Source organism: Entelurus aequoreus, linkage group LG19 (genome assembly GCF_033978785.1).
Source record: "Entelurus aequoreus isolate RoL-2023_Sb linkage group LG19, RoL_Eaeq_v1.1, whole genome shotgun sequence".
In the NCBI taxonomy this organism is placed as follows: Eukaryota; Metazoa; Chordata; class Actinopteri; order Syngnathiformes; family Syngnathidae; genus Entelurus; species Entelurus aequoreus.
In genome coordinates this window covers 7,968,270-8,040,358 of record NC_084749.1, presented here as the reverse complement: position 1 = coordinate 8,040,358, position 72,089 = coordinate 7,968,270, and the positions used below count along the sequence as shown (strand labels likewise).

The following is a 72,089-nucleotide window of genomic DNA, read 5'->3' as shown; positions in this document are numbered from 1 at the left end:
CCCTCACATCAGCCCCGGTAGTCATGACTTCTCTGCTTTAAACAACTTTGAAACAAAAACTCGCGTGTAAACAATCATTCATTCCGTGCTGTCGTTAGCAACATGCTAACGATAACATCATTACGGAAGCACATTGAAAACAGAACCGTAGAAGAGCTGGGAGCAACAACAGATTTTTGTTATTTGTTTAAGGTTTAACTTTAAGTTGAATTTACATTTAAAGAATTGTCTAAGGTACACAAATATATGTTTTAATATCCACTGCTATTGTTCCGGTTCGTCACAATGCTAACAAGTACTTCCGGTTTTGCCCCGGAAGTAGTTTGTTTTTCTGTGGGGGAAGATTACAAACGGTTACACATTCGAAATAGCGCCACCAGATGGACGGGGCTAGGTTGACAATATTACATTACTGCTTTAAAAAGTATATATTTAGTAGCGATATTTGGAAATATTTATGTTAATCTGTATGAATTGCCCGTTTATTCACACAAAAAAAATAAATCCGAATGGTATTCATAATTATGAGATTTAAAAAGTTATAATTGCGTGTTAAAAATTCGAAATTATGGCACAAGCGGTAGGAAATGGATGGATGGAGATAAAATGGTCGACATTATGAGATACAATGGTCGAAATTATGATATAAGAAAGTTGTAATTATATATAAAAAAAAAAAAACGTCATCATAATTATGATAATAAAAAGTCCAAATGATGAGATTGAAAAGACTTAATTATGATATAAAAAGTCACAAGTCAAATAAAAGTCATAACTAATACTTGACACAACATATAAAACCAAACATCAAACATTTACATAATTCACCTGGGATACCTTGGGGGGTTTTTTTGCCTTTTTTTATATCTTTATTTATGAAGTTCAACATTTACAAACATTCGAAAACATGAAAAAATAACAAGGACAATTCAAACAAATGTGTGTGTGTGTGTGTTTTCTTGTATTTCTACCCTTCTTGAGACATGAATCAGAATCAGAAATACTTTATTAATCCCTGCATGTTGTGTCAATGTTGTATTTGTGTTGTCGAATATTGGTTGGAAAAATGTGAAATGTCTAAATTAATTTATGTGTAGTGTAGGGCTCAGCTCCAAATACATTTTAGCCAAGCACACGGGTACCGTGGTATTCCCGCTTTTACTTTGAAAACTAAAACTTCCGGTGTCAGAATATGAAAAAAAACCATCCAGTCTGTTTTTCCATTTCTGTTAACAGGGGATTTTATTTTTCTTTTATCAAATATAAAATGAGAATCAAACTGTTTTTTGTTTTAGTCATTGCTTTTCAACACCAAAACCATTTAAAAAAATATTTTAAGATGAACAAGCGCTTGAAAATGAACGTGTCCGTTCATTTTCAAGCGCTTGTTCATCTTAAATTTTTTTTTCAAATTCTTAAATGCAAATCAAAAACTAATTCGGACCATTTTTTCTATTTTCATTTCTGAAACAAAAGTTATTTAATGACCCATCCATCCATCCATTTTCTATACCGCTTGTCCCTGCTATAACAAATATGTTACCGTTATGCTAAAAACATGCTAAACTCAAAGGAAAAGTTGAAAATACTGCTTCCGGTTCAATTTGTCATCGCACAGATAACCACGCATTTTTGCATTTTGGGATGAACATTTTTTTCGATTTTTGTGTTATCTGGACAAATTAAAATCCATGACAGGAAAAACGCACAAAATCCAATTTTATGGCAATATTTGAATGAAAATCAACCGTTTTTTGTTTGTTTTAAAATCTGCCATATAATTTTAAAAAAATCGAAAAACGGCCCTAATTTTGTTTTTTTATTTGCGTTTCAGAATTGGAAATGAAATGAACGGAAGGTACACGGACCAAATTCAAATAAACCAATCGTGTTTTTTTTCGGATTTCCATTCATGAAAAGAATTTTCATTGACCCAAGCAGCCACACTCTTATTGTTTTAAAACACCGGAAGTAAACCCCTTTCAAAAACCCTACTTCCGCCCTACCCAGAAAGGAATTTCCCTCCGCCATTTTCAAGAAGTGGTGCGCACTCGTTATTAGCGTTTAGTCAAAAAACAAATTCGGACCATTTTTTCTATTTTCATTTCTGAAACAAAAGTTATTTAATGACACTTTTTTAAAAACGACAAAAGGACGCCTGCTAAACAAATATGTTACCGTTATGCTAAAAATATGCTAAACGCAAAAGAAAGGTTAAAATACTGCTTCCGGTTAAATTTGTCATCGCACAGATAAACACGCATTTTCGGATGAATTTTTTTTTTCGATTTTTGTGTTTATCTGGAAAAATTCAAACGCACAAAATCCTATTTTATGGCAATATTTTAATGAAAATCAACCCTTTTCGTGTGTTTTAAAATCTGCTATATATAAAATTTTAAAAAACATCGAAAAACAGCCCTAGTTTTGTTTTTTGATTTGCGTTTCAGAATTGGAAATAGAATGAACGGAAAGTACACGGACCAAATTCAGATAAAAAATGTTTTCGGATTTCCATTCATGAAAAGAAGATTCATTGACCGAAGCAGCCACACTCTTATTGTTTTAAAGAACCGGAAGTAAACTCCTTTACAAAAAAAAGCTACTTCCGCCCTATTCAGAAAGGAATTTCCCTCCGCCATTTTCAAGAGGTGGTGCGCACTCGTTATTAGCGTTTGGTCATTAGCTTACTTGAAGACACGTTAAACGCATTATCTTGTTATTAAACACATTGAAAAGAAGATGTCCAACGACCAGAGCGAGCATGTTTCCGAGAAGGCATCGGAGGAGCAGCAGGCACCGGTGCAACAGCCGAAGCTGCAAGGGTGAAAGTCCATTCATTAACCTTCCTTTGTTAGCCTAGTTAGCAGCTAACGGCTAGGCCTTGTGACCATTTGGCGGCATTTTTAAACATTATAAAAATGAATGTTACTCGTGTGCCTAGTGACATTTTGCAACAATACTTTATTTGTAATGAACGGAATGTACATGTTTTTACTTTGTGTGTCGTTGTTTAACGTTAGAAAAGTCGCGCCGCCATTTTGGGGCTGTTTGGCCTTGCGTAAGTAATTATCGCCTAACCGATAAGTAATCCACAATTAAGTGTACAATTCCATTAAGACACCGTTAATTTAGTTCGACATCTTCTATTACGTTCTTACACGACTTAAAGCTTCCTGGTGTTCTACCTTTAACGCTTAGGCGGATACCAGGCCGCGTTTGGTTAAAGTCACGTGACGATTACCCTAATCGTGTGTTAAAAGTAACCGACTTGAAAGAGGTTTGTGGTTAACGTTACGTAACGATTTCGGTAATCGTGTGTAAAATAACTGACTTGAAAGAGGTTTGTGGTTAACGTTACGTAACGATTACGGTAATCGTGTGTAAAATAACTGACTTGAGAGAGGTTTGTGGTTAACGTTACGTAACGATTACGGTAATCGTGTGTAAAAGTAACCGACTTGAAAGAGATTTGTGGGTAACGTTACGTAATGATTACAGTAATGTGTGTAAAATAACTGACTTGAAAGAGGTTTGTGGTTAACGTTACGTAACGATTACAGTAATGTGTGTAACATAACTGACTTGAAAGAGGTTTGTGGTTAACGTTACGTATTGATTACAGTAGTCGTGTGCAAAATAACTGACTTGGAAGAGGTATGTGTGTAAAATTTCAAAAATTAAATGGTTGACTTGAAGCCACGATTATCAGACTGGTCGTGTAAAGACGATTCCAGCGATACATATATATTTTTTGTTATATTTAAGTTTAAAAAACACTTTACATTTAAAAAACACCAAGACCAATGTCGTGGACTGGCAAAGCAGACTGTATCAGTTATTGTCCGCCATGTATGTCGCGGACTCAACGTCCAGGTCCAGAGTATACAAAGTCACCAAAAAGGAATGGACAATGAAGGTGAAGGCAAAACAGTGAGGAGTGTCCTGACCAGATAGCTAAATCTCTAGATTGATTGTTGTCAAACGTTCTTTGTCACATTGTTTACTTTTAATATGTCCAATAAAGATTTGATTAATTTATGATGGCTCAGGTGTGTGGGGTCTTAAGCGACCATTGTGTGTGTGTGGACAAGGATAAGGTTAGGTGGGTTTTACCCTGGATAACCTGTTCGAGGTCATCAGTATTGTAATACTAGACACCATGTTGTATAGTGGTGATGTACTGAACGAGCGGTCTGGTCGCTAATCAGCGATCAGGCGTAAGATGGACTGAGTGACCACTGCCGATATCCAGCTAGCGGCCAATGTAGAGTAGTGGATCTTGTGTTTTTAAAGTTGCGCTTTTTCCTACACAGAGAACTGAACGGCAAGGGCAGCATCAGCCGCAAGGAGAGGCCCCAAAAGAGAGGCGGAGGCGGCCGCTTCGAGCCCTATGGAAATGTGAACAAGAGATACCGGGTTTTTGTCAGCAACATCCCTTACGATGTCAAATGGCAATCCCTTAAAGACCTGATGAAGGAGAAAGGTAAGGTTTTGTAGATCGGCGGGCTCATTCACCCAGTCCGCATTGTTGAAGCAGACAATGGTACCTCGGAGTCTTTTTATTGGACCGCTACAGCTTTTTAAAGAGGGATTGAGATGTATTTTTACATTGTTGGAGAGCTTGTGTGGTAGTGAAAGGAGGGTCCTCATACTTTTTTGGTCAGCCAAAGATTTGGAGGCTTGCACACAGACTGTGGCCTTGGATGTCGGAGAGAAGAACGATCACGTTTTTTGCTTAAAGCGCCCATGGTGTTGAAGAAGTCAAAGCTTTTGACGAAGGAGTAAATACCCAGTGGTTTGTGTTAATGCGATGATTTCTACAGTTTTGTGACAGAATATCTGTCTTGCTCCCTCACACGTGCAATTTTTGCTCAACTTTTCATGAATTCATTTTTAAAACTTCCAGAAAAATGAAGAAACTAAAGAAAGAGCCTGGGACTATGTTTAACGTCCCCTCTCAAATGTATACATTGGATTGCAGGGTTCCCCAAATGTGGGTTTTTCTAAAATATGTATGTTTTTGTAATGATCAACTCCTGGAGCTCATACAAGCATGTTCTGAAGCAGTCATAGAGTACTACATTAGAGGGTCTGTCTGGTATTTGTTTGTGCTATCTGACTGTGGAGTTAAATGTTATTTTCTTCTTTTAGGTGTGCCCTTGACAAGCAAACTGTTTTTCTCAGCAGATCTCCATGTTGTGCCAAGCAAAGATGTGTGTTGGGGTTGTCTGGGGTACAGGTCTACAAAATGAAACGGCTTCTTACTACTCATTGTCCTTGTCTCTAGAGGTTTGGTCCATTTGCTGAACAGGTGCGGGATCAGGAGTGAAGATGTGGTTTCTATCTAAATTCCTTCCTATTATTGTGTACTTTAAACAGTTCAAAGACAACACGTTTGGAAAAGACTAATTTGCTCTTCCCCACAACATTATTTACGCTGAGGCTGTGGTCCGCGTAGTCATCGTGTTCACGAAGGCTCAGCAGTTGGACAAAGGGATTGCGGCGTTGGTGTCAAAGTGCACACAGGTTTGCACTGAAGTGAGCAATGGGGTTTTTTTTTTAAAGGTTTGCAAACTTAAAATCAATTTTGTCAATTAGCAAGTGGAAGGTGTTTTTTCCTAATGGGAAGGCCTATGGAAAAGGTGTATGGCCTTAGTCCATTGCTTTTGGTGCTTTTGAGGGAATCCTAAAAAAGGACTTAGTAAGAAGTACATTTTGTTTGCTTTTTGTAGACCTGTACCATATTGTGATGCGACAGAGGTGCTGGAGGGAAGCTCAGGACTGCTCGTCCGAGCTCACTGTCACCGGCCACCTTTCTTGTTCCCACTCTAAACCCCAATTGTTCTCTCGGCTTCTCTCCCTTGGTGTGTGTCGTCTGGGATCTGATTTGTAGTGGGTGATGTAACGTACGTGGAACACTTAATGGACGCAGAAGGCAAATCAAGGGTAAGTGCAAAAACATATATAAACACAACCTTTTGAAATATCCTTGGCAAACCTGTGTTTGTCAGCTTTGGTTTTCTCTCTTCATTGCTGGGCATTTGTTCAGATTGCGCAACCTGACTAGAGGGTATGAGATGTGGACATGTCGGAGGCATGTTCTTTGTGGTGTCGCCAGTGGTCATTTTAGGATTGATGCTCTTTAAGGACTTCAGCTTTTCTTCGTAGCCAATCTTGAGATAGCAGTAGCATACAAATGTACCTTTTGGTTGCTGGAGTCTTCTTCTAAAGACCTAAAGAAGGTGTAGTGTGCAAGTGGCGGTCGCAGGACTTAACAATATTTTGTTTTTTTGAACAAAGGTTTTCCCTGAAATAGTAACTTCCAATATTTCATTGTTGGGGAATCCAATTTCACTGTGGATTTCCTCTCTTGGATGTTGGAAATACATAACTTCTATAAACATCACTCTGTTTTGTTATTGGAGAGTTGTGGCCAAAGTTGTATGCTTGTTGTAGTCTTTTAAAGTTGATGTGCATGAATTTCACTTTCAATCAATATTTTTGTAAAATCTTGTCAAATAGGAATATTCTAATTTGAATGTATTTATTTTTTGAATATTCCGGGTTGTGGTGTGTTCTTCAATCAACCAAGGGCTGTGCGTAAGTAACTTAATTTCTTATACGACAGGGGTGTCCAAAGCAGCTCGTGTTTTTATTGTCCCGCAAAACCTTTTGCAGACCAAAAAAACTAATTTTTGATGAGAAAACAAACAAAAATTGAACCAGCCCAATATCCTTACCTGAGCGTCTTCTACATGGTGTTTGATGAAGATATGCACAGATTTAATGCAATATACGCTAAGATTTTTGAGTGTGCTGAAGCTTATATGTAATAACGACGCCAATATTAAAGCTGTGGAACCCAAGTTATATTGTTTAACAAAAAAAACACATTAATATCATACAGGTTATCGTAACAGTAATCATTTCGGAAAAAATTATACGTCTGTGTGTTGTCATGTCTTATAATTAAGTATTTTAGTAAATAAAACCCCAAAATCAATCAATCAATGTTTGTTTATATAGCCCTAAATCACAAGTGTCTCAAAGGGCTGTACAAGCCACAACGACATCCTCTGTACAGAGCCCACATACGGGCAAGGAAAACTCACCCCAGGGGGACGTCAATGTGAATGACTATGAGAAACCTTGGAGAGGACCGCATATGTGGGTAACCCCCCCCCCCCCCCCCCTCTAGGGGAGACCGAAAGCAATGGATGTCGAGTGGGTCTGACATAATAAGTCCAACACATCAGCGAAAGTCCAGTCCATAGTGGGGCCAGCAGGAACCATCCCGAGCGGAGACGGGTCAGCAGCGTAGAGATGTCCCCATCCGATGGACAGGCTAGCGGGCCACCCCGGGTTGGGAGCAGAGTAGAAAAGAAAAGAAACGGCAGATCAACTGGTCTAAAAAGGGAGTCTATTTAAAGGCTACAGTATACAAATGAGTTTTAAGATGAGACTTAAATGCTTCTACTGAGGTAGCATCTCTAACTTTTACCGGGAGAGCATTCCATAGTATTGGAGCCCGAATAGAAAACGCTCTATAGCCCGCAAACTTTTTTTGGGCTCTGGGAATCACTAATAAGCCGGAGTTCTTTGAACGCAGATTTCTTGCCGGGACATATGGTACAATACAATCAAAAAATCATTTGTCTTTGTGGCAGTCAACCCCTCCAGATCCAATCGCAGGATTTAGATAGAGGGGTGATCAGAGCCCACGGAAGAGACTTCTCATTGGCTGACGCGATATATAGTGAATACCCCAAAAAGGTCTGGCTGTTTTCCTTCTAGACAGGTTATGTAATGTTCAATTTTCCTATATTTTGTGTGTATCCTTTTGTGTGGCGACGTGTGTTACCGATAGTCACTTATTTTCTGCAACAAAATATGAACTAGAGGATCCTTCGATGCAACTTCAGACTGTCAACAACCTATGTGTGATTCCGTGCACTGGGAGGGACTATCAGCGAGGTGCACAGAGTGGGCAGCGGGATTTGCAGTTTGAATTGTGCCCAGTGACACGAGATTCAAGTACCCCAACTTTAATAAAAATTTGAAGCGCAAAGGTACAACGTTGCGGTACAAAGCAAAAATAATCCAGTCCCGAAAAGCATCCTGACAGGTGACAGAGCCAGCACTCAAACCAACCATGAATTGATTAACATGGGCCCCTACTTAAACAAGTTGAAAAACTTATACGGGTGTTACAATAAATCAATAACTTGTCACGTGGGATCATGACAGGTTTTAGGATCTTTAATGTACAGAAAAGTACAAAGTGGCCCCTACAGCCTTCAACTTTTTCTGTTTGCGGCCCTCGTCGGAAAAGTTTGGACACCCCTGTTAGGATATTTCATAGCATGACATTGCTATCAATCAAAGTAGACTCATTGATTGTTCGTGCTCTGCCAGTGTGGTTGAGTTCAGGACCGAGGAACAGATGAGGAGAGCTGTGGAGAAGGTCAACAAGCACAACCTCAATGGGCGTCCCCTGAAAGTGAAGGAGGTAAGCCACAGGAACCTGGATAACCTTTTATGCGGTCGTCAACAATGACCGTTGTCCTTGTCTTCTTTTAGGACCCTGATGGTGTGATCGCTCTGAGAGAAACCAGCAAGAGCGGAGGCCCCCAAGGTGGCATGGGAGGAATGGATAGAATGGGCCCTGCACCAAATGGCCCCATGGTGAACATCCCTCCCAGCCTGATGAACAACCCCAGCATTCCCATGGAGGTTATCCATGGCCTGCAAGCGGGACGGATCGGCAACACAGTGTTTGTTGCAAATGTAAATTGACTAAAAGTAGACCTGACTCGTCTTGTGTGTGCAAGTCTGAGCACTGCGCTTGTCTGCCGGCAGCTTGACTACAAGGTGGGCTGGAAGAAGCTGAAGGAGGTGTTCGGCATGGCCGGCATGGTTATGAGGGCGGACATTCTTGAGGACAAGGAGGGCAAGAGCAGAGGCATGGGCACAGTAACGTTTGACCTGCCCATTGAAGCCGTCCAAGCTGTGTGTATCCTTGCAAAACGCTCACTCTTCGATTAGTTCAGAACACTCATTTAATGTACATGTTTACTGAGTCCACATATCTCCAGTCTGTTTTCCCTAACGATTTGCACAGCCATGTTGAATGGACAACTGTTGTTCAACCGGATCATGCACGTAAAACTGGTAGGTTAACTAACCATATTGTATACACATTCTTCAGGATTGGATTATGTCTATGGATGTTTTCATGCATCCAAGTCATTGTAATCTCAGGGCATTCTATCGATTGCAACTGGACAGCTTGGTTTGTCTTAGAAGTCGTTTCGCCTCTCATCCGAGTAGGCTTCATCAGATCATGCTCATAGACTTAGATTGGTCAGATCTAGTTTGTCTTAGGTGAGTCAGATCTAGTCTAGCGGCTGGTGCCAATTACCCTGACTCTCGCCAGACCCTTGTAGTTTGCTGAGCTCAACACAAGGGTCTGGGCTCGAAGGCATTGCAAACTCCTTCCAGATAGCAAAAAATAATGAGCCAATCAGGATTGCCGGGCGGGATTTCATAGATGTGACGTAGCGCCGAAGGGACTGTTTGATTCAAACAACAATGGCGGCACGGAGCAAGGAGTCGTGTGCTGCCATTGATTGTGCAATTGCAACTGTTTTACTACATCGATCGAATAATAATTATTTAAAAGATGAACAGAGAAGGGTATTGAAGGCATTTATTGGTGGCAAGGATGTTTTGGCACTTCCAACCGGGTTTGGATTTCCCAGCGCCGCTCTCATCGGTGTCACGGGTTTATTTCGATGTGAGTGGTTGAAGTAGCACGTCATTCAAGATAACGGACAAGTGGTTTATCCAATCACATACAGTGATTTTTTTTACAAGGCCCTGCCTTCTGAAATGCTTCTCCTATTGAGAATGAGAACTCCCAGATTCATGTGGGGAGCTCAGCGAACGACAAGGATCTGGCGAGAGTCAGGTTAGGTGCCAATACCTCAGTAGCGAAACCATCCTTGCCCAGACACACCCTCCTGGTTTTTGAAGTCTAAATATTTGGCACCAACTGCTAGTCTAGATCTGACCAATCTAAGTCTATGAGCATGAACTGATGAAGCCTCCTCAAATGAGAGGCGAAACATCTTCAAAGACAAAAGTAACAGTCCAGTTACGATCATTTAAATGGCCCGAGAATTGAATTACCTTTCAAATACGTTTTTGTGTCTTTATTTTGCCAGGACGAAAAGTCAATGCCCAAAGATTTTGGACCACCTGACAGAGGTTCTTCTCTTCCTCGTAAGTATATGATTTTTAAGCAAGTGTTAAACTAGCTCTTGCGTCCTGATGTCAAGTGTAGTTGCATGACCCTGTGTAAACAAAGCCATTTTTACCCAGGTGGCCTGAGTGGTATCGGATTGGGTTTGGGGCCTGGTGGCCAGCCCATTGATGCTAACCAACTCAATAGAGGAGGCGGCGGCGGTGCAATGGGTAACATGGGTGCCGGAGGTAATTAAATGTGATTTATTTACCATATATTCCAGACTATAGCGCATACCGGGAAAAAGCTGCATACACTGAATTTTTATAACTATAAACTTTTGTTTTGTAAATTAGCCGGAATATAAGCCACCTACATTTACGTTGTGAATTTAGTGAGTTATTCAGAAATATTTTGTAAATGTTTATTTACATACCTTAATTGTTTCCAAATGGTGTCTGTAAAACGGCTGATCAAACAAAACAGAATTCTTGGTCATGGGCCCACTAGCTGCGGAAGCTAGCTCTCCAATCAGCAAACAGACTCAATAACTCCACGGTGACGTTTTTCTAAATTCACTGAGGAATTTGTGAAACTGGAACAATACAAAAGGAATGCCATTGTAGGTTAATAATACAGACACAAACACTTGTAAACGTGTATGCTATTTGGGTAATGCCAACGACACTAGCATCATTACATCACGAAGGCATGTACAAATATGCATGAAACCACTCCTACACACGGGACAGTTTAGTAAGTAAGAATTGTTTTAGTTATATTGTAAAACTTACAAACAGCACTTGTACTTCCAGTTCAAAGCTTTGAACAGCAGGAAACACTTGCAGATTCACCAAGCATCACCTACGGTGAGCAAACTCAATCATAATGGCGCCATCGCACAAACACACCATTTCAGGGTCTTTGCATGTGTTTTATGAAAATGCTTTACTTTATAGCTGTCAGCTAAGAAAAATCCATAAATTAGGCGCATTATTTTATTAGCCGCAGGGTTCAAAATGTAGGGGAAAAAGTAGAAATGTACGGTAAGAAAAATTAGGAGTCCAGTCAAGTCCGTTGCTCACAAATTTGCCTTTGTATTTCCAGGAGGGGATGGAATGGGCTATGGCAGCATGGGAAATCGAATGAGCGGAGGTATGTCCTATGTTCTGCTCATCTTTTATTCCTCTAATATTTAATCATTCCAAGGTTGTCTGACCTTTTTTTTCTCCATCTTTTAAGGAATTGACAACTTTGGGGGAATGCACAACATGGACCGTTACGGCTCTTCCGGTATGTCCAGAATAAATGGTACGGACAAGTTAACCGTTTCAAAAGCAGAGCGGAATGAATTCATGACTAATGCTTTCCTATCTTGCGTTGTCAGATATGGACCGGGGGATCGGTGGCGGTTTCGACCGGGAGTTTGGTCGAAATGAGATGGGCATGTCTCGCAGCAGTTTTGGAGATTCCTTTGATCGAGGTATACTTTTGATTTCCCAGGGGTAAAAAGGCTATGTGGCAATAAAACCAGTGTCTGGGCTGTAATTTAGCCCGACAATATATTGACCTGGAAATTGCAGACAAGTGACCAAATTACCCACTAATAAATAATACATACCGTATTTTTCGGAGTATAAGTCGCACCGGCCGAAAATGCATAATAAAGAAGGAAAAAAACATATATAAGTCGCACTGGAGTATAAGTCGCATTTTTTGGGGAAATTTATTTGATAAAAGCCAACACCAAGAATAGACAGTTGAAAGGCAATTTAAAATAAATAAAGAATAGTGAACAACAGGCTGAATAAGTGTACGTTATATGAGGCATAAATAACCAACTGAGAACGTGCCTGGTATGTTAACGTAACATATTATGGTAAGAGTCATTCAAATAACTATAACATATAGAACATGCTATACGTTTACCAAACAATCTGTCACTCCTAATCGCTAAATCCCATGAAATCTTATACGTCTAGTCTCTTACGTGAATGAGCTAAATAATAATATTTGATGTTTTACGGTAATGTGTTAATCATTTCACACATGAGTCGCTCCTGAGTATAAGTCGCACCCCCGGCCAAACTATGAAAAAAAACTGCGACTTATAGTCCGAAAAATACGGTAATAATAATGCAAGTATGCACTTTTAAATGCGATAAACTTGCATATCTCGTAATTAGAATTTGCGCTTCTAAATATCCAAATTAAGTAACAAAATTTAAATATGCTCTGTTAGCAGAATTTTATACTTCATTAAAAATCACAACCAAAAGCAATACAAGAGGTTCTGTCCTTGTTAGGCAGGGGAGGGGCACCCTCAAATATACACGAACAAAAGTTGTTGTGACTAAAATGATTGCGGTTATTATAATGCGGTATTGTTGAATTTGCACAATCTTTTTTTAATTAAACAAAATACATAGACACATTATACTTTCTTGGTAGAGGAAACATTAAATACTGTACTAATACTACAGCCATATTATTTTATCTTGTGTTTAAATATTATCTTCCATTTTAATTTGTAGAATGTTTCTAAATAAATGCAAATTGGGGGATCACTCTGTTTCACTTCCAGTTTGTGACGTCGCGCATGTCACTGTTAAAGGCATCCGTTTCAACTGGATACTGGACTGTGTGTCAAACACAGTGCAGGCAACATAGCTTTTATGTTCAATCTGAATAATGTATGATAGTTGTTTAGACATTGTATGTATATGTTTAGATTGTGGTGTGACATGTTTTTTTTAATGGGGAAAGACTCTTGTTTTAATGCTAGCATTTAAGATAGCTAGTCGTTTCATCATTTTTAATTGAAAATGGTAATACTAACCGTCGGGAGCTTTACACTGTTTATCATTACTATTGTTTGTGCATGTAGTACAGGGGTGCCCATTACGTTGATCGCGAGCTTAACCGCCAGCCAGGCTTTGAAAAAATAGACCTAAAAATTAGCGATCATAAATCTTCATTATGACGTCACTTGATTGACATTCGCGGCACCTGAGGACCTTGTCAAATGATGCTGGCTGCTGCCAGCTCAGTGTGAAGGAAAAAATGACCATCAGGAAGGCGAGTTTTTATTTCAACCATACCTCCCGTCAAAAGCCTAAAGATTGACCGCACAGTTCCTGTCTTCACAATAAAACCGCTGCTCCATCCTGCCTGCGCTAACAAAATAAGAGTCTCCGAAAGCTACCGCAAACATGCTAGTAAGCCACGGAGTTTGCCGTCAATGTAATTTCTTGTAACGTGTATAAAAACGAATATGGAAGCTGGACAAACAAGATGCCAAAACCAACCACTTCAATGTGATATTGGACAGAAAGGAAGACTTTTTTTCCCTCCTCAATGTAAAGTCGAAAATGTGGAAGTTGTCAGCACTACTGTGAATCTTGTCTGATTACAATCAATGCAAGTCATCAGAATCAGGTAATACGACAACTTATATTCTTGTCTTCATGGAAGAAGAGAATCTATATGTGTTATGCTCACGATGTGTTATGGTAGAAGGATCACTAGCGCCCTCTACCACCAGGAGGCGGGAGTCATTTAATGACTCATATTTGACACACGCAGCTACGGTATATTAATAAAACATAGCTGCTTACTGTTATTTTTAGCATATTCAATAGCTTGGACCTTAAATCCTACTGAGTAGCTCTTTATCTTCTTTATGCGATTTTAAATTATTGAAATCAGCCTCCTCCATTTTGAAAATTATGACAGGTGAAGTGTCACTCGTGACGTGACGAGTTTGACCCGGCGGAAATTCTAGGCATATGCTAATTATTTAGCGAAACGAGTTTGACCCGGCGTAATTCTAGACATGCGCTAATAAAAATAATATTTTGCGAAACGAGTTTGACCCGACGTTATTTTGCGAAACGAGTTTGACCCAGCGGTAATTCTAGGCAGGCGCATACTTGGTCAATAAAAAGGTTGCTCGCCTGCTGGAAAAGTGTGTTCACCCCTGATGTCGTACAAACGCTGCTGCAGAGGTCTCTGCCTCCTGTAGCCTGCAACAACACATGCTGGCTAGCAAACTTAATCGAGTTTGTTTTCATTTATTGTTCTGTTAATTGACTTGTCGAATATCGGCCCAGGTTTACCACCCGTAACACTTTCTCTTGACTTTTCCCACGATGCTCAGGAAATTCCATGGGTATGGACCGCATGAACGTTGCAATGGACCGTCTGGGATCAACCATGGATCGCATAGGAAGCCTGGATAGGATGGGCCTGGACAGAATTGACCGCCCGTCCGACTTGGACCGGATGGGCTCTGGCTTTGACCGCATGGGCTCTGGTATGGACCGGCTCGGGCCAAGTCTGGACAGGCTGGGCACAGGTGTCGACCGCATGAGCTCCAGCATGGATCGCCTCGGCCCAACCGGGTTCGACCGCTTGGGCCCTTCTAGTTTGGATCGCATGGGTGCAGGTCTGGACTATGGCGCCCCGATGGGCATGGATCGCATGGGCAGCGCCGGGCTTGACAGAATGCCCAGCAACTTTGACCGCATGGGCTCCGCTGGCGGTCTTGACCGCTTCCCGTCCAGCGGCCTGGATCGTATGAGCTCCGGAATGGACAGGATGGGATCCGGTGGTGTCGGTCAGTTCGATCGTTCCGCTGACTTGGATCGTGGATTTGGTGGCAATTCCTTTGGAAATGCTGGAGCAGGAGGCCCTGGTGCAGGAGCAGGAAACCTCAGAAAGGGATGCCAGATCTTTGTTCGAAATGTGCGTTTCTCAGGCCTTGCGTCTTACATCCCAGCTTTTCTGACTCGGTACATGGCTAACATTTTGTCTTTTTTTGTCTTTTAGCTGCCATTTGACTTCACCTGGAAGATGCTGAAGGATGCATTCAATACATGTGGTAAGACAATTGTCCATTGTGTGCCATTTATTAGGGACCAAATGTCCCTTTGGGACAGAGGACCCTATTGTATTTGTAAGGTTTTAATATTATTATACCGCCGCCTCTTTGAGCTGTAATTTGACCCCCTTAACATGCTTCAAAACTCACCATACTTGACACACACATCAGGACTGGCGAAAATTGCGATCTAATCAAAAAACCTAGCCCCAAAACTCAAAATTGCGCTCTAGCGCCCCCTAGGAAGAAAACACAGACAAAACTGCCTGTAGAGACATGAAACAAAAACTTCTATGTAGGTCTCACTAAGACCTACATTTCCTACACTGACATCCTTCAGCAAAAATCAACAGGAAGTTTGCAATTCCCCCTTCAAAACAAAAGTTTTGTAAAAACAGTCACCTTTCTCTCTTTGAGCTATAATTTGACCCCCTTAACATTCTTCAAAACTCACCAAACTGGACACACACAACAGGACTGGCAAAAATTGCGATCTAATAAAAAAAAACAACCCCAAAACTCAAAATTGCGCTCTAGCGCCCCTAGGAAGAAAACACAGACAAAACTGCTCCTAGGAAGAAAACAGACAAAACTACCTGTAACTTCCAGTAGGAATGTTGTAGAGACATGAAACAAAAACCTCTATGTAGGTCTCACTTAGACCTAGATTTCATTCACTGACAACCCCCAGCAAAAATCAAGAGGAAGTTTGCAATTCCCCCTTCAAAACAAAAGTTTTGTAAAAACCGGTCACCTTTTTTCAAACATTATCTCCTCTGAGCGTGTTTGTCGTGTCGGCTTCAAACTAGCACAGGAGAGAGATTGAACCCTTCTGATTAAAAGTTGACGAAAGAGTTTTAATTACTGCTACGGTTTGGATTTTATGTGCCGTCAAAGTCGGTCCCGTCCATCGCTGCTTGCAGCTTTAATTTTGTGTTGACATTCCTGTGCGTGGTTTCTTTGCAGGTATGGTGCAGTATGCCGATATCAAGATGGAGAACGGCAAGTCCAAGGGCTGCGGCGTGGTCCGCTTCGACAACCCGGAGACCGCCGACCGCGCCTGCCGCACCATGAATGGCTACCGCCTGAACGGAAGAGAAATCGACGTCAGGATTGATAGGAATGCATAAGTTTCTGCAGCTGACCTTTCGTTTAGTCACTGATGCCCATTACATTATGACCGGAAGTTTCTTGCCAGCCTGTCCACCTTCACTCGGTTTGTCTGTAACAGTGAAATTGTTTTAGTTAGTGTAGCAGATTTTAGTTTGTACATTTGACTTTTTTTAGAGACCAAATTTCTCCTCCGACATCCTTCACCTGTCTGCTTTGTCTTCAAAGTGTTTTGATAATAAACCAATGATTGTCTTGGCTGTCTTGTCCTTCCATTGCTCACACATGTCATATTTACAGTTTGATGAAATAAGATGAATGTTCCACCTGTGTTTGTACTATGGCCGGTGTGTCAAACTCATTTACATTGAGGGCCACATGGCAGTGATGGCTGCCTTCAGAGGGCTGCTTTTTTAAAGTTATGCATGCGGGCAATAACCTGTGATTAATCAAAATTCAACTTGATACGATTTAAAAAAAAAATACATTTGACAGCATTGCTATAACTGTACAAGTAATCACCTCATATTACACCATTGCCTGCACTTCATTATTAGATGTACAAACTTATCTTTACTAACAATTTTGTAATACACTAATATTTGGCATGACTAGATAACAGATATGCATTTTTTCCTGTCAAAATGGAAATAATTATTTGCATTTAGTTAAAAAAAAAGGATTTTATTAACACATCTTTCAGGCCACATCTGCCCCCCGGGCCTCGAGTTTGACACCTGTGTATTATGGGATGTATAGCAGTGTAGAATGGGTCAATAGGTGTGTGAATCTTTGGGCACATAAAGATTGGATCTGATTCAACAACATTCTCTCTTCAAATCGATTATCGCGATGTATTTGGTACAACAATTATGAAACCTTTACAAAAAAAAAATAAAGGTGGTTGAATGGAGATGGCCTACATTTTTTATTTTATTTGAAATTAATATTCTTATTTTTTTTTAATATATATTTTGAAAACATTAATTTATTGATTTTTGAAAGTTATGGAACGATTTAGATTTGTATTAAGAATCGACTTTTTTATGCTCAATTAACATTCAAAACGCCCTAAATGAATGGACACTGAAGACCCGCCCACCGTACCATATTATCCAATCATCATCCAGAACCTCCCCCCCGCAAAATGTTACCCAATCAGGTAACATTCTATCATTCTTACAAAAAATACATACATTTTGATAATATCAATTTATTGATTCCCCCCCTGCAAAATGTTACCCAACCAGGTAACATGAAATAATTCTTACAAAAAATACATTTTGAAAATATCAATGTATTGATTTTTGAAAGTTATGGAACGATTTAGATTAGTATTAAGAATGTAAATCGACTTTTTTTTTATGCTGAATTAACATTCAAAACGCCCTTGAATGAATGGACACTGAAGACCTGCCCACCGTACTATATTATCCAATCATCACCCAGAACCCCCCCCCCCCGCAAAATGTTACCCAATCAGGTAATATCAAATAATTATTACAAAAAATACATACGTTTTAAAAAGATCAATTTATTATTTTTTGAAAGTTCTGGAACGATTTAGATTAGTAATTAAGAATGTAAATCGACTTTTTTTTATGCTGAATTAACATTCAAAACGCCCTTGAATGAATGGACACTGAAGACCCGCCCACCGTACCATATTATCCAATCATCACCCAGAACCTCCCCCTCGCAAATTGTTACCCAATCAGAAGTAAGCCCCTCCCCTCGGAACATGGAAGGTCCATACCGGAAGAAGGTCAAACGTCACTACACTCAAGATGGCGTCCCCCTTGTGTCAGTGTTATCAGGTGAGTGCTCGGCTCGTGTTTGCGTTCAATAAACACTTAAAACACTTCATTTCATAATTGGACATTTACTTAAAATTCTAAATGTATGCAATTGCTTTCGGTGGTCTGTTTTTTTTTTTTTTTACACTGAGATGACGAACCGTACACTGTAGCATGCCAACGTGATTGGCTACATTTAGCGATTATCTAACAAAAGTCGCCGCTAAATAATAATGCATACACTTTAAATAAAAAATATTATTTTACAGTTATTTATTGGTGTCCAAAACACGGCGCAGGGGCCATTTCTGCCCCCCAACTCGTGCTTTTTTTTGCCCCAAACACAATACCAAGATTGATTGATTGATTGATTGAGACTTTTATTAGTAGGTTGCACAGTGAAGTACATATTCCGTACAATTGACCACTAAATGGTAACACCCCAATAAGTTTTTCAACTTGTTTAAGTCGGGGTCCACTTAAATTGATTCATGATACAGATATATACTATCATATATACTATCATCATAATACAGTCATCACACAAGATAATCACATTGAATTATTTACATTATTTACAATCAGGGGTGTGGAGGGGGGTGGGGGGTAGGATATGGACAGCAAGTAGTGGATAGAGAGAGAGAGAGAGAGAGAGAGATCAGAAGGCATAAGAAAAAGTATCTACATTTGATTGTTTGTTTATTTTTGATTATTAGCAATCCGGGGAGGGTGTTAGTTTAGGGTTGTAGCTGCCTGGAGGTGAACTTTTATTGCGGTTTTGAAGGAGGATAGAGATGCCATTTCTTTTACACCTGTTGGGAGTGCATTCCACATTGATGTGGCATAGAAAGAGAATGAGTTAAGACCTTTGTTAGATCGGAATCTGTGTTTAACGTGGTTAGTGGAGCTCCCCCTGGTGTTGTGGTTATGGCGGTCATTTACGTTAAGGAAGTAGTTTGACATGTACTTCGGTATCAGGGAGGTGTAGCGGATTTTATAGACTAGGCTCAGTGCAAGTTGTGTAACTCTGTCCTCCACCTTGAGCCAGCCCACTTTGGAGAAGTGGGTAGGAGTGAGGTGGGATCTGGGGTGGAGGTCTAGAAGTAATCTGACTAGCTTGTTCTGGGATGTTTGGAGTCTAGATTTGAGGGATTTGGAGGTGCTAGGGTACCAGGAGGTGCATGCGTAATCGAAAAAGAGTTGAACGAGAGTTCCCGCTAGAATCTTCAAGGTGCTTTTGTTGACCAGAGAGGAGATTCTGTAGAGAAATCTCGTTCGTTGGTTGACCTTTTTGATTACCTTGGTTGCCATTTTATCACAGGAAAGATTAGCCTCTAGAATGGAACCTAGGTAGGTGACCTCATCTTTCCTGGTAATAAAAGTTTCAATCAATCAATCATAAACTTCCGCTCTTAGCGCCTTCATAATAAGAGCTCCATGAATTGATTAACGTGGACCCCGACTTAAACAAGTTGAAAAACTTATTCGGGTGTTACCATTTAGTGGTCAATTGTACGGAATATGTACTGTACTGTACTGTGCCATCTTCTAATAAAAGTTTCAATCAATCAATCAAAAACTTTCACTCTTAGCGCCTTCAAAATAAGAGCTCCATGAATTGATTAACGTGGACCCCGACTTAAACGAGTTGAAAAACTTATTGGGGTGTTACCATTTAGTGGTCAATTGTACGGAATATGTACTGTACTGTGCAATCTACTAATACAAGTTTCAATCAATCAATCAAAAACTTCCGCTCTTAGCGCCTTCAAAATAAGAGCTCCATGAATTGATTAACGTGGACCCCGACTTAAACAAGTTGAAAAACTTATTCGGGTGTTACCATTTAGTGGTCAATTGTACGGAATATGTACTGTACTGTGCAATCTACTAATAAAAGTTTCAATCAATTAATCAAAAACTTCCGCTCTTAGCGCCTTCAAAATAAGAGCTCCATGAATCGATTAATGTGGACCCCGACTTAAACGAGTTGAAAAACTTATTGGGGTGTTACCATTTAGTGGTCAATTGTACGGAATATGTACTGTACTGTGCTGTTCTAGTTTTTATTTTTTATTATCTTTTTATTTTAAAAAAATTTTTTTTTAATACACTATAGCACTTTGAGGTTGTTTACTCAATGTAAAGTGCTTTTTACAAATAAAATTAGGGATGTCCGATAATGGCTTTTTGCCGATATCCGATATTCCGATATTGTCCAACTCTTTAATTACCGATACCGATATCAACCGATACCGATATCAACCGATATATACCGTCGTGGAATTAACACATTATTATGCCTAATTTGGACAACCATGTATGGTGAAGATAAGGTACTTTAAAAAATAAATAAATAAATAAGATAACTAAATTAAGAACATTTTCTTGAATAAAAAAGAAAGTAAAACAATATAAAAACAGTTACATAGAAACTAGTAATTAATGAAAATGAGTAAAATTAAGTGTTAAAGGTTAGTACTATTAGTGGACCAGCAGCACGCACAATCATGTGTGCTTACGGACTGTATCCCTTGCAGACTGTATTGATATATATTTATATATAATGTAGGAACCAGAATATTGATAACAGAAAGAAATGGGGGGAGGGAGGTTTTTTGGGTTGGTGCACTAATTGTAGGTGTATCTTGTGTTTTTTATGTTGATTTAATTAAAAAAAAAACAAAAAAAAAACAAACAAAAAAAAACCCGATACAGATAATAAAAAAACCGATACAGATAATTTCCGATATTACATTTTAACGCATTTATCGGCCGATAATATCGGCAGGCCGATATTATCGGACATCCCTAAATAAAATCTATTATTATTATTATTATTATATTTTATAATTTTCAATTATTTCACCTTTCAAGGTTTTCTTAAACCTTAACAAAGAACTACATGTCTTCAACTCATCACTGAGCTGAGCACTGAGGGGAAATACATTTGTATTTTATATTCCTTCTTACTTTACCTATTTCAAAAATCAAATATCCCCCGTGAAGTATAGTTATCTCCTCTTAATTGAAATAACCTAAGAATACAAGCTGTTGTTCTTTACTCCAAACATCATTTCCATTGCTTTTAAAAACACAATATCTGAACATTTTAACACATTATAACTTCTAAATAATGGATCGGTATGTTCATAGTAGCACGCCTTGTGTGTTATTCTAATGACCCTTTTTTAAATTTTAATTATTGGGTCTATGTTTGTTTTATAAACATTTCCCCAAACTTCAACACAATATGTTAAATATGGAGAAATAAAAGAATAGAACATATGCAGACATGTCTTATTAAGCATGTGTCTTACTTTATAAAGAATAGCAATGGATTTGGATATTTTCCCCTTTTATATATTCAACAATGACACAATTTACACTGTTTTTACTATCAAAGTGCCTCTTTCAACGTTTCTTTATGGACACCCTCGGACTGAATGTTTATTGTCCAATTCTACATCCTGTGTTACACGTTTAAAAGTGCACATACTGAAGAGTCAGGCTAATAATATATATATTTTTTTCTCTCGTCAGATATGTTTAAGGAAATATTCTGCGACGTGCCCCTCCAATATCTTGCTGCTGCACAACAGAGCAAATGTCTTCAGGATACGGAACTTTCCCTCCAGTTCTTCCCAGGTAGGAACATTTGATAAGTCACTATTTTTGCACGAGCCAAGGTGGGCTTCTGTCTGATTGGGTGTCGTACCACGGGCTGGCTAAAAACTGTACCACGGTATAAGTGTTTTTATATCAGTCGACATCGTTGCTCGTTGATATTTTCGATGAACTATTGAAAATAAGGAATATGTAAGAAGTGGTTAGACCCTGAGATGGGTAGGTTGTGAGTTCAAACCCCGGCCGAGTCATACCAAAGACTATAAAAATGGGAGCCATTACCTCCCTGCTTGGCACTCAGCATCAAGGGTTGGAATTGGGGGTTAAATCACCAAAATTATTCTCGGGCGTGGGCACCGCTGCTGCTCACTGCTCCTCTCACCTCCCAGGGCGTGAACAAGGTGATTGGTCAAATGCAGAGGACAAATTTCACCACACCTAGTGTGTGTGTGACTATCATTGGTACTTTAACTTTAGAATAGTGAGAAAATGTCAACATAGGGGAACCTGAGAAGAACTATTTTCTGCAGGTTTAGTGGCAGGAAGTTACAGCTGTGCTCTAAAGGGTGAGCGCGGCTAAGGTGGTGGGGTGTTAGCGGTCTTGCCTTGCATCATTTACAGACCACATTGGTCCTTTTGAAAAAATCCAAATAAGTGCCATACTGTCCAAGTGACTTTTTCTCTTTTATCCTCAATTTCTTCATGTTGACTTTCTTTTCTCACTCCATGCAAAAAATCAACCAAACATGATAGTTGATACTGTCGATCAGTGATCACTTCCTGCGTTGCTCGCTTACCAGCGAGCGAGTGCCTTTGTTCATGCAACCAACTTTGCTTTGCAACTTTCTGTTTCTTCTGCTACATAAGAACAAAAATTGAACGCTGTATAAAAACCTGTTTAAAACCTCGTCCAGCTGTTTACTGACGTATAATATTCGTGTTTGAATTAATATCGGCTCTAAATATCGTTGACTACTAATATCGGTATCGGCCCTGGAAAAAAAAAACATATCAGTCGATTTCTAGCATCTTTAAACATGTGGAAAGATATGCTCCTTTTAATTTGGGCAGTGATAACAAAGCTGTGTTTTATTTCTATACTTTAAATGTATTACATGTGTTCTGTGTGTTGATTTCGAGAGTTAAGTGTTCAAAGATAAAAATAATATATTTTGATATATGACTTGTTTTGAATACTTTTACGAGTGAGAGCCTTTTGGGTCCCCGGGACCTTTAGTCTATTTGTTTTTTAATAATAATGAATCAAAAGCAATGTTTTTATGAATTATTTACCTATTTAAGGCTCCAATTACTTTACATCAAATATTCAACTTTTTTTGGGGAAAATATTGCATATTTTATGTCTTTTTAAACAGGGTTTTCTTTGGAAAAAGGGGGCTTAAAACATAAAATGTTTTGGGGAAAATATTGCACGTTTTATGTTTTACCATAAAAAAACAGGGTTTTCTTTGGAAAAAATGTCATAAAACATAAAATGTGTTGGGGAAAATAATGCTTATTTTATGTTTTTGCCATTAAAAACAGTGTTTTCCATGGAAAAAAGGGCATAAAACATGAAAAAAATGATTTGGGGAAAATATTGCATATTTTATGTTTTTGCCATAAAAAACAGGGTGTTCTTTGGAAAAAATGCCATAAAACATCAAATGTTTTGGGGAAAATATTGCATATTTTATGTTTTTGCCATAAAAAACAGAGTGTTCTTTGGAAAAAATGCCATAAAACATCAAATGTTTTGAGGAAAATATTGTATATTTTAGGTTTTTTGCCATAAAAAACAGGGTGTTCTTTGGAAAAAAGGGCATAAAACATAAAATGTTTTGGGCAAAATATTGTATATTTTAGGTTTTTGCCATATAAACAGGGTTTTCTTTGGAAAAAGGGGGCTTAAAACATAAAATGTTTTGGGGAAAATATTGCACGTTTTATGTTTTACCATAAAAAAACAGGGTTTTCTTTGGAAAAAATGTCATAAAACATAAAATGTGTTGGGGAAAATAATGCTTATTTTATGTTTTTGCCATAAAAAACAGTGTTTTCCATGGAAAAAAGGGCATAAAACATGAAAAAAATGATTTGGGGAAAATATTGCATATTTTATGTTTTTGCCATAAAAAACAGGGTGTTCTTTGGAAAAAATGCCATAAAACATCAAATGTTTTGGGGAAAATATTGCATATTTTATGTTTTGCCATAAAAAACAGGGTGTTCTTTGGAAAAAAATGCCATAAAACATCAAATGTTTTGAGGAAAATATTGTATATTTTAGGTTTTGCCATAAAAAACAGGGTGTTCTTTGGAAAAAAGGCATAAAACATAAAATGTTTTGGGCAAAATATTGTATATTTTAGGTTTTTGCCATATAAACAGGGTTTTCTTTGGAAAAAGGGGGCTTAAAACATAAAATGTTTTGGGGAAAATATTGCACGTTTTATGTTTTACCATAAAAAAACAGGGTTTTCTTTGGAAAAAATGTCATAAAACATCAAATGTGTTGGGGAAAATAATGCTTATTTTATGTTTTTGCCATAAAAAACAGTGTTTTCCATGGAAAAAAGGGCATAAAACATGAAAAAAAAAGATTTGGGGAAAATATTGCATATTTTATGTTTTTGCCATAAAAAACAGGGTGTTCTTTGGAAAAAATGCCATAAAACATCAAATGTTTTGGGGAAAATATTGCATATTTTATGTTTTTGCCATAAAAAACAGGGTGTTCTTTGGAAAAAATGCCATAAAACATCAAATGTTTTGAGGAAAATATTGTATATTTTAGGTTTTTGCCATAAAAAACAGGGTGTTCTTTGGAAAAAAGGGCATAAAACATAAATGTTTTGGACAAAATATTGTATATTTTAGGTTTTTGCCATATAAACAGGGTTTTCTTTGGAAAAAAGGGGCATAAAACATAGATGTTTTGGGGTACATATTGCATGTTTTATGCTTTTGCCACAAAAAAAAGGGTTTTCTTTGGAAAAAATGTCATAAAACAAAATGTTTTGGGGTGAATATTGCATATTTAATGTTTTTGCCGTAAAAACGGTTTTCTGTGGAAAAAAATGACATAAAATGTTTTGGGGAAAATAATGCTTATTTTATGTTATTGCCATGAAAAAACAGGGTTTTCCATGGGAAAAAAGGGCATAAAACATGAAAAAAAAAATGTTTTGGGAAAATATTGCACATTTTATGTTTTACCATAAAAAAACAGGATTTTCTTAGAAAAAATGGCATAAAACGTGAAAAAAATGTTTTGGGGAAATATTGCATTTTTTATGCTTTTGCCACAAAAAACAGGGTTTTCTGTGGATAAAATGGCATAAAACAAAATGTTTTGGGGAAAATATTGCATATTTAATGTTTTTGCCATAAAAAAACAGGGTTTTCTCTGGAAAAAAGGGCCTAAAACATGAAAAAAATGTTTTGGGGAAAGTATTGCATATTTAATGTTTTTGCCATAAAAACAGGGTTTTTCATGGAAAAAAGGGCATAAAACATCAAATGTTTTGGGGAAAATATTGCATATTTTATGTTTTCTTTTGAGCGCATTTTTTATTGATATCGATGACGTGTCAATCGCGATCCATATTGATATAGTTATATCGCCCGGATCGTACCTCTTGTGCCTGCTGCTTAAGTTCTTCTGTGTTTTGTGAAAGGTGCCACAGTCCTCACGTCTTCAGGTGAGATATTTGTCGGGGGAGCGGGGCGCGGGAAGAAAGGGTTTCCTCGGCGAATTCCTGGACAACCTGAAGCAGGAGATGGGCAAAAACAAGAAATGAGAGAAAACATCAAAAGTTCCGCGAAGAGGCCAAAAAACTGGAGGAGTCAGACGCTTTGAGGCAAGCGCGCAGGAAATATGTCAGTATTTGCTCTCACAACGCTGCCTTTTACAATGGTGTTGTTCCTAAAGCTTTGTGCCTTGGTAGAAAACTATTGAGTCTGAAACGGTGAGGACCTCAGAGGTTCTGAAGAAGAAGCTGGAGAAACCTCTCAGACACAGTAAAGGAGGTAAATACCGGGAGTGTCACACGGTCAATAGGTGGTCTGAGACGGCCTCACCGGGATGTGTTCTTGTGCCTGACCAGGGCCTGGAGGAGGTCAGTCGCACGGACATCGGGAAGAAGATCAAGGAGGGAATGGAAGAGGCGGCCAAAACTGCCAAGACCTCAGCAGAGTCGGTCTCCAAGAGCGGGGAGATGTTGGGAAAGACCGGTGCTTTCAAAGCCATCTCACAGGTTTGGATTCATGCACTGCTTTTCAACTTATATTCAATTAAATAGATTGCAAAACAATATATTTAACGTTCGAACTGGTAAACTTTGTTATTTTTGCAAATATTAGCTCATTTGGAATTTGATGCCTGCTACTAATTTAAAAAAAACTGGCACAGGTGCAAAAAGACTGAGAAAGTTGAGGAAAGCTCATCAAACACTTATTTGGAACATCGCACAGGTGAACAGGCTAATTGGGAACAGGTGGGTGCCATGATTGGGTGTAAAAGCAGCTTCCATGAAATGCTCAGCCCATTCACAAACAAGGACGGGGAGAGAGGGTCACCACTTTGTCAACAAAGCAAATTGTTAAGAACAACATGTCTCAACCAGCTATTGCGAGGAATTGAGGTATTCCACCATCTACGCTCCGTAATATCATCAAACGGTTCAGAGAATCTGGAGAAATCACTGCACGTAGGCAGCAAGGCTGAAAACCAACATTGAATACCCGTGACCTTCAATCCCTCAGGCGGTACTGCATCAAAAAGCGACATCAGTGTGTAAATGATATCACCACACGGGCTCAGTAACACTTCAGAAAACCACTGTCAGTAACTATACAGTTGGTCGCTACATCTGTAAGTGCAAGTTAAAACTGTACTATGCAAAGCGAAAGCCATTTATCAACAACACCCAGAAACGCCGCCGGCTTCGCTGGGCCCGAGCTCATCTAGGACAGACTGATGCAAAGTGGAAAAGTGTTCTGTCAACATTTCGAATTGTTTTTGGAAACTGTAGACGTCGTGTCCTCTGGTACAAAGAGGAAAAGCCCATCTGGATTACTCTAGGCGCAAAGTGTAAAAGGCAGCATGTGTGATGGTATGGGGGTGTATTAGTGCCCAAGACATGGGTAACTTACACATCTGTGAAGGCACCATTAATGCTGAAAGGTACATACAGGTTTTGGAGCAACATATGTTGCCATCCAAGCAACGTTATCATGGACGCCCCTGCTTATTTCAGCAAGACAATGCCAAGCCACGTGTTACATCAACGTGGCTTCATAGTAAAAGAGTGCGGGTACTAGACTGGCCTGCCTGTAGTCCAGACCTGTCTCCTGTTGAAAATGTGTGGCGCATTATGAAGCCTAAAATAGCACAAGGGAGACCCCCGGACTTTTGAACAACTTAAGCTGTACATCAAGCAAGAATGGGAAAGAATTCCACCTGAGAAGCTTCAAAAATGTGTCTCCTCAGTTCCCGAACGTTTACTGAGTGTTGTTAAAAGGAAAGGCCATGTAACACAGTGGTGAACATGCCCTTTCCCAACTACTTTGGCACGTGTTGCAGCCATGAAATTCTAAGTTAATTATTATTTGCACAAAAAAAATACAGTTTATGAGTTTGAACATCAAATATGTTGTCTTTGTAGTGCATTCAACTGAATATGGGTTGAAAAGGATTTGCAAATCATTGTATTCTGTTTATATTTACATCTAACACAATTTCCCAACTCATATGGAAACGGGGTTTGTAACTCCCTAGGTCAGGGGTGGGCAATTAATTTTTACCGGGGGCCGCATGAGCAACCCGAGCACTGCTGGAGGGCCACATCGACAATATTTCAATTAAATTTTGCTATTATTTTGTGTATTACACACATTATTATTTTTGATATATACCGTAAGATAAATAATAATAATTAATAATAATAGTAATACTTCAACATAGTGTGTGTAACAGCATTCCATGACTAATATAAATAAATTAACATTAATAATAAATGACAGTAAAATAAGCACACGTATGACTGAGGAGTCATAGTGTAACTGTGTGGTGTTTGAGTTGTCCGACTTTTTGTGTGGCCATAAACGCACCAGTGGTTTAGTGCTATGCGTGTTGGTGACAGATGACAAGTTGGTTTTGGCCTGGTTTGTACGGCAGAAAATGACTAGTTTTTCGAGATAGAAGTGTGAAAACTCATGTTTTTGGTGTGGTTATGGCCGAATATAAACAGTTTTGCTCAATAAAGTGATCGATATAATTCCTGTCCTCGAAGCATCTCGATAGACGTTACAATAATTGAACGGTGTTCAATTGAACGGTGTTGACGAACACCGTTCGGGCCGCTTGTTGTCACTGTCACTCAAAGCTGCATTGCAAAATTACATCGAATAAATATGTTTATTTTGTTTAGAATTCACATGGGATTTGATTTGGTGCGCGGCATATATTTGCTGCGCGCAGCGGACGCTTGAGCAGTGCGCAATTGCGCAGGCACGCACCTTAGAGGGAACGTTGCTTTGCAGTCCATGTCTTGTTGGAAACACGCCATTCCTCATCAACTTTTCTCTTTTTAGCGTCTCGGGTGTAAACCGTGCAAAATTGTCGCTGCATGTGCACCTTCACTCGCAGGTTACACACGGACACACACCCATAAATAATACTTTTCAAAATAAAAGCAGCACAGTTGTATTGTATGTTTTTTCAACTTTATTTTGTAATTTGTTATTGCAGCTGTTCACATTCACTCACAATCACGCACACGCATGCGTCCACACGGAAGTAATACAAATAACGATTTTCAAAACAAAAGCAGCACCGTTGTATTGCACACTCGACATAGATACTTTTTAAAATTTATTTTGTAATTTATAATTGGCCTCACGCGGGCCGGACAGGGACGCACAAAGGGCCGGATGCGGCCCGTGGGCCGCAGAATGCCCAGGTCTGCCCTAGGTGGAACTTTATTGACTTGTTGTGGGGGCGGCATACGCACACACTAAAGTTGTTGTGACATTTCCTTCAAATCTGCCCATAAGTAATTTTACCGACTAGCTGCCAGCCAGACAAACGTACAGTAATGACTCCTGCTGCAGGTGACAATGCAACCTTCGAAATGAGATCAATCCTCTCCATTTTTGCGGTCATTCTTACTTTGTTGACCTCATTCAGGGTATGGAGAGCGTGAAGAAAGAGATCGGCGACCTGGGCCACACCGGCCCCTACCGGCCTCCCGCTAGACTCAGGAAGCGGAGCGAGTTCTCCTCGAAGGGGCCGGCGGATGAAAACAAGGTCTATGAAGCCAACGAGTGCGTGAGCGGACAAACTGACCACACCACCGCAGCCATGACGTCCTCTCTGGACTTTGGTGTTTATTGACACTGTGAGGTTGTGTGTGTGTGTGTTCTTTCAGGGAAGCTACGGGCGTGGTGCTCCACAGGGACTCCAAATGGTACCAGCAGTGGAAGGACTTCAAAGACAATAATATGGTCTTCAACAGTAAGTTGTCCTCCTTTTGAATGGTATTCCACAACATCAGGTACACCTAATAAGGTTCATAGTACTCTAATTATTATTATTACACCCTACTTTTCCTCCGTTTTATTTTCACTTTTCCAGGAATTCCACATTTTCTGGGACATTTGTCAGGCTCAAACACTGATGACATCTATTAAACAGACAAAGAAGCGAGGAATTAGACAGACAGCATTAAATTTGACTCAATGAGGAGAAACGCATAGACCTGTACCCTTGTACACACTCTGACGAAAGATTATTTGGACTTTCCCTGATTACATGGCAACATCTGTTTCTAAAGGGACGGGGGGTCGTAAACAGCCGTCGCCTTTGGTTGCTAAACAGTTCAAAGAAAAGGTGCCTGGAAGGGGGTCAGGTCCTGCTTTCTCTCCGCTTTGTAGATCTCGGGTCAAGACAAAATCTTCCTGTGGATTACAATACATCAAAGAAACCGACACCTTCATGTCGCTTCCCATCCTACACAGTGGAGTTTTACAAGCCTTTTGATTGGTAAGATCAAAGACAGCTTTTGTCTGCTCGCCGGGAACTCATTAAAACAGAAAGTTTTGTGATAACTTAGATACAATTATTCTGACACATTTTTCCCCATTCGAAAAGCTTAGTTGCCAGACTTTTACTGTAACATATATGGTGTTTTCTTTTATTATTCCATCCATCCATCCATTTTTATTTTTTTTTTTTTTTTCTTTCACAACATATTACTGTAAATAGAAACATTTTGTATTTTGGCAATTCTGCTGCCAGTTTTTTTTACTATAATAAAATGTGGTACCGTTATTCCATTTACAGCAATACACCGTGAACACATCAACCGTGGATTTTACAGTAAAAAAACAAAAAACTGACAGCTCAGTTTTACTGTAAAAATAAAAAACCTTGGTTGCTTTTTTTCAACTTACAGTAACATGCTGTAAAAACATCCGTATATTTTAGAGTAAAATCATTAGTCACTTTTATGGTGTACACGTTGATGGAAAACGTGCTTCGAAATCATAAGTTAAGCAAATATTTAAGTATTTATTTGAATTTTCAATAAAAAAGTGTCAGGTTCAAACACTGATGACATCTATTAAACAGACAAGAAGCAAGGAATCATGCAGAGGAGAGACGTTTGGGACTGCACGCTCAGTTACAATCTCCCACCACGCTCTAAGGCACAGCCCACGTGCTCCTCTATTTATTTGGGAGGTCCCTGGCATACTTGCCAACCCTCCCGTTTTTAGCGGGAGAATCCCGGTGTTCAGCGCCTCTCCCGACAACCTCCCGGCAGAGATTTTCTCCCGACAAACTCCCGGTATTCAGCCAGGGCTGGAGGCCACGCCCCCTCCAGCTCAATGCGGACCTGAGTGGGGACAGCCGTTCTCACGTCCGCTTTCCCACAATATAAACAGCTTGCCTGCCCAATGACGTCATAACATCTACGGCTTTCAGAGAGTAGAGTGCACAACAAGGAGAGAGGGTTCTTGGTTTCTTATGTGAGTTTATTGTTAGGCAGTTTCATTAACGTCCTCCCAGCGCGGTAACAACACACAACAACAGCAGTCACGTTTAGTCTACCGTAAAGCAGTTCGTCTGCAGTAAACAGCAATGTTGTGACACTCTTAAACAGGACAATACTGCCATCTACTGGATAGCCTGCAGAACACTGAAATTCAAATATTTTATTTATATGTATAATAAAATTAAAATAAATAAATATATATATATATATATATATATATATATATATATATATATATATATATATATATATATATATATAATATATATATATATATATATATATATATATACATATAGCTAGAATTCAGTGAAAGTCAAGTATTTCATACATATATATATATATATATATATATATATATATATATATATATATATATATATATATATATATATATATATATATATATATATATATATATGAAATACTTGATTTGGTGAATTCTAGCTGTAAATATACTCTCCTCTTAACCACGCCCTTAGCCACGACCCCCGCCCCAAACACCCCCCCCCCCCCCCCCCCTCCCGATATCGGAGGTCTCAAGGTGGGCAAGTATGGTCCCTGGTTACATCACTGAGGCTGCTTCTGAAGGAAGTGGGGTAATTTTAGCAGCCCCAGTTAGACACAATATACAGTATGATTATTCAGAAATGCAAATGAGCTGACACTCGTGATATCGCCCTGTCTCTGCTTTGTCTGCGTCACGGTACTCGATGTTCTGGACACCAACACTGATAAGAGACGACTCGCAATCTTGGTTTTGCAAGTTGTCCCTTTGCACAGATAGAAAAGTACAACTTGAGCACAATTGATAATAACTATAGCAATGGCCTTTAAGCATAACTTACACATAATTATTCCAACAAAAAGTTAGATAATTTAATACCGTATTTTCCGCACCATAAGCCGCCCCGTGTTGTAAGCCGCACATTCAATGAATGGCATATTTCAAAACTTTGTTTACCTATTAGCCGCCCCGTGTTATTAGCCGCACCTACGCTACGCTAAAGGGAATGTCAACAAAACAGTCAGATAGGTCATTCAAACTTTAATAATATATTACAAACCAGCGTTCTAACAACTCTGTTCACTCCCAAAATGTAATGTGCAAATGTGCAATCACGAAAATAGTAACACTCAAAATAGTGCAGAGCAATAGCAACATCAATAACTCAACGTTGCTCATACGTTAATGTCACACAACACACAAAATAAACATTTAAAGCTCACTTTCTGAAGTTATTACTCATCCACAAATCCCTCGAATTCTTCTTCTTCGGTGTGCTTCACTTGTTTTTTGACACCATCTATGATGTGGACGCGCATGCAGTCGTAGATCAACAGGGACGGAGCTGCGTGAAAAAAGTCACCAGGTCTCTTCGCTCATTTTTTCCTCATCCATCCATCCCTTCGAGTTAGCTTTTATGGTGACGCCGGCTGGAAAGTTCTCTTTTGGCAAGGTCTTCCTTTTGAATATCACCGTGGGTGGAAGTTTCTGGCCGTTACCATGGCAAGCTAACCACAGTGAAGGACGACTTCTCATTCCCTGTGGTGCGAATATTCACCGTACGTGCTCCTGTTGTATCCACAGTGCGGTTCACAGGAATATCAAAAGTCAGTGGAACCTTGTACGCATGTCTCTTAGTAGGAGACATTTTGTGGTCTTTACAGAAACACACAAATGAAATGAAACGTAATATCCGCGCGCTTCTTCTACGGGGGCGGGTGCTCACCTTGGCGGTTGCTTACAGTAGAAGAAGAAGCGCTTCCTCTTCTATGGGGGCGGTTGCTTACCGTAGAAGAAGAAGCGCTTCCTCTTCTATGGGGGCGGTTGCTTACCGTAGAAGAAGAAGTGCTTCCTCTTCTACGGGGAAAAAAGATGGCGGCTGTTTACCGTAGTTGCGAGACCTAACTTTATGAAAATAAATATTAATATTAATCCATATATAAGGCGCACCGGGTTATTACCCGCACTGTCAGCCTTTGAGAAAAATTGTGTTTTTTAGCTGCGGCTTATGGTGCGGAAAATACGGTACTTGTTGCAATATTGGACTCTCTTTTATTTCCTGTCAAAATGGAGAAAAAAAACGAATACCTTTTAGTAAGAAAGTAAATAAAATAAAAGGTCTTTTATTGACACATATTATTTCCAGGCTTTCGCGGGCCATATAAAATGACGTGGAGGACCACGTCTGGCCCGCGGGCCTTGAGTTTGACACAAGTGTTCTAACATGCTGGCTTTTTAGCTACTTTTGCATGTGTACGCCTCGGTCATATATTTTCACACTTTACGCATGCATACCATTAGCTGTTATCTTTTGTAGCAATTTTTTAAGGCATACACCTCAGTCATAAGTCGGTATTTGACCCATTCTAAATGTCATATTTCTTGCTTTCTGGCTAGCGTGCTAACTGTTAGCATTTCAGCTTTTTCAGGCAATTTCTACTGAAGTTGCCATTTCCTGTTGGAATAGTTTCAGCATTCAGGCGATTTATGGTTGAACTTTAAATCTGTTTAAAAGACATTATACTAATGGATGTTTGCCATATTGTGATCATGAAATGAAAACCTCTCTCAGTAGGATGCTACATTATAATAATAATAAGCACAGTGGGTTACTAGCTCCGGAAATAAGACGGCGCAGGTGTACCTAATGTTGCGGCTGTGGAGTGTGAAGAGTGGGAACATCATGATGGAATAAGTCCCTGTGGGGGTGCATTTGTGATCATCTATTCTCCTCCGCCATCCCCGCTGCAGGGTTCTTCGAAATGAAGATGAAGTACGACGAGAGCGACAACGCCTTCATCCGAGCATCGCGGGCCGTCACTGACAAGATGACCGACCTCATAGGTGAGCGCTTGCCATGAGAGGCACAATAGAAGTGCCGTGTCGGCTGGATTCAACCTTCGCGTCCACGGTCCAGTGCCAGCAGTGGCGTTCCATTGTAAGGTCTGATTGACAGGTTTTAAGTTTTTAGCATGTGTATGCCATTTTTAAGGACACTGCGGGGCTTAAGAAGCACGGGATGGAAGGCTTTACGGAAGAACTGTTCGATTGAAATGACATTGTGTGTCGTTCCGATTGATTTTTAGTACAGAGTTTGGAGCTGATGAAAAATACAGTTGTGCTCATAAGTTTACATACCCTTGGAGAATTTATGATTTCTTTGGCCATTCTTCAGAGAATATGAAGGATAACACAAAAACCTTTCTTCCACTCATGCTTAATGGTTGTGTGAAGCTATTTATTGGCAAACCACTGTGTTTACTCTTTTTAAGATCAAAATGACAAAAGAAAGTACCCAAATGACCCTGATCAAAAGTTTACATATGCATGGTCGAGTGGCCAAAAAGTAAAATGTTGGTGTCATCACTCCAAATGACTTTGTTCCCGAAGTTTTGAGGCTCGTCTCTGTGCTGTTTGGCGTAATGTAAGCGGGATACTTTGTGACATTTGCGCAGAAATGGCTTTCTTCTGGCGACTCGACCATGCAGCCCATTTTTCTTCAAGTGCCACCTTAGTCAGGCATGTGATTTTTCCGTCTAAAGTCGGAATTCCGTCTTTTTTAATCTCGGGAAAAATAAATAAATTATCTCCCGTTTTTCCGTTTTTTTTTCCGACCCTAAATCAAGATTCGAGACGTAGTTTATATTACGCCGTAGTTGATTGGTCGATATGTTCCTTGTGACCAATCAGGACATCTGTTATGAATGATGACGTTTACAGATGATAAATGCTTTAAAATGTAATATCGGAAATTATCGGTATCGTTTTATTTTTTTTATTTTTTTTATTTTTATTAAATCAACATAAAAAACACAAGATACACTTACAATTAGTGCACCAACCCAAAAAACCTCCCTCCCCCATTTACACTCATTCACACAAAAGGGTTGTTTCCTTCTGTTATTAATATTGTGGTTCCTACATTATATATCAATATATATCAATACAGTCTGCAAGGGATACAGTCCGTAAGCACACATAATTGTGCGTGCTGCTGCTCCACTAATAGTACTAACCTTTAACACTTAATTTTACTAATTTTCATTAATTACTAGTTTCTATGTAACTGATTTTATATTGTTTTACTTTCTTTTTTATTCAAGAAAATGTTTTTAATTTATTTATCTTATTTTATTTTATTAATTTAAAAAAAAAAAGGACCTTATCTTCACCATACCTGGTTGTCCAAATTAGGCATAATAATGTGTTAATTCCACGACTGTATATATCAGTATCGGTATCGGTAATTAAAGAGTTGGACAATATCGGAATATCGGATATCGGCAAAAAGCCATTATCGGACATCCCTAATGACGTTAATAACGTCATCATTCATAATGGTTATTACGGCCATTTTCCATATGTAAACGATGTCGGTTCTCGAGAGAAAGGACACTTTATGAGTAAAAGAAATTGATAAACATGTCAAAAATAAGTTCCGATGGGACTGGAGGGAAAGGGAAATCACTGATACTGTTGGGAAGAAGAAAGTTAGGACTTTGTTTGGTGATTTTATTCGGAAAATCGATCGTCCCGGAAAGGTTTTGTGCACGTGGTGTCATGATAATATTGACTATGGATCACGAGGTTTCAAGGCTTTGGAAGTACATGCGAAACGCCACAAACATATGAAACAATTTGAAGCAAGGAAAACCAACTTTTCACTAGCTGGTACTTTTGGATGTCAACCGAAAGTGAGCAAACCTTCCGGACTTCATCTTTTGTTTACATCGACAACTGCCGTAGACATGGAGAGGAAAGATCCACCCACTTCAGTTGCAGACAGGGTTGTTAATAATGAGGTAAGCTAAAAAAATATTTGCTTGCGACATACGCATGTTTGTTTTAAATATTAACCAATTATTGCTTAGCGAAATATAAAAGGGTTTTTCTAAAAAGAAAAAGCCACGTGAAAATATATTATGAGATTACAGAAATTCAAAGAGTCGCATTATTGATTCCAGTTAACAATTTATTTGAAATAAATTTGCATATAATACTATTTTGTAATATTAAGTTCTTATGTAGTCTGTTGAAACTATTGTCAGTGGTGTAACAATCTTGAAGGTAAATATTTTCACACTTGTTTCATGCAATATGTCAGTGTCCTCACATTATTATTATTTCCTATTTTCAAATATGAGTAAACAATACTAAACATGTTTAATTATTTTCATAAATGTATATCTTATTTTGGCGAAAAGAATGAAATGTTTACATTACATGAACTGAAGTAATGTGGTAATACTGTAAATAAACTGTAGATAATAACACTGATCAATGTGGATGTGAAATGAACACAAGATGTAAATATTAGTGACTAAATACTGTTGGGACCGAACCATATACAGTAATTCATTAGGATAATTGGGTTATGTATGTTCTATTAAGGATGTTTTCATGTCTTTAAACACTAAAATATTTTCTTCAAATGGTGCTGTCTTTGTTAATTTTAGCATGTTAAATTGGTGAAAAACCAGGAGCTTCGGGGGGCCCTGGACCTGGCTGGGGGCCTTCGTCCCCCAGACCCCCGGAAGTTTTTTCAGTCTTTTTCATTGTTGTCAAATCACATGCCTGCTTAGTGTGCATCTTGAAACAGCCACACCACAATTTTTCAGAGAGTCCTGTATTTCAGCTGAAGTTATTTGTGGATTTTTCTTTGCATCTCGAACTATTTTCCTGGGAGTTGTGGCTGAAATCTTTGCTGGTCTACCCGAATCCCTCATTTTCCACTTCTTAATCAGCGTTTGAACACTGCTGATTGGCATTCTCAATTCCTTGGATATCTTTTTATACCCCTTTCCTGTTTTATGCAGTCCAATTACCTTTTCTCACAGATCCTTTGACAATTATTTTGCCTTCCCCATGACTCAGAATCCAGAAACATCTTTGCAGCACTGGATGAAAGATGCAATGGTCTGTCAGAAGCCCAGAAACTCACTGACCTTTTATACACACACATTAATTACAAACAAACAGGATTGGAACCTTGATTAGCCATTCAAACCGGTTTGTGTCAACTTTTGTGCATGTTATCAGATCAAAGTCACTGTGGTATGTAAACTTTTGATCAGGGTCATTTGGGTACTTTCTTTTGTCATTTTGATCTTAAAAAGAGTAAACACAGTTGGTTGCCAATAAATAGCTTCACACAACCGTTAAGCATGCGTGGAAGAAAGGTTTTTGTGTTATCATTCATATTCTCTGAAGAATGGCCAAGAAATCATAAATTCTCGCAGGGTACATAAACTTATGGGCATAGAATTATCTATTGCTCATATAAATACAAAACCCAAAATCAGTGAAGTTGGCACGTTGTGTAAATGGTAAATAAAAACAGAATACAATGATTTGCAAATCCTTTTTTGTCAGGTTCAAACACTGATGGCATCTATTAAACAAGACAAGAAGCAAGGAATCAAACAGAGACAGAATGACATTTGGCTCAATGAGGAGAAACGCGTAGACACTGTACCCTTGTACAGTGCCATCCCACGCTCTGACGAAAGATTGTACGCCTCCTCTTTTATTTGGACTTTCCCTGATTACATGGCAACAGCTGTTTCTAAAGGAAGGGGGGTCGTAAACAGCCGCTGCCTTTGGTCACAAAACAGTTCAAAGAAAAGGTGCCTGGAGAAGAGTCAGGCCCTGCTTCCTCTCCGCTTTGTAGATCTCGGTTCTAGACAAAATCTTCCTGTGGATTACAATGAATCAAAGAAACCGACACCTTCATGTCGCTTCCCATCCTACACAGTGGAGTTTTTCAAGCCTTTTGATTGGTAAGATCAAAGACAGCTCTTGTCTGCACGCCTGTATATTATTCACTGGTAAAAATGGCCCTCCCAGGGCAACCATAACTGCGATGTGGCCCTCAATTAAAAACCAGTTTGACACGCCTGTACTAAGGGAAACCCTGAACATAGTCCGTATTTACGGTATGGAGTTTCAGTAAATCAAGTCCCTCACTGGCTCGGATGAAGTTAGCTTGAATGCTAATAGATGACCTGGGTCTGCATGCCTCTGAATGGTTCATCACCACATTATTGCTAAATGCCGCATGTTTCTCATCCAGGCGGACTCTTCTCCAAGACCGAGATGTCCGAGGTGCTGACCGAGATTTTGAAGGCGGACCCCTCCTTCGACAAAGATTCTTTCCTCAAGCAGTGCGAGCGTGACATCATCCCCAATATTTTAGAGGTATGGCAGATCTCCGATACCAATGTTTTGGTACCGGTACCAAAATGTATTTCGATACTGTTCGATACCGTTCGATGCTATTCTAAATAAAGGGGACCACAAAAATGGTCATTATTGGCTTTATTTTAACAAAACATCTTATGGTTCATTAAAAATATGTTTATTATTGCAATTTAGTCCTTAAATGAAATAGTGAACATACTAGACAACTTGTCTTTTAGTAGTAAGTAAACAAACAAGGACTCCTAATTAGTCTGCTGACGTATGCAGTAACTTATTGTGTCATTTATACACCTATCATTTTGTCTACATTATGAGGGACAAACTGTAAAAATGGATTATAAATCTACTTGTTCATTTACTGTTGCTTATTTTCTGTTTCAACATGTTCTATCTACACTTCTGTTAAAATGAAATAATCACTTATTCTTCTCTTTTTTGATACTTCACATTAGTTTTGGATGATACCACAAATTTAGGTATCGATTCTATACCAAGTAGTTACAGGATCATACATTGGTCATATTTAAAGTCCTCATGTGTCCAGGAACGTATTTCCTGACTTTATAAACATAATATCAATTTTGAAAAAAGGAAAAAAGATTTTGTGAAGATAAAAAATATCTACGTAATCATAGTAGTATCGACTAGATACACTCTTGTACTTGGTATCATTACAGTGGATGTCAGGTATATGGCGTTTGTTTACATTGTGACGCCGGTGAGCTATTGTATCCTCGTACGGTGTGTAGTGAAGCATGTTTAGCTATTCCTCGTCCTCCAGTGATAATGATACTTGTAAGAAACATACTTTATTTGCCGACTGCAGATGTATGTTTGCTGCTACCTAGCTAGCCATGTCTTAAAGCACCTCTTCCATCGGGGGCTTCAGTGTTATAACCTCACCTTTACCTTCAGTTTTTAGACCAAAATGCTTCCATTCTCCCTTTTCTGTCTACACACTGTGTCTGCTTGTAAGTACTCCGTGTGTGCGCGCTGCAGAACATGCTCCTCTGCTCTGAAAACCAGCATTGTCACGACAGAGTATAGTAAATTTTATGTTTTTTCCACAAAACAGGGTTTTCTTTGGAAAAAAGGGCATAAAACAAAATGTTTTGGGGAAAATATTGAATATTTTATGTTTTTGGCATAAAAAACTGGGTTTTCCTTGGAAAAAAATGTCATAAAACATATATTTGGGGAAAATATTGCATATGTAATGTTTTTGCCATAAAAAACAGGGTTTTCCTTGGAAAAAATGTCATAAAACATATAATGTTTGGGGAAAATATTACATATTTAATGTTTTTGCCATAAAACAGGGTTTTCTTTGGGAAAAAGGGCATAAAACATGGAATGTTTTGGGGAAAATATTACATATTTTATGTCTTTGCAATAAAAACAGGGTTTTCCTGGGAAAAAATGTCATAAAACAAAATGTTTTGGGGAAAATATTGCATATTTAAAGTTTTTGTCATAAAAAACAGGGTTTTCGTTGGAAAAAAATGACATGAAACACAATGTTTTTGGGAAAATATTGCATATTTAATGTTTTTGCTATAAAAAACAGGGTTTCCTTGGATAAAATGTCATAAAATGTTTTGGGGAAAATATTACATATTTAATGTTTTTGCCATAAAACAGTATTTTTTTTGGGGGGAAAGGGTTTAAAAAAATTTAATGTTTTTGGGAAAATATTGCATATTTAATGTTTTTGCTATAAAAAACAGGGTTTCCTTGGATAAAATGTTTTGGGGAAAATATTAAATATTTAATGTTTTTGCCATAAAACAGTATTTTTTTTGGGGGGAAAGGGTTTAAAAAAATTAAATGTTTTTGGGAAAATATTACATATTTTATGTTTTTGCCATAAAAACAGGGTTTTCCTTGGAAAAAATGGCATAGAACATGAAAAAAATGTTTTGGGGAAAATATTGCATTCTTTATGTTTTTTCCACAAAACAGGGTTTTCTTTGGAAAAAAGGGCATAAAACAAAATGTTTTGGGGAAAATATTGAATATTTTATGTTTTTGGCATAAAAAACTGGGTTTTCCTTGGAAAAAAATGTCATAGAACATAAAATATTTGGGGAAAATATTGCATATTTAATGTTTTTGCCATAAAAAACAAGGTTTTCCTTGGAAAAAATGTCATAAAACATAATGTTTGGGGAAAATATTGCATATTTAATGTTTTTGCCATAAAACAGGATTTTCTTTGGGAAAAAGGGCATAAAACATGAAATGGTTTGGGGAAAATATTACATATTTTATGTATTTGCCATAAAAACAGGGTTTTCCTCGGAAAAAATGTCATAAAACCAAATTTTGGGGGGAAAATATTGCATATTTAAAATTTTTGCCATAAAAAACGGTTTTCTTTGGGGAAAAAAATGTCATGACACACAATGTTTGGGGGAAAATATTGCATATTTAATGTTTTTGCCATAAAACAGGATTTTCTTTGGGAAAAAGGGCATAAAACATGAAATGGTTTGGGGAAAATATTACATATTTTATGTATTTGCCATAAAAACAGGGTTTTCCTCGGAAAAAATGTCATAAAACCAAATTTTGGGGGGAAAATATTGCATATTTAAAGTTTTTGCCATAAAAAACAGGGTTTTCTTTGGGGGAAAAAATGTCATGACACACAATGTTTGGGGGAAAATATTGCATATTTAATGTTTTTGCTATAAAAACCAGGGTTTTCCTTGGATAAAATGTCATAAAACATAAAATGTTTTGGGGAAAATATTACATATTTAATGTTTTTGCCATAAAACAGGATTTCCCTTGGAAAAAATGTCATGAAACATACAATGTTTTGGGGAAAATATTGCATATTTAATGTTTTTGCCATAAAAAAACAGGGTTTTCTTTGGAAAAAATGGCATAAAACATGAAAAAAATGATTTGGGGAAATTATTGCATATTTTATGTTTTTTCCACAAAACAGGGTTTTTTTTTTGGAAAAAAGGGCATAAAACAAAATGTTTTGGGGAAAATATTGAATATCATTTGAGCAGGCTTCATCAGTTCATGCACATGGTCAGGTCTAGCCAGGTCTAGACTAAATCTGAATAATCAGTGTTATGGACTACAGATAATGTACCATAAGATTTTTTGTTCAAATAAAGCCAATAATGCCATTTTTTGTGGTCCCCTTTAGTTAGAATAGTATCGAAATACATATTGATATCGGAACTACCATAGTCTGGATGCAGGGATTTTTTCAAAGTATATTTTACTATTAGAGCCTGGCGGAGGTCTGCGCTCTCTTAGTGCATTTCCTTGTTATTGTTTATTTTTTATTTTTCCGAGGACTCTATGAGTTTGCAGAGATGCTTTAACACTTGAGCACTGTTCTCTCTCCATGCAGGCAATGATCCGAGGCGAGCTGGAGGTGCTCAAGGACTGGTGTTATGAAGCGGTAAGTCCAGTTGTTTGGTGCGTGGACAGCATTACGCTTCTGTACGGCCGTGACACCTTGTGTTTTTTTCCCCCATGCCCTGAAGACGTACAGTCAGCTGGCACACCCCATCCAGCAAGCCAAGGCCATGGGGCTTCAGTTCCACTCCAAGATCCTGGATATCGACAGCATTGACGTAAGTCACCGCCCTCCGACGTAGTTTAGCGTACTGGCCCATGGCCCGCTCATCCCAGCGTGTTTAGAACACAAGTGGACCCGTTGGATCGTTGCGGGGGGATAGTTAATTACTCAAAGCTTTAGGACGTTGGTGGAAAAGTAGAATAGGAACTGCAGCTTGATCCTTTTTGCTAAAATCAGCCCTCCTCAGTGGCGTGCCCCAAATCTCCGACAGATGGTCATCACCGCTGGCAACGTGAATCCTTCTGGAAGGTAATTGCACAGAATGGCAGTATTGCAAAGGGAGCCAAGCATATCCATCCTTGTGAGATCACATTTATCACCATGCATCTCACTATTTCTCTGCAAGAGCGCTATCAAATCATCTATCTCTCAAAGATAATAATGCTCAGACACCCTCTTATAGGTATTACCCTTTTTTCCGGGCTATGGAACACATCGGTATATAAGCCACACACACTATATTTGAAAATAAATTTGCAGATATACCGTATTTTCTGGACCATAGGGCGCACCGGATTATAAGGCGCAGTGCCGATGAGCAGGTCTAGTCAGGTCTGTTTTCATGCAAAAGGCGCACCAGATTATAAGGCGCATTAAAGGGGTCATATTATTAGGGACCGATGTCCCTTTGGGACAGAGGACCCTATTGTATTTCTAGCGTTTTATTATTATACCCCCGCCTCTTTGAGCTGTAATTTGACCCCCTTAACATGCTTCAAAACTCACCAAATTTGACACACACATCAGGACTGGCGAAAATTGCGATCGAATCAAATAACTCAAAATTGCGCTCTAGCGCCCCCTAGGAAGAAAACACAGACAAAACAGCCCCTAACTCCCAGTAGGAATGTCGTAGAGACATGAAACAAAAACCTCTATGTAGGTTTCACTTAGACCTAGATTTCATACACTGACAACCCCCAGCAAAAATCAACAGGAAGTTTGCAATTCCCCCTTCAAAACAAAAGTTGAGTAAAAACAGTCACCTTTTTTCAAACATTATCTCCTCTGAGCACGTTTGTGGTGTCGGCTTCAAATTAGCACAGGAGAGAGATTGAACCCTTCTGATTGAAAGTTGATGAAAGAGTTTTAATTACTGCTCCGGTTTGGATTTTATGAGCCCTCAAAGTCGGTCCCGTCCATCGCTGCTTGCAGCTTTAATTATGATTTTTTTTCTAAATGTAAAATACTTCCTTGTGGTCTACATCAGTGTTTTTCAACCTTTTTTTGAGGTTTTTATGGCAAAGACATCAAATGTGTAATATTTTCCCCAAAACATTTCATGTTTTATGGCCTTTTTCCCAAAGAAAACCCTGTTTTATGGCAAAAACGTTAAATATGCAATATTTTCCCCAAACATATGTTTTATGACATTTGTTTCCAAGGAAAACCCAGTTTTTTATGCCAAAAACATAACAATTCAATATTTTCCACAAATATTTTATGTTCTATGACATTTCTTTCCAAGGAAAACCCAGTTTTTTATGCCAAAAACATAAAATATGCAATATTTTCCCCAAAACATTTTTGTCATGTTTTATGACATTTTTTCCAAAGAAAACCCTGTTTTTTTATGGCAAAAACATTAAATATGCAATATTTTCCCCAAAACATTGTATGTTTCATGACATTTTTTCCAAGGAAAACCCTGTTTTTTATAGTAAAAACATTAAATATGCAATATTTTCCCAAAAACATTGTGTTTCATGCCATTTTTTTTTACAAAGAAAACCCTGTTTTATAGCAAAAACATAAAATATGTAATATTTTCCCCAAAACATTTAATTTTTTTTAAGCCCCCCCCCAAAAAAACTGTTTTATGGCAAAAACTTTAAATATGTAATATTTTCCCCAAAACATTTTATGTTTTATGACATTTTATCCAAGGAAACCCTGTTTTTTATGGCAAAAACATTAAATATGCAATATTTCCCCCCAAACATTGTGTTTCATGCCATTTTTTTCCCAAAGAAAACCCTGTTTTTTGTAGCAAAAACATTAAATATGCAATATTTCCCCCCAAACATTGTGTTTCATGCCATTTTTTTCCCAAAGAAAACCCTGTTTTTTATGGCAAAAACTTTAAATATGCAATATTTTCCCCAAAATATTTTGTTTTATGACATTTTTTCCCAGGAAAACCCCGTTTTTATTGCAAAGACATAAAATATGTAATATTTTCCCCAAAACATTTCATGTTTTATGCCCTTTTTCACAAAAAAAACCCTGTTTTATGGCAAAAACATTAAATATGCAATATTTTCCCCAAACATTATATGTTTTATAAAAAATGTTTTCCAAGGAACCCAGTTTTTTATGACGAAAACATAAAAATGCAATATTTTCCCCAAAACATTTTGTTTTATGCCCTTTTTTCCACGGAAAACCCTGTTTTGTGGAAAAAACATAAAATGTACTATACTCTGTTTGAAAAGTACCGGTTCCCGGGCATGACAGCGTGACAATGCTGGTTTTACGAGCAGAGGAGCATGTTCGGCAGCGCACACACACGGAGTACTTACAAGCAGACACAGTGTGTAGACAGAAAAGGGAGAATGGACGCATTTTGGTCTAAAAACTGAAGGTAAAGGTGAGGTTATAACACTGAAACACCCTCTGGAAGAGGTGCTTTAAGACGTGGCTAGCTAGGTAGCAGCAAACATACATCCGCAGTCGGCAAATAAAGTACCGTAATTTCCGGACTATAAGCCGCACCTGACTATAAGCCGCACCAGCTAAATTTAGGGGAAAATACAGATTGCTCCATATATAAGCCGCACCCGACTATAAGCCGCAGGGTTTTGATGTGTAATTACCGTAGTATATAGGGGTTCCTGCTACCACGGAGGGGAACATGACTGTTTGGGAACGCAAAGCGTCCCATTTATTAACAATAAATCTTTCAATCATTCAATCAAACTTTCACATCTTTGACATGGCGAACAGCATTCGTACAGAGTACAAATAATATAACGGTGCAAAGTAATACAAAGTGCTCGCCTGTACGTTATCAAAATAACCAGCCTACCGGTATATGAAAAGTCAGTCTTTAATCATTGTGTCATCGTCTTCCTCCTGCGTACTAAAACCACCGAAATCCTCTTCGTCGGTGTCGGAGAAGAACAGGCCGTAAATAAGCCGCACCCTTGTATAAGCCGCAGGGACCAGAACGAGGGGAAAAAGTAGCGGCTTATAGTCCGGAAATTACGGTATGTTTCTTACAAGTACCATTATCACTGGAGGACGAGGAATCGCTAAACATGCTTCACTACACACCGTAGGAGGATACAATAGCTCACCGCCGTCACAATGTAAACAAACGCCATATACCTGACATCCACTGCAATGATACCAAGTACAAGCGCGTATCTAGTCGATACTACTATGATTACGTAGATATTTTTTATCTTCACAAAATCTTTTTTCAAGTTCATATTATGTTTATAAAGTCAGGAAATACGTCCCTGGACACATGATGACTTTGAATATGACCAATGTATGATCCTGTAACTACTTGGTATAGAATCGATAAGGCACATTTTTTTCATTTAAAAATACGGAGGCACACCACCAGCAGAAAATGTTAAAAAAATTAAACTCCACCAGGTCGTCGTGCCTTATTTTGAGTTTGTTGGTGTTTTCCTGTGTGTGGTGCTTTAGTTCTTGTCTTGCGCTGTTATTTTGGTGGCCCTTCCTGTTTTGTTGGTGTTTTCCTGTAGCAGTTTCATGTCTTTCCTTTGAGCGCTATTCCCCGCACCTCCTTTGTGTTAGCAAGCAAGAATATTTCAGTTGTTGCTATCCTTCTTTGTGTGGACATTGTTGATTGTCATGTCATGTACGGATGTACTTTGTGGACGCCGTAAGTTTTTGCTGTCGTCCAGCATTTTGTTTCTGTTTACTTTGTAGCCAATTCAGTTTTACTTTCGTTTTACATAGCCAGTGCCTTTCCCTTTCCCTTCCGTTCATTTTTGGTTTAAGCGTCACATACCTTTTTACCTGCACACTGCCTCCCGCTGTGGTCTGCATATTGGGATCACAACAAACCATCCTCGTCTCACCAGACACATTCTGACTTTTACAAAGCAAATAACTACCTGCTGCCACCTACTGACATGGAGTACTATGTGGTTACCCTGCCGAGTTCTACACTGCAACGGCACGTTATTTGCAGATTATAATTATTGATTTGCAAAAAATATTTTTTGGACCAATTAGGTGAAGTTGCATAATTTCCCACGGCACACCAGACAATATCTCACGGTACACTAGTGTGCCGCGGTACAGTGGTTGAAAAACACTGGTCTACATAACATGTAATGGTGGTGGTTTGGTCAAAATGTTGCATGGATGATCTTCAAGTCGCTTCAGGATGCGCCGTTTTGTGGGCGCTCTTATGTACGTGCCTCCACTTTGACAGCGTTGCCTGTAAATATTGTTGTGTGTGTGGTTGTCTTCCCCAGCTGGCCATGGGGAAGATGATGGACCAGGGTCCTGTGCTCATCATCACCTTCCAGGCTCAGTTAGTGATGGTCATACGCAACACCAAAGGAGTAGTGGTGGAGGGTGACCCTGTAAGTTACACACACACACACACACACACACACACACACACACACACACACACACACACACACACACACACACACACACACACACACACACACACACACACACACACACACATATATGTGTATATATATTTATATATATATATACAAGTATATTCTGTGTATATATATATATTTATATATATACTGTATATATATTAATATATATTTTAAATGCATTCCATGTGTTGTGTGTGTTGATTTAAACAGTTAAGTGTTGAAAGACAAAAATAATATATGACTTATTTTTAACACTTTTATGAGTAAGAGCCTTTTGGATCTCCGAGACCTTTATTAAAAAATTTTTTTTTTAATAATAATGAATTAAAAAGTAATGTTTTTATGAATTATTGATCTATTTAAGGATATAATGACTTTACATCAAATATTCCATTTAGTTTTGGGGAAAATATTGCATATTTTAAGTTTTTGCCATAATTAAAACTTGGTTTTCTTTGGAAAAAAGGGCATAAAGCATAAAAAAATGTTTTAGGAAAAATATTGTATATTTTATGTTTTTGCCATAAAAAAACATGTTTTTCTTTAGCAAAAAAGGCATACAACATAAACAACTGTTTTGGGGAAAATATTGCATATTTTATGTTTTTCATTAAAAAACAGGATTTTCTTTAGAAAAAAGGGCATAAAACATTAAAAAAAGTTGTATTACTTATTTTGTTTTTGCCATAAAACAGGGTTTTCTTTGGAAATAATGTTTTGGGGAAAATATTGCATACTTTATGTTTTTGCCATAAAAAACATGATTTTCTTTAGAAAAAAGGGCATAAAACATAAAGAAATGTTTTTGGAAAAATATTGTATATTTTATGTTTTTGCCATAAACAGGGTTTTCTTTGGAAAAAATATTTTGGGGAAAATATTGTATATTATGTTTTTGCCTTAAAAACTGGATTTTCTTTAGAAAAAAGGGCATAAAACATAAAATGTTTTAGGAAAAATATTGTATATTTTATGTTTTTACTATAAAAAAACAGGATTTTCTTTAGAAAAAATGGCATAAAACATAAACAAATGTTTTGGAGAAAATATTGCATATTTAGTTTTTGCCGTAAAAAAAACAGGATTTTCCTTGGAAAAAAGCGCATAAAACATTTAAAAATGTTATGGAAAAATATTACATATTATATGTTTTTGCCATAAAACAGGGTTTTCTTTGGAAAAAATGTTTTGGGGAAAATATTGTATATTTTATGTTTTTGCCATTGAAAAACAGGATTTTCTTTAGAAAAAAGGGCATAAAACATAAAAAAAAAAGTTTTAGGAAAAATATTGTATATTTTATGTTTTTGCCATAAACAGGGTTTTCTTTGGAAAAAATATTTTGGGGAAAATATTGTATATTTTATGTTTTTGCCTTAAAAACTGGATTTTCTTTGGAAAAAAGGTCATAAAACAAAAAATGTTTTAGGAAAAATATTGTATATTTTATGTTTTTACTATAATAAAACAGGATTTTCTTTCGAAAAAAGGGCATAAAACATAAACAAATGTTTTGGGGAAAATATTGTATATTTTATGTTTTTGCCATTAAAAAACAGGATTTTCTTTAGAAAAAAGGGCATAAAACATAAAAAAAAAAGTTTTAGGAAAAATATTGTATATTTTATGTTTTTGCCATAAAACAGGGTTTTCTTTGGAAAAAATGTTTTGGGGAAAATATTGTATATTTTATGTTTTTGCCTTAAAAACTGGATTTTCTTTGGAAAAAAGGTCATAAAACAAAAAATGTTTTAGGAAAAATATTGTATATTTTATGTTTTTACTATAAAAAAACAGGATTTTCTTTAGAAAAAAGGGCATAAAACATAAACAAATGTTTTGGGGAAAATATTGTATATTTTATGTTTTTGCCATTAAAAAACAGGATTTTCTTTAGAAAAAAGGGCATAAAACATAAAAAAAAAGTTTTAGGAAAAATATTGTATATTTTATGTTTTTGCCATAAAACAGGGTTTTCTTTGGAAAAAATGTTTTGGGGAAAATATTGCATACTTTGTTTTTGCCATAAAAAACATGATTTTCTTTAGAAAAAATGGCATAAAACATTAAAAAAATGTTTACGAAAAATATTGTATATTTTATGTTTTTTTCCATAAAAAACAGGATTTTCTTTAGATAAAAGGGCATAAAACATTTTAAAAAATGTTTTAGGAAAAATATTACATATTTTATGTTTTTGCCATAAAACGGTTTTCTTTGGAAAACATTTTTTGGGGATAATATTTCATATTTTATGTTTTTTCCATTAAAAACAGAATTTTCTTTTGAAAAAAGGGCATAAAACAAAAAAAAATGTTTTAGGGAAAATATTACATATTTTATGTTTTTGCCATAAAACGGTGTTTTCTTTGGAAAAAATGTTTTGGGGAAAATATTGTATATTTTATGTTTTTGCCTTTAAAAACAAGATTTTCTTTAGAAAAAAGGGCATAAAACAAAAAAAAAAGTTCTAGGAAAAATATTACATATTTTATGTTTTTGCCATAAAACATGGTTTTCTTTGGAAAAAATGTTTTGGAGAAAATATTCTATATTTTATGTTTTTGCCTTAAAAAAATTGATTTTCTTTAGAAAAAAGGACATAAAACATAAAATGTTTTAGGAAAAATATTGCATATTTTATGTTTTTTCCATAAAAAACAGGATTTTCTTTAGAAAAAACTGCATAAAAGATTTAAAAAAATGTTTTCGGAAAAATATTACATATTTTATGTTTTTGCCATAAAACGGTTTTCTTTGGAAAAAATGTTTTGGGGATAATATTTCATATTTTATGTTTTTGCCATAAAAAACAGAATTTTCTTTAGAAAAAAGGGCATAAAACATACAAGAAAAGTTGTAGGAAAAATATTACATATTTTATGTTTTTGCCATAAAACATAGTTTTCTTTGGAAAAAATGTTTTGGAGAAAATATTCTATATTTTATGTTTTTGCCTTGAAAAAAAATATTTTCTTTAGAAAAAAGGGCATAAAACGTTTTAGGAAAAATATTGCATATTTTATGTTTTTGCCGTAAAAAAACAGGATTTTCCTTGGGAAAAATGGCATAAAACATGAAAAAATGGATAGTTGATCTATGGGTATGTAGGTGTTGAAAGTGATTTATTTTTAACCCTTTAATGACTGAGACCCTTTTGGGTCCCCAGGATCTTTAGTGTTCACCAAAAGTGAGGACAGCCTTTTGAAAATTGAACATTTCAAAATGGCCCCTGCATGCTTTCATTTTTCAGTGTGTGGCCCCCAGTGGCCAAGGTGTGGACACCCCTGATGGAGGTATTTCTTTGGCTATGAATGAAGTATAAGTTGGGCACTAAAATGTAAAGCACGTAAGAAGAGAACTGGTACGTCCTGTAGTGAAAAGCATGTTTATTTAAAGGTAAGACCATAAACTGGTACGTCCTGTAGTGAAAGCCATGTTTATTTAAAGGTAAGACAATAAACTGGTACGTCCTGTAGTGAAAAGCATGTTTATTTAAAGGTAAGACCATAAACTGGTACGTCCTGTAGTGAAAGCCATGTTTATTTAAAGGTAAGACAATAAACTGGTACGTCCTGTAGTGAAAACAATGTTTATTTAAAGGTAAGACAATAAACAGCAAGGCAAGTAATCAGAAAAGTGTAAGAAGTTGTGTCCCCGCCAGCAGACAATGACACTTTAGTCCTTTGGCTCCTGTTTGTATCGTCGGCCCTCAACAACAACTTCATCTCATCAATCAGCATCATCGTCTATTCTAGTGCGTCAGGGACAAGTCTTTGTGTCACGCAGGTCTTTCAGTCAGAACAACACCTTGGAGGGACACTTCTCATCCAACACACCTTGGAGGGACACTTCTCATCCAACACACCTTGGAGGGACACTTCTCATCCAACACACCTTGGAGGGACACTTCTCATCCAACACACCTTGGAGGGACACTTCTCATCCAACACACCTTGGAGGGACACTTCTCATCCAACACACCTTGTAGGGACACTTCTCATCCAACACACCTTGGAGGGACACTTCTCATCCAACACACCTTGGAGGGACACTTCTCAAAACAACACCTTGGAGGGACACTTCTCATTCAACACACCTTGGAGGGACACTTCTCATCCAACACACCTTGGAGGGACACTTCTCATCCAACACACCTTGGAGGGACACTTCTCATCCAACACACCTTGGAGGGACACTTCTCATCCAACACACCTTGTAGGGACACTTCTCATCCAACACACCTTGGAGGGACACTTCTCATCCAACACACCTTGGAGGGACACTTCTCATTCAACACACCTTGGAGGGACACTTCTCATCCAACACACCTTGGAGGGACACTTCTCATCCAACACACCTTGGAGGGACACTTCTCATCCAACACACCTTGGAGGGACACTTCTCATTCAACACACCTTGGAGGGACACTTCTCATCCAACACACCTTGGAGGGACACTTCTCATCCAACACACCTTGTAGGGACACTTCTCATCCAACACACCTTGTAGGGACACTTCTCATCCAACACACCTTGGAGGGACACTTCTCATCCAACACACCTTGGAGGGACACTTCTCATCCAACACACCTTGTAGGGACACTTCTCATCCAACACACCTTGGAGGGACACTTCTCATCCAACACACCTTGGAGGGACACTTCTCATCCAACACACCTTGGAGGGACACTTCTCATCCAACACACCTTGTAGGGACACTTCTCATCCAACACACCTTGGAGGGACACTTCTCATCCAACACACCTTGTAGGGACACTTCTCATCCAACACACCTTGGAGGGACACTTCTCATCCAACACACCTTGGAGGGACACTTCTCATCCAACACACCTTGGAGGGACACTTCTCATCCAACACACCTTGGAGGGACACTTCTCATCCAACACACCTTGGAGGGACACTTCTCATCCAACACACCTTGGAGGGACACTTCTCATTCAACACACCTTGGAGGGACACTTCTCATCCAACACACCTTGGAGGGACACTTCTCATCCAACACACCTTGGAGGGACACTTCTCATCCAACACACCTTGGAGGGACACTTCTCAAAACAACACCTTGGAGGGACACTTCTCATCCAACACACCTTGGAGGGACACTTCTCATCCAACACACCTTGGAGGGACACTTCTCAAAACAACACCTTGGAGGGACACTTCTCATCCAACACACCTTGGAGGGACACTTCTCATCCAACACACCTTGGAGGGACACTTCTCATCCAACACACCTTGGAGGGACACTTCTCATCCAACACACTTTGGACAAGGCTCAATTGGTCGGGGGTGTCCAAACTATGGCGTGCTGTCAGGCTCGGAGACATGGCGAGTTACGGAACCATCCACCAAAAAGTTTCAGTCCTTCGTCAACAGAAACCTGATCCAGATCCGATGGCCGGAAGTTTTTTCAAATCGGGACCTGCGGGCTAGAATCAATCAGAATCCGGTTGGGATGGACTTAGATCCAACATCACTAAGCAGGCATCAGACTGGAACCCCAAAAGGAAAGAGGAAAGTCACAGAAGTGTTGATGTTGAGGCAAAAACCAGCTGAGAGAACTAGCCCAGGACCGACCGTGTTGGAGACTCGTTGTTCCTGACAGAATCAAGAAGAAGATGGATGCCATCTTGCGGACAACGTCAACAATTCAAGTTACTGACCATGAATTGCGCAGCATTTTTATGTATGACCCAATCCAAACAACCTTCCCCAGTCATGGCGCAAAAAACAACAACCCAGAAAGTCACAACCTGCTCACTGAATGTGGATATGTATTATCCCAAAAAATGTCCAAACACAACACACAATTCAAAATGACACCCAATTACACAACTTATTTTTTATAGTACGTTAAATTATGCTAAATAGAAAATTGTGAGCAAAATGTGTGTTTTAAAAATCCGTTTTAAAATTCATTGTGTAAATATTTTTTTAAATATAGTGTAACAAAAAAAATCAGTGTAAAAATATGAATTGCATTAAAACTCAAGACTGGTAAATTAAGACTGAAGCAATCCATCCTGTCTCAGACTTTTTGGAAATAAATGACATTCAGTTCACAAAATTCCAACGCATAAAAATCAGTTACATAAATTCAGTGTCAAAATTTTTTTAATTTTGTAATAAAGACACATTTAAATCCCATGCAATGCATGATGGGAAAATGCAAAACAAGTTCTCTGCACTTAATCAATGTTTGGTACATTTTAGCTGCTTGATATTTCTGATTGATTACAAAACTTTAAGGAGGTCGTCACAGAAGTAAACAAGGAAGGAGGAGAACATTTCATAAATAAACAATTTTGGGGGTATGTTTTTAGCCATAAAGAACAGGGTTTTCTTTAGAAAAAAAAGGGCTTAAAACATGAAAAAAAATGTTTTGGGGAAAATATTGCATATTTTATCTTTTTGCCATAAAAAACAGGGTTTTCCTTGGGAAAAAATGGCATAAAACATCAAATGTTTGGGGAAAATATTGCACATTTTATGTTTTTGCCATAAAAAACTGTTTTCCTTGGAAAAAATGGCATAAAACATCAAATGTTTTGGGGAAAATGTTGCACATTTTATGTTTTTGCCATAAACAAATATGGGTTTCTTTGGAAAAAAGGGTATAAAACATGAAAAAAAATATTTTGGAGAAAATATTGCATATTTTATGTTTTTTTTCTCCATAAAACAGGGTTTTCTTTGGGGAAAAAAAGGGCATAAAACAAAATGGTTTGGGGAAAATGTTGCAAATGTTATGTTTTTGCCATAAACAAATATGGTTTTCTTTGGAAAAAATGGTATAAAACATGAAAAAAAATGTTTTGGAGAAAATATTGCATATTTAATGTTTTTGCCATAAAAAAACAGGGTTTTCTTTGGAACAAATGGCATAAAACATACAATTTTTTGGGGAAAATATTGCATATTTAATATTTTTGCCATAAAAAACAGGGTTTTCTTTGGGAAAAAAGGGCATAAAAAATTGCTTTGGGGAAAATGTTGCATATTTTATGTTTTTTCCACAAAACAGGGTTTTCTTTGGGGAAAAAAAGGGCATAAAACAAAATGTTTTGGGGAAAATATTTAATATTTTATGTTTTTGCCATAAAAAACAGGGTTTTCCTTGGAAAAAATGGTATAAAACATCAAATGTTTTGGGGGAAATGTTGCACATTTTATGTTTTTGCCATAAACAAATATGGGTTTCTTTGGAAAAAAGGGTATAAAACATGAAAAAAAATGTTTTGGAGAAAATATTGCATATTTTATGTTTTTTTTCTCCATAAAACAGGGTTTTCTTTGGAAAAAAGGGCATAAAACAAAATGGTTTGGGGAAAATGTTGCAAATGTTATGTTTTTGCCATAAACAAATATGGTTTTCTTTGGAAAAAAGGGTATAAAACATGAAAAAAAATGTTTTGGAGAAAATATTGCATATTTTATGTTTTTTCTTTGGAAAACAGGGCATAAAAGAAAATGTTTTGGGGAAAATATTTCATATTTAATGTTTTTGCCATAAAAAAAAACAGGGTTTTCTTTTGAACAAATGGCATAAAACATGAAATGTTTTTGGGAAAATATTACATATTTTATATCTTTGCCATAAAAACAGGGTTTTCTTTAGAACAAATGGCATAAAACATCAAATGTTTTGGGGAAAATATTGCATATTTAATATTTTTGCCATAAAAAACAGGGTTTTCTTTGGAAAAAAGGGCATAAAAAATTGCTTTGGGGAAAATATTGCATATTTTATGTTTTTTCCACAAAACAGGGTTTTCTTTGGAAAAAAAGGGCATACAACAAAATGTTTTGGGGAAAATATTGCATATTTAATGTTTTTGCCATAAAACAGGGTTTTCTTTGGGGGAAAATGGCATAAAACATGAAATGTTTTTGGGAAAATATTACATATTTTATATCTTTGCCATAAAAACAGGGTTTTCTTTGGAAAAAATGGCATACAACATAAAATGTTTTGGGGAAAATATTGCATATTTAATATTTTTGCCATAAAAAACAGGGTTTTCTTTTGAATAAAGAGCATAAAAAATTGCTTTGGGGAAAATATTGCATTTTTAATGTTTTTTCCACAAAACAGGATTTTCTTTGGAAAAAAAGGGCATAAAACAAAATGTTTTGGGGAAAATATTGCATATTTAATGTTTTTGCCATAAAAAAACAGGGTTTTCTTTTGAACAAATGGCATAAAACATGAAATGTTTTTGGGAAAATATTACATATTTTATATCTTTGCCATAAAAACAGGGTTTTTGGGGAAAAAAAGGGCATAAAACAAAATGTTTTGGGGAAAATATTGAATATTTTATGTTTTTGCCATAAAAAACTGTGTTTCCCTTGGAAAAAATGTCATAAAACATAATGTTTTGGGGAAAATATTGCATATTTAATGTTTTTGCCATAAAACAGGGTTTTCTTTGGGAAAAAGGGCATAAAACATGAAATGTTTTGGGGAAAATATTACATATTTTATATCTTTGCCATAAAAACAAGGTTTTTTTTGGAAAAAATGGCATAAAACATAAAATGTTTTGGGGAAGATATTGCATATTTAATATTTTTGCCATAAAAAACAGGGTTTTCTTTGGAATAAAGAGCATAAAAAATTGCTTTGGGGAAAATATTGCATATTTTATGTTTTTTTCCACAAAACAGGATTTTCTTTGGAAAAAAAGGGCATAAAACAAAATGTTTTGGGGAAAATATTGCATATTTAATGTTTTTGCCATAAAAAAAACAGGGTTTTCTTTTGAACAAATGGCATAAAACATGAAATGTTTTTGGGAAAATATTACATATTTTATATCTTTGCCATAAAAACAGGGTTTTCTTTGGAACAAATGGCATAAAACATCAAATGTTTTGGGGAAAATATTGCATATTTAATATTTTTGCCATAAAAAACAGGGTTTTCTTTGGAAAAAAGGGCATAAAAAATTGCTTTGGGGAAAATATTGCATATTTTATGTTTTTTCCACAAAACAGGGTTTTCTTTGGAAAAAAGGGCATACAACAAAATGTTTTGGGGAAAATATTGCATATTTAATGTTTTTGCCATAAAACAGTTTTTTTTTTGGAAAAAAAGGGCATAAAACAAAATGTTTTGGGGAAAATATTGCATATTTAATGTTTTTGCCATAAAACAGGGTTTTCTTTGGGGAAAAATGGCATAAAACATGAAATGTTTTGGGGAAAATATTACATATTTTATATCTTTGCCATAAAAACAGGGTTTTCTTTGGACAAAATGGCATACAACATAAAATGTTTTGGGGAAAATATTGCATATTTAATATTTTTGCCATAAAAAACAGGGTTTTCTTTGGAATAAAGAGCATAAAAAATTGCTTTGGGGAAAATATTGCATTTTTAATGTTTTTTCCACAAAACAGGATTTTCTTTGGAAAAAAAGGGCATAAAACAAAATGTTTTGGGGAAAATATTGCATATTTAATGTTTTTGCCATAAAAAAACAGGGTTTTCTTTTGAACAAATGGCATAAAACATGAAATGTTTTTGGGAAAATATTACATATTTTATATCTTTGCCATAAAAACAGGGTTTTTGGGGAAAAAAAGGGCATAAAACAAAATGTTTTGGGGAAAATATTGAATATTTTATGTTTTTGCCATAAAAAACTGTGTTTCCCTTGGAAAAAATGTCATAAAACATAATGTTTTGGGGAAAATATTGCATATTTAATGTTTTTGCCATAAAACAGGGTTTTCTTTGGGAAAAAGGGCATAAAACATGAAATGTTTTGGGGAAAATATTACATATTTTATATCTTTGCCATAAAAACAAGGTTTTTTTTTGGAAAAAATGGCATAAAACATAAAATGTTTTGGGGAAGATATTGCATATTTAATATTTTTGCCATAAAAAACAGGGTTTTCTTTGGAATAAAGAGCATAAAAAATTGCTTTGGGGAAAATATTGCATATTTTATGTTTTTTCCACAAAACAGGATTTTCTTTGGAAAAAAAGGGCATAAAACAAAATGTTTTGGGGAAAATATTGCATATTTAATGTTTTTGCCATAAAAAAAACAGGGTTTTCTTTTGAACAAATGGCATAAAACATTAAATGTTTTTGGGAAAATATTACATATTTTATATCTTTGCCATAAAAACAGGGTTTTCTTTGGAACAAATGGCATAAAACATCAAATGTTTTGGGGAAAATATTGCATATTTAATATTTTTGCCATAAAAAACAGGGTTTTCTTTGGAAAAAAGGGCATAAAAAATTGCTTTGGGGAAAATATTGCATATTTTATGTTTTTTCCACAAAACAGCGTTTTCTTTGGAAAAAAGGGCATAAAACAAAATGTTTTGGGGAAAATTTTGAATATTTTATGTTTTTGCCATAAAAAACTGGGTTTTCCTTGGAAAAAATGATATAAAACATCAAATGTTTTGGGGAAAATGTTGCACATTTTATGTTTTTGCCATAAACAAATATGGGTTTCTTTGGAAAAAAGGGTATAAAACATGAAAAAAAATGTTTTGGGGTAAATATTGCATATTTTATGTTTTTTTTTTCATAAAACAGGGTTTTCTTTGGAAAAAAGGGCATAAAACAAAATGGTTTGCGGAAAATGTTGCAAATGTTTTGTTTTTGCCATAAACAAATATGGGTTTCTTTGGAAAAAAGGGTATAAAACATGAAAAAAAATGTTTTGGAGAAAATATTGCATATTTTATGTTTTTTCTTTGGAAAACAGGGCATAAAAGAAAATGTTTTGGGGAAAATATTGCATATTTAATGTTTTTGCCATAAAAAAACAGGGTTTTCTTTTGAACAAATGGCATAAAACATGAAATGTTTTTGGGGAAAATATTACATATTTGATATCTTTGCCATAAAAACAGGGTTTTCTTTGGAACAAATGGCATAAAACATAAAATGTTTTGGGGAAAATATTGCATATTTAATATTTTTGCCATAAAAAACATGGTTTTCTTTGGAAAAAAGGGCATAAAAAATTGCTTTGGGGAAAATTTTGCATATTTTTCCACAAAACAGGGTTTTCTTTTGAAAAAAAAGGGCATAAAACAAAATGTTTTGGGGAAAATATTGCATATTTAATGTTTTTGCCATAAAACAGGGTTTTCTTTGGGGAAAAATGGCATAAAACATGAAATGTTTTTGGGAAAATATTACATATTTTATATCTTTGCCATAAAACAGGGTTTTCCTTGGAAAAAATGTCATAAAACATCAAATGTTTTGGGGAAAATATTGCATATTTAAAGGTTTTCTTTTGAAAAAATGTCATGAAACAAAATGTTTGGGGAAAATATTGTATATTTCATATTTTTGCCATAAAAAACTGTGTTTTCCTTGGAAAAAATGTCATAAACAAAATGTTTTGGGGAAAATATTGCATATTTAAAGGTTTTCTTTTGAAAAAATGGCATGAAACAAAATGTTTGGGGGAAAATATTGCATATTTCATATTTTTGCCATAAAAAACAGGCTTTTCCTTGGAAAAATGTCAAACAAAATGTTTTGGGGAAAATATTGCATATTTAATGTTTTTGCCGTAAAAAACTGAGTTTTCTTTGGAAAAAATGGCATAAAACAAAATGTTGTGGGGAAAATATTACATATTTTATGTCTTTGCCATAAAAACAGGATTTTCCTTGGAAAAAATGTCAAACAAAATGTTTTGGGGAAAATATTGCATATTTAATGTTTTTGCCGTAAAAAACTGAGTTTTCTTTGGAAAAAATGGCATAAAACAAAATGTTGTGGGGAAAATATTACATATTTTATGTCTTTGCCATAAAAACAGGATTTTCCTTGGAAAAAATGTCATAAAACATCAAATGTTTTGGGGAAAATATAGCATATTTAAAGGTTTTCTTTTGAAAAAATGGCATGAAACAAAATGTTTGGGGAAAATATTGTATATTTCATATTTTTGCCATAAAAAACAGAGTTTTCTTTGGAAAAAATGGCATAAAACAAAATGTTGTGGGGAAAATATTACATATTTTATGTTTTTGCCATAAAACAGGGGTTTCTTTGGAAAAAAATGGCATAAAACATCAAATGTTTCGGGGAAAATATTGAATATTTTATGTTTTACCATATAAAACAGGGTTTTCTTTGGAAAAATGTCATAAAACATGAAAAAAAAATTTGGGGGAAAATATTGCATATTTTTATGTTTTTGCTATAAAAACAAATGTTATGTTTTTATGGCAATAAAACATATTTTAAACAAAGTAGGAGTCCAACGTTCACATACTTTTAATATCCAATTATAATAATGAAATATGTATTATAAATATATGTATAGGCTATGTGATTTTTCAGCCCCAAACAAACGGTTTCTTACCCCCCCGGGCTCAAAGAAGCGGGAGAACTGTTTAAGGGATCTGAGATCCATGGAACGAGGACGGATCCGTGAAGGTTGAGAGTCATGTTGTGGTTTCCTCCTGCCAGGAGAAAGTCCTGAAGATGATGTACGTGTGGGCGCTGTGTCGAGACCAAGAGGAACTCAACCCGCACGCCGCCTGGAGACTCCTGGACATCTCCGCCTCCAGCACAGAACAGATCCTCTAAGTCTAAGACTCTCTAGTCCGGGGAGGAGGACCTTCTGGAACCTGCAGCAGACGTGAAGGAGGAGGCCTGGATGTGGGAGGACCAGCCTGACTGACGTCTTCCTCTGCCGCCCACCAGAGGGCGTTAGAGTGCCAAGCTCACTAAGGTGCAGGACACCCTGATGCCCATTTAGAGGAAGAGTTCCACATGAGAAAAGACCTCCAGCACAATCAAGGACGTCCCAAATAATAAAGTCTGTATTTATTAGGAATAGTCAACATAATCCCCGATTTCCATCCTTTTTAAATGTACTGTTAGGATCAAATATGTCTTTTTACACAACATTAAAAAATTGCAAAAAAATATAAAAAAGAATGTCCAATTAAAAAATAATTCCACAACAAAAATTTTTGTTTTAAGTATTTTAATTTTTTGGGTTATGAATTGTTTTTTTGTTTGCAAATTTTTCAATCTTGTCAGTGTGACCCGCCTCTGAATAATATATTTTTGTTATTGGTTATGGAGCTTAATTTGTGTCGTTATTTTAAAAACTTTTTATTTTTTTACACTGAATTATGTAACTGATTTTTCGGTGTTTGAAGTTGGTGAAATGATTTAACTTTTTTTTTTTTTAACCTCAAATTATGCTGAGAATTACATTGAATACAATTGTTTGTTAAAACTGTATAAATATGTAGTGTAAAAAAAGTAAATGTATAAAAATATTAAAAACGTTTTCAAGCGAAGCATATTTTTACTCTGAATTTTAAATTTTTTTTTTGACAAACTGCATTTTTTTAAAAACTTTAGAGTATGTTAAATACATTTTGCTCACTTTTTTAATTTGATTTAATTTAATGTATTTAATTTTGTTTAAAAATACAGTTTGTTACAATCGTGTTTTAAAGTTCAGTGTATAAAAATGTAGTGTTAAAAAAATCATTGTTTAAAAACTGCATTTTTAAACACATTTTGCTCACCAATTTGTATTCAATGTCATTGTCAGCATCATTTCACAAAACTCAAAAGCAAAAAATTCAGTTACTTAAATTTTGTAAAATCTTTTGTAATAAAAACAAATTAACCTCCATGTTGTTTTTTTTAACTCATTTAAAGTTACTGATTATTTTTTTTATTTTATTTTTTACATCAGAGTATGTTAAATACATTTTGCTCACTTTTTTTGTTTTAATTTAATGAGCGTTTAAAAAATAGAGTTTGTTACAACAGCGTTGTAAAATTCAGTGTATGAAAATGTAGTGTAAAAAAATAATTAAAAACTTTTAAAAGTTCTAAAGAAATGAATATTTTTTACACTGAATTTTATTTTATTTCAACAAACTGCATTTTTAAACACATTTTGTTCATACATTTGTATTCAATGTCATTGTCAGCATCATTTCACAAAACTCAAAAGCAAAAAATTCAGTGGCATAAATTTGGTAAAATCTTTTGTAATTAAAACAAATTAACCTCCATATTTATTTTATTTGTTTTGACTAATTTTGGCCAAAGGGGGTGCATTTCATGTTCTTACACACACTTGTTATTTCATATGTTGACCAGAGGGGGAGCACTTTTAAAAGCGACACACAGTCAATGTGAAAAATCCCTCCTTTTTGGGACCACCCTCATTTTGATAGATGTCACCACAAATGAGACATTGTCTATTAGATGCAATGTTATTGATTTATGTCATCACTTGTTCACACCTCCTCATATGGAAGATACTTTTCCTTCATGTCTCAAGAAGGGTAGAAATACAAGAACACACACACACACGGGGGGTGCGACAGGGCACAGAAGTGGGCCACAGAAGTGTCACACTTGGTCTCAGCAGACGTCAGGCTGAGGTCGGCCATCAAGCTGGCAGCTGCTCTCAGACGTCAGCTGAGTGACAACAACAACATTTCCCCGACTAAAAAACGGAGCAGAATAAAACGAAGACGCCGTGAAACGTATGGAAGCATCGGCGTGAAGGAAAGTACTTGTGAGCGTCAAAGCGTGATGCTCTTGTCGTGACACAAATGACGCTCCACACATTAGAGTGTCACTTCCTTTTAAGCGAGTGCCCTACTTTACATCTTCTAACTGTCGTCTGAGGGAAACCCAACAACTGTAACATCTCCCCTGTCCGCCGCTTCCCTCTCATGAAGTCATTTCAATGAGAGAAACCCAACAACTGTAACATCTCCCCTGTCTCCCGCTTCCCTCTCATGAAGTCGTTTCAATGAGGGACACCTGACAACTGTAACATCCCCCCTGTCTCCCGCTTCCCTCCCATGAAGTCATTTCAATGAGAGAATCCCAACAACTGTAACATCTCCCCTGTCTCCCGCTTCCCTCTCATGAAGTCATTTCAATGAGGGACACCCGACAACTGTAACATCTCCCCTGTCTCCCGCTTCCCTCTCATGAAGTCATTTCAATGTGGGAAACCCAACAACTGTAACATCTCCCCTGTCTCCCGCTTCCCTCTCATGAAGTCATTTCAATGAGGGACACCCGACAACTGTAACATCTCCCCTGTCTCCCGCTTCCCTCTCATGAAGTCATTTCAATGAGGGACACCCGACAACTGTAACATCTCCCCTGTCTCCCGCTTCCCTCTCATGAAGTCATTTCAATGAGGGAAACCCAACAATTGTAACATCTCCCCTGTCTCCCGCTTCCCTCTCATGAAGTCATTTCAATGAGGGAAACCCGACAACTGTAACATCTCCCCTGTCTCCCGCTTCCCTCTCATGAAGTCATTTCAATGAGGGAAACCCAACAATTGTAACATATCCCCTGTCTCCCGCTTCCCTCTCATGAAGTCATTTCAATGAGGGAAACCCGACAACTGTAACATCACCCCTGTCTCCCGCTTCCCTCTCATGAAGTCATTTCAATGAGGGAAACCCAACAACTGTAACATCTCCCCTGTGCTTCCCTCTCATGAAGTCATTTCAAGTCTGGCAAGGAGCAAAACATGCAAATTATCTTAATTGCAACATGGCATTACAAAACCATTACTGTACATTGTTTTCCCCTACGCTTTGTACCCTGCGGCTCACGAAGCGGCGCGGCTCACTTAAGGATTTTTCTTCACCGGCAGCTGTAATTTCAAATAGTTTTCGTACCATACCAAACTTTATTTTTAAAGCCCTTTAAAAACAACCACTGTTGATAAACAAATAGCTCTACACCACAAACAAAACAGAAACTAAAACATATTTAAAACAAAGGTAAAATATATATTTTTAAAAAAACATTATCTTAAGAACAATCAGTTTGATAAAAGGCGGTTCAAAAGTTAAAAACAGTGTAACTAAACACATGCAAAGACACTGAAATGTTATTGTTTGTGCTACGGCGCCATCTTTTGGACGAGTTTGCTCACTGCAAACCGGACGGTGCAAGGGCTGTTCCGCTTTCTAGCCGTCCATAGCGTTTCTACTCATATGGATTCTCCATTAATCGCTCCGAGCAACGTTTGTAAGTTTTACAATATAACTAAAACAATTGTTACTTACTAAACCGTCCCACGTGTGATGTCTGTAGGAGTGTTTTCATGCAGCGTCGTTAGCATGAGCTAATATGCTAACATATTTACGAGTGTCTGTGTTAGCATTATTAACTTGCATTCTTTTTGTATTGTTTCACTTTCACAAATTCCTCAGTAAATTCACCAAAACGTCACCGTGGAGTTATTGAGTCTGTTTAGCGGATTGGAGAGCTAGCTTCTGGAGCTAGTGGGTCCATGACCATGACTTCTGTTTTGTCTGATCAGCCGTTTTACTGCCTTGTTACAGACACCGTTTGGAAACAATAAATGTATGTAAATAAACATTTACAGAATATTTCTGTGTAAATAACTCATTTGACAACGTATATATCTGCGATTTATAGTCCGGTGCAGCTTATATATGGAAACATTTGTTTTTCTTCGAAAATGTAGTGGGCGTGGCTTATCTACCGATGCACTCTAAAGTCCGTAAAAGATGGTATATGATCCCAACTCAATAAACTTTGGCTGCCGCAGAGACACTTGATTAAGGATGGTACCGAATTTGTTACTTTTCTACTTTTAAATCAAACTTGACCATATTTCAATACCTTTGTTGCAAACATGCGTGTTTGTAGCAAACTGCCGCTACGTAATGTTGCCAACAAAGAAAGAAAAAGCTGCTGAAAAGTACAACAAGGCTCAGCCTTTCACAAAGCACTAGCCCGGTGCTATTTTACACTGGATTCTCCATAGACAGGCTAGTATTAGCATGAGCGATTTTACATGGCGATTTCAACACCTCCAAATCTGCGAATGAAACCCACAACTGAGATGCACCTCACAATCAAACAGCCGGCGTGTAGTCAAGTCAAGTCAAGTCAACTTTATTTATATAGCAGGTTTTCAACAACTTTTAGATTGAACCAAAGTGCTTTACAGGTTCAAAAAGCATGGAGCAAAAAAAAAAAAAAATTAAAAATAAAAAAAATAAAAAACATAAACAATGAATGTGCTAAACAAGATAGTGCAAATGCAATACGGTAAAAGGGGTCGAATAAAAAGTTTAAAAACATTTGCAGGATAAAAATAATAATAATAAAAGTGCGACAAATTGAAAAAAAAAAAACAAAAAAAAAAAACAAGTGTAAGAAGTACAATATCACAGACAAAAAAACTAGAACGTGCAATTTTGGGATGAATTGCATTTAAAAATCCGAAATGCGCGAGACACATTTTTATGCTAACGTTAGCAAACTAAACTTGAAAAATCTAGTAGTTTTGAGAATGAGATATTTTTAAGTGTTCTTTTTTTAATCCATAGTCACGTTTAAAGCATGTTTTTTTTTCTGGTGACCTCTTTTGCTTTTATCTTATGTCCGCCAGTAAATTCTTTGTTTTGTCTTAAGGCGCAGGTGTCAAACTCAAGGGCCACATTATTCTATGTGGCCTGCGAAAGCCTGGAAATAATAAGAGTTAATAAAATGCTTCATCTTTTTTTACTAAATATATTTGTTCTTTCCCTTTTGACAGTAAAAATCAGGTACTGCCTGCAATTGCATATATTTTAAAATGCAATATTATCCAAATCAAAATATTATATTATCATGTATTCCAAAACTACATGTTGTTAAAATAAAGATAAATACTGTACTTAAATATCTGCTTGACTTACTGTATGATTTCAAAACAAATTATCAATCAAATTGTAGACTGTAAAATTGACCGTAGATTTTACGGTTGAATTCCGCCGACTGAGTTTTTTTTTTTTTTTACCGTAAAATCAACTTTGGTACTTTTTTCCATATAAAGTAAGACACTAAAACATTTTAAAAAAATTAAAAATAAACATTAAAACAACAATATTTTAAAGTAAGTTCTATTGCTTGAATTTTACCGCTAAAAACAGTGGTATTGTTTTTCTATACCATTCCTTTTATTCCATTTGTTTATATGCTGTAAAAAACCCTTCTGCCTTTACTGTACAATTCTGGTGACTGAGCTGACAGTTTTTAAAGTAGCATTTTTTTATATTGTTTTTGCAGCTTATGTAAAAAAATTAGAGATGTCCGATAATATCGGCCGATAAATGCTTTAAAATGTAATATCGGAAATTATCGGTATCGGTTTTTTTTGTGTGTTTTTTTTTATTAAATCAACATAAAAAACACAAAATACACTTACAATTAGTGCACCAACCCAAAAAAACTCCCACTCATTCACACAAAAGGGTTGTTTCTTTCTGTTATTAATATTCTGCTTCCTACATTATATATCAATATATATATCAATACAGTCTGCAAGGAATACAGTCCGTAAGCACACATGATTGTGCGTGCTGCTGGTCCACTAATAGTACTAACCTTTAACACTTCATTTTACTCATTTTCATTCATTACTAGTTTCTATGTTACTGTTTTTATATTGTTTTACTTTCTTTTTTATTCAAGAAAATGTTTTTAATTTATTTATCTTATTTTATTGTATTATTATTTTTAAAAAGGACCTTATGTTCACCATGCCTGGTGGGCCAAATTAGGCATAATAATGTATTAATTCCACGACTGTATATATCGGTATCGATTGATATTGGTATCTGTAATTAAGAGTCGGACAATATCGGAATATCGGATATAGGCAAAAAGCCATTATCGCACATCCCTGCAAATTATCAATCAAATTGTAGACTATAAAATTGACAGTAGATTTTACGGTTAAATTCCGCCGACTGAGTTGTTTTTTTTTACCGTAAAATCAACTTTGATACTGTTTTTTCCATATACAGTAAGACACTAAAACATAATTAAAAAAAACAAACCAAAACATTAAAACAACAAGATAAAGTAAAAAAAACAAAAACTGGCAGCTCTGTTGCTTGAATTTTACCGCTAAAAACAGTGGTATTGTTTTTCTATTCCATTCCTTTCATTCCATTTTTTTTATATGCTGTAAAAAACCCTTCTGCCTTTACTGTACAATTCTGGTGACTGAGCTGACAGTTTTTAAAGTAACATTTTTTTATATTGTTTTTGCAGCTTATGTAAAAAAAATTGAGATGTGCGATAAAATGTCGATAAATGCTTTAAAATGTAATATCGGAAATTATCGGTATCGTTTTTTTAATTATCGGTATCGTTTTTAAATTTTTTAATTCTTTTAAATTTTTTTAATTAAATCCACATAAAAAACACAAGATACACTTACAATTAGTGCACCAACCCAAAAAACCTCCCTCCCCCATTTACACTCATTCACACAAAAGGGTTGTTTCTTTCTGTTATTAATATTCTGCTTCCTACATTATATATCAATATATATCAATACAGTCTGCAAGGAATACAGTCCGTAAGCACACATGATTGTGCGTGCTGCTGCTCCACTAATACAGTGGTCCCCAACCTTTTTGTAGCTGCGGACCGGTCAACGCTTGAAAATTTGTCCAACGGAAAATTAAAAAATGTTTTTGTTTTTTTTTAATGTTTTTTTTTTTTTCATAAAGAAATACAATCATGGACTGTATCCCTGCAGACTGTATTGATCTATATTGATATATAATGTATATATTGGGTTTTTTATGTTGATTTAATAAATTATTATTATTATTATTTTTTTTTTTTTTTTTTAATTTCTTGTGTGGCCCAGTACCAATCGGTGGTTGGGGACCACTGCACTAATAGTACTAACCTTTAGCAGTTAATTTTACTCATTTTCATTCATTACTAGTTTCTATGTAACTGTTTTTATATTGTTTTACTTTCTTTTTTATTCAAGAAAATGTTTTTAATTTATTTATCTTATTTTATTTTACTTTAATTTTTTTAAAAAGGACCTTATCTTCACCATACCTGGTTGTCCAAATTAGGCATAATAATGTGTTAATTCCACGACTGTATATATCGGTATCGGTTGATATCGGTATCGGTTGATATCTGTATCGGTAATTAAAGAGTTGGACAATATCGGATATCGGCAAAAAGCCATTATCGGACATCCCTAAAAAAAAAATATTGTTAATGTATTATATTTATACAGTATATACTGTACATGTATATTCATATATTACTCATTGTTAAAATGCGGCCCTCAGAGGGCAACCATAACTGCAATGTGGCCCTCAATGAAAACGACTTTGACACCCATGTCTTAAAGGCTCTTGTTTGTCGGCTCACAGAGCTGTTTTGGCCAGTTCCTTATCTGTTTTGAAGAAGCAGCTGCGCTCCTTTCTGGGCGAGAGGGGCTTCTTTTCGCTAAATCGACTCTTTTAGTTTGGATTCAGACCTCGCCTGCTGATGCTGTAGTTGCGTTTGTAAGGGCTGAATGTTCCCCCTGGCCTTTGGCTGAGGACGCGCTCCCTTTTATTGCTTTCATAAAGCCTAACAGTGTTTTCATCTGATATCTGATATCTGATACGGCTCGGCGTCTGGTGGCCAAAGTCATATGCGCTTATCTCATTTTCATACATCACTCAAGTCCCGTCAACAGAGAGCTGTGAACATTGCTCCAAAAGTCAGGATTTTTTTGTCAATTAAATAAGGGTGGTCCCAAAAAGGAGGGATTTTTCAAATTGACTGTGTGTCGCTTTTTACTCGACAAAAGTCACAATTTTATAAGAAAACTTTTAAATTTTGGCAAAAGTCATCATTTTACTCAAAAAATGTCACTTTTACAAGAACAACAAAAAAAATCGGCAACATTGTGATAAAAGTCAGAATTTTATATGACAAATGTCACCATTTTGCAGCGAAAAAGTCATAATTTTACATAAAATATTTATAATTTTACAAGAAAATATTGCAATATTACAGAAACAGAAAGATTATGAGAAATTGTTCCCAATTTTATAAGAAAGAAGTCGAGACATTGTGAGAAAAAGACTGCCTTTAATTATTTTATTTTATTTTTTTGTTTCTAATTGATATCTAATCTTCATTATTTACTTCAAGTTATTGTATGTCTCTATATACATATTTATTTATTTTTGTTTGATTAATTTTGGCCAAAGGGGGCGCATTTAAGTTTCTTACACACACTTGTTATTTCATATGTTTGGCAGTATTATAATAAAAGTCGTCATTTTACTCAACGCGATTCAATATTTTACAAGAAAAACTGAACATTTGTGCAATATTATGATAAAAGTTGGAATTTCACTCAATAACAGTCGCAATTTTACAAGAAAAGTTACACATTTTGGCAATTTTATGAAAAGAGTCGCAATTTTACTCGACAAAAGTCACAATTTTAAAAGAACATTTTAAAATGTTGGCAATATTGTAATAATAATCAGAATTTTACTCTGCAAAATTATGACAAAAGTCATCATTTTACTCAAAAAATGTCACTATTTTACAAAAACAACAAAAAAATTGGCAAAGTTGTGATAGAAGTCAGAATTTTATATGACAAATTTCACCATTTTGCATTAAAAAGTAATAATTTGACATAAAAAAAATTATGAGGAAATATTGCAATATTACAGAAACAAAAAGAACTTAATTTTTTTCCCCATTTTATAAGAAAAAAGTCGACACATTGTTTGAAAAAGTTCATTTTTGTTGTTGTTGTTGAATTGTATGTTTGTATTTGGTTTTTAATCTTCATTATTTACCTCAAGTTATTACAGCATGTCTCTATATACATATTTATTTATTTTTGTTTAATTAATTTCGGCCATTTCAGTTTCTTACACACACTTGTTATTTCATATGTTTGGCAGTATTATGATAAATGTCGTCATTTTACTCAACACGATCCAATATTTTACAAGAAAAACTGAACATTTGTGCAATATTATGATAAAAGTTGGAATTTCACTCAATAACAGTCGCAATTTTACAAGAAAAGTTACACATTTTGGCAATTTTATGAAAAGAGTCGTAATTTTACTCGACAAAAGTCACAATTTTATAAGAAAACTTTAAAATGTTGGCAATATTATAATAATAATCAGAATTTTACTCTGCAAAATTATGACAAAAGTCATAATTTTACTTTAAAAATATCACTATTTTACAAGAACAACAAAAAATTGGCAAAGTTGTGATAAAAGTCAGAATTTTGTATGACAAATGTCACCATTTTGCAGTAAAAAGCAATAATTTTACATTAAAAAAATTATGAGAAAATATTGCAATATTACAGAAATAAAAAGAACTTACCATTTTTTTCCCAATTTTATAAGAAAAAAGTCGACACATTGTTTGAAAAAGTTCATTTTTGTTATTGTTGTTGAATTGTATGTTTGTAATTGTTTTTTAATCTTCATTATTTACTTCAAGTAATGTCTCTATATACATATTTATTTATTTTTGTTTAATTAATTTCGGCCATTTCAGTTTCTTACACACACTTGTTATTTCATATGTTTGGCAGTATTATAATAAATGTCATCATTTTACTCAACGCGATCCAATATTTTACAAGAAAAACTGAACATTTGTGCAATATTATGATAAAAGTTGGAATTTCACTCAATAACAGTCACAGTTTTACAAGAAAAGTTACACATTTTGGCAATTTTATGAAAAGAGTCGTAATTTTACTCGACAAAAGTCACAATTTTATAAGAAAACTTTAAAATGTTGGCAATATTATAATAATAATCAGAATTTTACTCTGCAAAATTATGACAAAAGTCATAATTTTACTCAAAAAATGTCACTATTTTACAAAAACAACAAAAAAATTGGCAAAGTTGTGATAAAAGTCTGAATTTTATATGACAAATTTCACCATTTTGCAGTAAAAAGTAATAATTTGACATAAAAAAATAAAATATTGCAATATTACAGAAACAAAAAGAACATGAATTTTTTTCCCCAATTTTATAAGAAAAAAGTTCATTTTTGTTGTTGTTGTTGAATTGTATGTTTGTAATTGGTTTTTAATCTTCATTATTTACTTCAAGTTATTTGCCATATCATCACTCAAGTCCCGTCAACAGAAAGCTGTGAAAAAAGTAAATACAACAAAATGGTCTGACTTTTAATGCAAGGAAGGAAGATAGCAGCTTGTTGAGCATGCAGGCGAGGGTCATTAATGCGGCAGTAATGTCTCTGAGGGCTCTGATCAGCGGCGTGGGCGTCCCGACACGTGCGGGACGTGCCGACACTCCCAGGCCCCACATTACTCTGCAAATGTAACGCCCGTGTCTCTCTCCGTGTGTGTGTGCACTCATGCGCGTCACCGCCACGTCCTCACATCTCTTTCACAGCCGTGTCAAGTTACCGCTGCAAATACTCAAATATTCTTCTGTTGACACCTTTTTTGTTTGTGCCGTTACGCTTTTTAATGTTACTGTTATAGTTTTTATCATTTGTGGCTTGTGCAGCCCTTTGAGACACTATATATAAATCAACTTTGATTGATTGATTATGTTATGTGGCGGGTTATGAATAATTACACAATAATAACATCAAAACATAGATGACATTTTTTTTTAAATAAAATACAATTCCAATAAACCAATTAGTTTTTTTTTTGTTAGTTTTTTTGGGGGGTGGTTAAGAATAAAATTCACATAAACAATACTTTTTCTTGTTTTGCTTTTCGATTTAATTTGTTATGTTTCAAAATAAAATTCAAATAAGTTAGTGTTTTTTTTCATATTGTATTTTTTTTTGTTTAAGGATAAAATTCTTATGAACAACATTTTTAGTTGTTTTGCTTTTTGACTTGCTTTATTTTTTGTTTCAAAATAAAATTCCAATAAACCAGTAATTTTTCTTTTATTTTATTTTTTGTGTTGAAGAATAAAATTCATATCAACAATTGTTTTAGTTGTTTTTCTTTTTGATTTGATTAATTGTTTATGTTTAAAAATAACATTCATATAAAGAAATATTTTAGTTGTTTTGCTTTTCAATTTCATTTATTTTTTGTTTCAAAAGAAAATTAAAATATTTTTAAATATTTAAATATTTTTCATTAATTTATTTAAATTTGATATAAATTATATATAAATTTGAATAAACAAATCTTTTAATAATTTTCCTTTTCAATTTAAATTATTTTTTGTTTCAAAATAAAATAAAACAAAACAAAACATTTATATATATATATATATATATATATATATATATATATATATATATATATATATATATATATATATATATATATATATATATATATATATATATATATATATATATATATATATATATATATATGTCTTAATTAGATTATCCAAAATCCCACATATATATATATATATATATATATATATATATATATATATATATATATATATATATATATATATATATATATATATATATATATACATATATATATATATATATATATATATATATATATATATAAAAATTTTATATATATATATATATATATATAAATTTTATATATATATATATATATATATATATATATATATATATATATATATATATATATATATATATATATATATATATATATTAATTTTTTAATAAAATTCAATGAATAAAATATACACTGGCCGGGAACTTTATAATGAGCAACTTTTTATTTTATTTTTATTTTTTTACATTTTGTCCAGCCCCTCAGGCTAATCATATTGTTAATTTAATGTCACAGCTTGTCACACCAGGCCGTGCCTTATTTTGAGTTTGTTGGCATTTTTGATGATTTAGTTGTTGTCAAAGGTACTCATTTATCTTACCATAATTTCAGACATGTAACCTCAGTTATTGCAGTATACGGGGTGAGCCCAAATAACCGAAACCCATTAAAAAAATGTTTAAATCTTACACTTTCAAGAAATTTGCTGACCTTATCAAAAAATTTTTATAACGCGCTTCTCTGAATACAGAGGAACCAGGTGAAAAAAACACTATCAGAGGAGCCGTACAAATATTAAAAACTGTGATTAAGAACAGATGACAAAATACAAGTGTAAAATAAATAAATAGAACTAAACAAAATCAAGAATAAATAATATGAAAAAGTGAATTAAAATGACTTGAGTGAAATAGTCATGTTCTTTCGAAACTATGCTTCAAAAGGGCTCCACGCCGTGGTCAATTACCGTATTTTTGAGACTATAGAACACACCGGTATACAAGCCGCACCCACAAAATTTTAGAATACATGATTTTTCCATATATTAGCCGCACCAGACTATAAATTGCAGATTTATACGTTGTGAAATTAATTATTCACGCAGAAATATTTTGTAAATGTTTATTTACATACCTTAATTGTTAACAAACAGTGTCTGTAACACGGCAGTAAAACGGCGGATCAAACAAAACAGAAGTCAAGCTAGCTCTCCAATCAGCTAAACAGACTCAATAACTCCACTGTGATGTTTTGGTGAATTTACGATACTGAAACAATACAAAAAGAATGCCATTGTAAGATAATAATACAAACGTACTATTACAGACACTTTTAAACTTGTTAGCATATTAGCCAATGCTAACGGCGCTAGCATCATTACATTACAATAGCACATGCAAATGTGCATGAAAAGACTCCTACAGACGTCACCACATGGGGACGGTTTAGAAAGTAAGAATTGTTTTAGTTATATTGTAAAACTTACAAACATTGCTTGGAGCGATGAATGGAGAATCCATACTAGTAGTAACAATATGAACGGATAGAAGATGGAATGGTATTTTTTACTTCTGGTTCAAAGCTTTAAACAGGAGGAATTCCCATTTACCCAGCAGCAAAAGGTAGCGCCATAGCACAAACAATAACTTATCTTTGAAGTGTCTTTGCATGTGTTTTATGAAAATGATTTGTGTAACGGCTGTCAGCGAGGAAAAATCCATAAATTAGCCGCACCTTTTTTATAAGCCGCAGGGTTCAAAGAAAAGGAACTTACAGTCCGGAATTGACGGTACTCAAACTT

The 72,089-nt window shown here is 36.0% G+C and overlaps 2 protein-coding genes across 5 annotated transcripts; both read left to right on the top strand.

The window, feature by feature from the left end:
* Positions 1–2,606: 2,606 nt before the first annotated feature.
* hnrnpm (heterogeneous nuclear ribonucleoprotein M) lies at positions 2,607–16,501 on the top strand. Of its 4 annotated transcripts, XM_062027787.1 has the most exons (16): positions 2,607–2,825; positions 4,317–4,486; positions 5,897–5,949; positions 6,596–6,603; positions 8,419–8,512; positions 8,584–8,790; positions 8,863–9,016; positions 9,125–9,174; positions 10,230–10,287; positions 10,387–10,497; positions 11,357–11,404; positions 11,492–11,560; positions 11,637–11,732; positions 14,409–14,995; positions 15,080–15,131; positions 16,098–16,501. In XM_062027787.1, exons 1-16 carry the CDS (start codon positions 2,743–2,745, stop codon positions 16,259–16,261), a joined length of 2,004 nt encoding a protein of 667 aa, XP_061883771.1. In that variant the 5' UTR covers positions 2,607–2,742; the 3' UTR covers positions 16,262–16,501. The 4 variants fall into 4 exon arrangements, with proteins under 4 accessions (XP_061883771.1, XP_061883769.1, XP_061883770.1 ...); XM_062027785.1 differs by lacking the exons at positions 2,607–2,825; positions 4,317–4,486; positions 5,897–5,949 and adding an exon at positions 11,065–11,118 and having other exon boundaries at positions 6,397–6,603; positions 11,492–11,542; XM_062027783.1 differs by lacking the exons at positions 2,607–2,825; positions 4,317–4,486; positions 5,897–5,949 and adding an exon at positions 11,065–11,118 and having other exon boundaries at positions 6,399–6,603.
* Positions 16,502–17,967: 1,466 nt separating this feature from the next.
* On the top strand, positions 17,968–59,460 carry LOC133634840 (mitochondrial import inner membrane translocase subunit TIM44-like). The gene is given in 15 exon segments (XM_062027477.1): positions 17,968–18,058; positions 21,581–21,685; positions 25,345–25,475; positions 25,477–25,546; positions 25,615–25,674; positions 25,676–25,696; positions 25,774–25,923; positions 28,857–28,993; positions 29,098–29,183; positions 33,482–33,574; positions 37,803–37,927; positions 41,310–41,360; positions 41,446–41,535; positions 46,001–46,111; positions 58,642–59,460. Coding segments are annotated over 15 exon segments (1,380 nt in total). The 5' UTR covers positions 17,968–18,028; the 3' UTR covers positions 58,762–59,460.
* The last annotated feature ends 12,629 nt before the right edge of the window (positions 59,461–72,089 follow it).

What these genes read in the sequence shown, in the direction of transcription:
- hnrnpm (XM_062027787.1), top strand. Translation starts at nt 2,743, where the DNA reads ATGTCCAACGACCAGAGCGAGCATGTTTCCGAGAAGGCATCGGAGGAG. An exon ending in CAACAGCCGAAGCTGCAAGG is followed by an intron (nt 2,826 to 4,316) that starts GTGAAAGTCCAT and finishes TTTCCTACACAG; the next exon opens with AGAACTGAACGGCAAGGGCA. An exon ending in GCCAGATCTTTGTTCGAAAT is followed by an intron (nt 14,996 to 15,079) that starts GTGCGTTTCTCA and finishes TTTGTCTTTTAG; the next exon opens with CTGCCATTTGACTTCACCTG.